The sequence below is a fragment of the Triticum aestivum genome, chromosome 4A (assembly GCF_018294505.1).
Source record: "Triticum aestivum cultivar Chinese Spring chromosome 4A, IWGSC CS RefSeq v2.1, whole genome shotgun sequence".
NCBI classification, from domain to species: domain Eukaryota; kingdom Viridiplantae; phylum Streptophyta; class Magnoliopsida; order Poales; family Poaceae; genus Triticum; species Triticum aestivum.
Window position 1 is genome coordinate 302233593 of NC_057803.1, and position 72089 is coordinate 302305681.

The following is a 72089-nucleotide window of genomic DNA, read 5'->3' on the forward strand; positions in this document are numbered from 1 at the left end:
AATAGCATGGTAATTTGCTTAAAATCCTAATATGCTAGGTATTCAAGAATAATAAAATTCTCTTATGAGTGTGTTGAATACTATGAGAAGTTTGATACTTGATAATTGTTTTGAGATATGGAGATGGTGATATTAGAGTCATGCTAGTCGAGTGCTTATGAATTTGAGAAATACTTGTGTTGAAGTTTGTGATTCCCTTAGCATGCACGTATGGTGAACCATTATGTGATGAAGTCGGAGCATGATTTATTTATTGATTGCCTTCCTTACGAGTGGCGGTCGGGGACGAGCGATGGTCTTTTCCTACCAATATATCCCCATAGGAGCATGCACGTAGTACTTTGTTTTGATAACTAATAGGTTTTTGCAATAAGTATGTGAGTTCTTTATGACTAATATTGAGTCCATGGATTATACGCACTCTCACCCTTCCACCATTGCTAGCCTCTCTAGTACCGCGCAACTTTCGCCGGTACCATAAACCCACCATATACCTTCCTCAAAACAGCCACCATACCTACCTATTATGGCATTTCCATAGCCATTCCGAGATATATTGCCATGCAACTTTCCACCATTCTATTTATTATGACACGCTCCATCATTGTCATATTGCTTAGCATGATCATGTAATTGACATTGTATTTGTGGCAAAGCCACCATTCATAATTCTTTCATACATGTCACTCATGCATCATCGCACATCCCGGTACACCGCCGGAGGCATTCATATAGAGTCATATCTTGTTCTAAGTATCGAGTTGTAGTTACTGAGTTGTAAGAAAATAAAAGTGTGATGATCATCATTAATAGAGCATTGTCCCAAATAAAAAAAATAGAAAGGCCAAATAAAAAAGGGGGAAGGCCAAATAAAAAAAGAAGGCCCAAAAAAAGGAGAAAATAAATAAAAAGGGACAATGCTACTATCCTTTTTCCACACTTGTGCTTCAAAGTAGCACCATGATCTTCGTGATAGAGAGTCTCCTATGTTGTCACTTTCATATACTAGCGGGAATCTTTCATTATAGAACTTGGCTTGTATATTCCAATGATGGGCTTCCTCAAAATGCCCTAGGTCTTCGTGAGCAAGCGAGTTGGATGCACACCCACTAGTTTCTTTTGTTGAGCTTTCATATACTTATAGCTCTAGTGCATCCGTTGCATGGCAATCCCTACTCACTCACATTGATATCTATTGATGGGCATCTCCATAGCCCGTTGATACGCCTAGTCGATGTGAGACTATCTTCTCCCATTTTGTCTTCTCCACAACCACTATTCTATTACACCTATAGTGCTATGTCCATGGCTCACGCTCATGTATTGCATGAAGATTGAAAAAGTTTGAGAACATCAAAAGTATGAAACAATTGCTTGGCTTGTCATCAGGGTTGTCCATCATTTGGATATTTTGTGTGGTGAAGATAGAGCATAGCCAGACTATATGATTTTGTAGGGATAACTTTCTTTGGCCATGTTATTTTGAGAGGACATGATGTCTTAGTTAGTATGCTTGAAGTATTATTGTTTTTATGTCAATATTAAACTTTTGTCTTGAATTATACGGATCTGAATATTCATGCCACAATTAAGAAGATTTACATTGAAATTATGCCAACTAGCATTCAACATCAAAAATTATCTTTTTTATCATTTACCTACTCGAGGACGAGCAGGAATTAAGCTTGGGGATGCTTGATATGTCTCCAACGTATCTATATTTTTTGATTACTCCATGCTATATTATCTACTATTTTGGGCAATATTGGGCTTTATTATCCACTTTTATATTACTTTCGGGACTAACCTATTAACCGGAGGCCCGGCCCAGATTTGCTGTTTTATGCCTATTTCAGTGTTTCGAAGAAAGGAATATCAAACGGAGTCGAAACGGAACGAAATCAACTTGAGAAGTTATTTTTGGAACGAAATCCACCAGATAGACTTGGACTCCACGTCAGGAGATACGGGAGGTGCTCAGGAGGGTGGGGGCGCCCCCCCTAGGGCGCGCCCCCTGCCTCGTGGGGCCCCCGTAGCTCCTCCGACGTACCCCCTGCACCCATATATACCTACGTAACCTAAAACTTCCAGAACAGAAATTAGATCGGGAGTTCCGCCGCCAGAAGCCTCTGTAGCCACTGAAAACCAATCTAGACCCGTTCCGGCACCCTGCCGGAGGGGGCAATCCTTCTCCGGTGGCCATCTTCATCATCCTGGTGCTCTCCATGATGAAGAGTGAGTAGTTCTCCCTCGGGGCTGAGGGTATGTACCAGTAGCTATGTGTTTGATCTCTCTCTCTCTCTCTCGTGTTCTTGAGGTGATACGATCTTGATGTATCCCGAGCTTTGCTATTATAGTTGGATCTTATGTTTCTCCTCCCCCTCTTCTCTCTTGTAATGAATCGAGTTTCCCCTTTGATGTAATCTTTTCGGATTGAGTCTTTAAAGATTTGAGAACACTTGATGTATGTCATGCCATGGATATCTGTGGTGACAATGGGATATCACGTGATTCACTTGATGTATGTTTTGGTTTTCAACTTGCGGGTTCTGCCCATGAACCTATGCATAGGGGTTGGCACACGTTTTCGTCGTCATTCTCCGGTAGAAACTTTGGGGCACTCTTTGAGGTCCTTTGTGTTGGTTGAATAGATGAATCTGCGATTGTGTGACGCATATCGTATAATCATACCCACGGATACTTGAGGTGACATTGGAGTATCTAGGTGACATTAGGGTTTTGGTTGATTTGTGTCTTAAGGTGTTATTCTAGTACGAACTCTAGGGCTGCTTGTGACACTTATAGGAATAGCCCACCGGATTGATTGGAAAGAATAACTTTGAGGTGGTTTCGTACCCTACCATAATCTCTTCGTTCATTCTCCGCTATTAGTGACTTTGGAGTGACTCTTTGTTGCATGTTGAGGAATAGTTATGTGATCCAATTATGTTAGTATTGTTGAGGGAACTTACACTAGCGAAAGTATGAACCCTAGGCCTTATTTCCTATTATTGCAATACCTTTTACGCTCACTTTTATCATTAGTTACCTTGCTGTTTTTATATTTTCAGATTACAAAAACTATTATCTACGATCCATATTGCACTTGTATCACCATCTCTTCGCCGAACTAGTGCACCTATACAATTTACCATTGTATTGGGTGTGTTGGGGACACAAGAGACTCTTTGTTATTTAGTTGTAGGGTTGCTTGAGAGAGACCATCTTCATCCTACGCCTCCTACGGATTGATGAACCTTAGGTCATCCACTTGAGGGAAATTTGCTACTGTCCTACAAACCTCTGCACTTGGAGGCCCAACAATGTTTACAAGAACAAGGTTGTGTAGTAGACATCATGAGTCTCCAAAGCTTTATCTGGGATCTCCTGGTACATGTTAGCCATAGTGTTGTGGTCCTTCTTCTTCTTGGCATACACATCCAAGTCATCTTCATGTTCTTCTAGGGCATTTACCAATTTTGCCCAGTCTTCAACTTTGGATTGGTACCTAGTACCTTCTGACATCCATATGATCTTCCCATCTGGGTAAAAGTGAGCAGTGGAGTAAAACTGCATGATCAGCTCATCATTCCATTTTGTGAGCTTCTGTCAACAAACTCATCTACTCCACATGCTTTCAAGCTGTCATAAACTCCTGGAAAGTGATCTTAATTCTCCTAGATGTATTCCCAATCAACCAGACAATGGGCTTCTTGTCAAGCAAAATAGTTTCATAAAAGTATTAATGTTCCTTCGTATGAAACCGGTAGTCAACTGCAGTCCTCCTCCTCATAGCATAAGGATCGGACTCTCTCCACAATCTCAATCCTGAATCTTTCCTAATGTGCGTGTTCTCAGTGACTGGATGAGCATCATTGTGGTCTGGAATCTTGGGCTTCAATTTTCTCAAAATAAGAGACTCATCATCTTCTTCTTCAGCCTGAGGCATTGGGACCTTGTTCTTTTCTTCAGCAGGTATACTTCTGGTGATCCTCTTGGGCTTATTGGTCTTCTAAGATGGAGCTTTGGGTGCTGTCTTGGGCTTTGATGGAGCTGCCCCTGACTTTATAGCATCTCCCATAAGCTTCTGAGCTTTGGGTGCTGGTGCAGCATCCTATTCCTCTTCCTCTTCTTCAGAGGATCTCTCCTCATGGAGGGCTTGCCAATGACTCTAGCAATGGTCTTCTTAACCCTCCCCTTCCTTTTCTTGCCTACTCCACCTTCTTTGGGTTCAAGAATGAACTCCATTGTCTCTTGAGTAGAGGCTCTGGCCTTGGACATAGGAATTCTCTTTGCTGGAGCCTTCTTATTCATTCCTGGCTTAATTTTAGCAGCTGTGCCATACTCCTTTTTCAGCACCTTCTTCTTGGAGCTTACTTCCTCCTCATTGGCAACATAATCCTCCTCCTCAGATCCTGAGGTTCTCTTCTTCCTAGATCTAGTGGCTGCCTTTGGCAAGTTGCTGGGAGTGCTCCTGCTGCCATCATCAGAAGTGCTCGAGGGATCTGAACCCTCACTCAGCTGCACATGTTCCTCGGACCTATTTTGACTATCACTTTGATCAAACATCTCTGAAAACTCACTGACAACAGACCCTGTGAAAAGATGTAGATGAGATAGAGTGGATGAAAATCACAAATTGTAGAGTTTTTGCAAAAAGATGACTTAAAAACTTAGTTTTAGTTCTCCACAGAAAGCATTTACGAGCTATCAATTTTTAAACTCGGTGATACCGAAGCAGCTTTTGGAACCTAAACTAGTGAACTCGGTCAGACCGAGTCACAGTTTGGTGGCACCGAGACTGCTAGGGTTTCATAGAGAATCAAACTCGGTCACACCGATTTGCAGTTTTCGGTCGGACCAAAAATTGCAAGTGCTATGGCCTAAGCCAAATCGGTGAGACGGATTTCTACAACTCGGTCGGTTTGAGATGACTTCGGCGGAGACCTATCCCTAAATTTTGAAATCAAATCTTACCTAAAGGATGTTTTAAGTGGATAGAGTGTTTGTATTCGTGGTAAGGATCATGGAAAAACAATGTGCTATGAATCAGAGGTAAATGAATAGCACAAGGGTCGAACCCATACCCTAGTTCGGCGGGAGTTCGCTACGGCAACAATGGCGGAGCAGATTTCCATTGATGGCGATGGAAAACAGGGCGGGAGGTCGTTGGCAGCGAGGAGACGATTCGGAGAGCCGAGGAGGTAGAGCAGGGCACACACATGGGCTGAGGAGTTTGAAGAAATTTCCAAAATCTTACCCGTGGGTGTATATATCCCGACCCTATTAGTGTGACCGAGTGGAACAACTCTGTGGCACCGAGATGCAGAATCGCAAGTGGTTACTGCAACTCGGTGTGACCGAAAAGTTCAAATCGGTTCCACCGAGATTGAAAACCTAGATCAACTTAGTGATCTTGGTGTGACCGAAATGGATGACTCGGTCATACCGAAATGCACAAAGAGGTTTTGGAAGTTTAAGTCTATGACGAATCGGGGACTCGAGTGCTCCTCACACAGAGTGGTTCGAAATTGACTTGATCAAACTTTGTGATGTAGCATGAATAGAGTTTGAGACGAGAAAAACATACATAGCTAGAGGAAGTCCCTAGGCATTCTTGTCCATCCATTTCGCAAAAGAGAAAAGGCCAAACAATCAAGGCAACAAATGGATGTCCTCGAATGAGTCAAATATGCAACCAACATGCTCAGACAATAAGATGGCAAATGAAATATGTGGCAAAGCATGCATAATCACTCTAGCATCTATCAAGCAATTTGGCGATGACTAGGTCATCTATATATGAGTATATTGACTGAGGAGTCAAATGAGAACATTTGATTGTAGGTCATACTCATCGTTTAAGCACAAATGGGGTTACCACTTTAACATAATGCATTGTTGTGTTCACATCGTTAGAGTTGCTTTAGCTCAATTGATTAGAGTAAAGATCCCCCAAGATGTGATATCCCCCTTAGGAGGGATGAACAAACCTTGGGTTTTGTCGATGATGACTTCATGTAGGTGTTGAAGATGTAGGTGCTCAAAGTTGATGTGGATCATTCAGAGCAATCCTTTGGAGCGAGTTGCACTTTCAATATCTACACATGTTAGTCCCATAAGGAACAAACAAGTATATCCATAGACATAGAGTGATATTCATCCCTCCTAAGATTATGTCCATAGACATAGAGTTGCTTTAGCTCAATTGATTAGAGTAAAGCTCCCCCAAGATTATGTCCATGAATGCATTCGGTTACCTTGTCCCTTGTCTTACCAACAAGATGGTTTGTGACTCCTTTAACTAATGCAAGATATGGAAGTTGTTTGTACTTGTCCTTGCAAAAATGATATGAGTGAAGTATGTTGGTCGAGTCACCCTCAAGAACTCTCTAGTTCTTCTTTTTCAGGATCCACACCATTTTGATGGGAATCCTTGGAGTTTTAGTCGTACTTGATGTAGTCATGGGAACCCACTTGACCAATGCCTTAGGGCCTTCTTCAAATTCATCAATCTCCTCTTGAAGCTTGTCCTTGCCCTTTAGCTTGTGGTCTTGTGGTGGAAGATCATCTTGAGCTTGTGTTCCTTGGAAAGAAGTAGGATCATACTTCTCTTGTTAGGGAACAAACTACGTCTTGGGGTATTGATCTTCTTCCCACTCAACTCCATTGGCATTGAACTTTCATTCAAAACTAGCACCTTGATTCTTCCGGTGTCTTCCTTGCTTGCGTACAGTTTCCTCAAATTTCTTACTTCCGGCAAGACTCTTGTAAACACCTTTCTCTATAAGCTATTTTCTTGCTCAAGTGCAACTTGGCTAAGAGAATCATTAGTGGAATCAAGAGAACTACTAGAAGCAACAACATTGATTTTAGCATGATTATTGTTACTACTACTAGAAGAAGAATCTTTCTTGTTCTTGTTGCTATATTTAACTTGTGGCATGTAAGTGAACAAGAGTAAATGATTGGCAATGTAAGAAGAACTTTTCTTGCGAAGATCATCATTGATTGCCTTGAAGAACTCATGCTCTTGCTCAAGGTTGAGCTTTTCAAAGCGTAGCTTCTCATGAGTCCTTAAAAGTTCTCGATGATCTTCCAAGGTAGTTTCATGAGCAAACTTAAGAGTGTTTAGTTCTTTACTTAGACGCTCAATCTCCTTCTTATCATTGTCATTCTTTTTATCTTGTTTAGCATGATAAATAGAAAATTCATCATAGTTTTCATAACTAGAGTTGTCAACAAGTAAATCATCATCAACTAGCAATTCATCTTCATCACTATTGAAATCAACATACTCGGGGTGTGATACCTTTGGGCCTTTAGCCATGAAGAATCTTCCAATTCCTTCATTTGGTGAGGAAAATATGTTGTAGAAGTTTGTTGACACAAGTGCTAGACCGGCAACACCTTCATCTTGAGTGTATTCGGAGTCCGAGTGGTAACTTCTTTCGGAGTGATTGTCGGAGTCGGAGCCGGATACCCATTCACCAACATGTGCTTGATGTCTTCATTTTTTGTAGCTCTTTGATGACTTGTCCTTCCTTTCCGAATCCTTGCTTCTCCAAGAGGGTCTTCACTCATAATGATCATCTCTACTCCTTCTCTATCTAGGTGGTGTTTCTTCTCTTCTACTTCTTCTTTTGGGAGAATCTTCTCTTCTTTTGTAGGGAGCCGTACACTCATTGGAGTAGTGTCCGAGTCTTCCACAACTGTAGCAATTACGTTCACGACTTGAAGATATTTTGTCATTGTAGGACCTTGACATGGAACTTCTTTCCTTGCTTCTACTCTTGTAGAACTTGTTGAGTTCTTCACCATTAGGCTCAATTCTTCATTGAAGGTTTTTTTCTCACTTGATGATGTGGGAGCATCACATGAGGCTTTGTAAGCACCACTTGACTTGTTGTGGAGCTCTTCCTTATCTTTAAGTGACATCTCATGAGCAACAATTCTTCCAATCACTTCTGTAGGCTTGAGATCTTTGTAATTGGGGATCATTTGGATCAATGTGCACACGGTATCATATTTTCCATCGAAGGCTCTTAGGATCTTCTTGATTATGAATTTGTGATGAGAGCAAGGCTAGAGTACATTTTAGCGACACCTTCGCCATCCTTCATTTTGAATTTGTGAAGTTGACTTTGAAGCACATCCAATTTGGATTCCTTGACGGAGTCGGTACCTTCGTGCATATCAATCAAAGTATCCCAAATTTCCTTTGCATTCTCAAGATGACTAATTTTGTTGAATTCTTCGGCGCACAATCCATTGAAGAGAATATCACAAGCTTGAGCATTGTATTGCAGCATCTTCAACTCTTCCGCGGTAGCTTCACGGTTCGGTTCTCTCCCATCAGAGAATTCACCTTGCAAGCCAATACACACAATAGCCCAAACGAAGGGGTTATGTCCAAGAATATGCATTTTCATCTTATGCTTCCAACTAGCAAAATTAGTACCATCAAAGTAAGGACCTCTATGGTGGTAATTTCCCTCGCTAGATGCCATACTCTCATAGGTTGCGAAACCAAGGCTATGATCACCAAAAGATGTGGAAATCAAAGCAGATGGAGACCAAAGCTCTGATACCACTTGTAGGATCAAAAGTATGTCTAGAGGGGGGGTGATTAGACTACTTGACCAAATAAAAATCTAGCCTTTTCCCAATTTTAAGTCTTGGCAGATTTTAACAACTTAGCACACGTCAAGTAATTAACCTACACATGCAATTCTAAGAGTATAGCAGCAGAATGTAAAACAATTTCATATGAAGGTAAAGGGATGTGTTTGAGGGAGCAAACACAATGTAGACACGGAGATTTTTGGCATGGTTCCGATAGGTGGTGCTATCGTACATCCACATTGATGGAGACATCAACCGACGAAGGGTAACGGTTGCGTGAGTCCACGGAGGGATCCACCCATGAAGGGTCCATGAAGAAGCAACCTTGTCTATCCCACCATGGCCATCGCCCACAAAGGACTTGCCTCACTAGGGTAGATCTTCACGAAGTAGGCGATCTCCTTGCCCGTACAAACTCCTTGGTTCAACTCCACAATCTTGATGGAGGCTCAAAAGTGACACCTAGCCAATCTAGGAGACACCACTCTCCAAAAGCTAATAGATGGTGTGTTGATGATGAACTCCTTGCTCTTGTGCTTCAAATGAAAGTCTCCTCAACACTCAACTCTGTCTCATATGATTGGATTTGGTGGAAAGATGGTTTGAGTGGAAAGCAACTTGGGGAAGGCCAGAGATCATGATTTAAGTGGTTGGAATGGATTATCTTGACCTCAACACAAGTGTAGCTGGTTCTCTCTCAGAAAATGTATGTTGGAAGTGTAGGCATGTTCTGATGGCTCTGTCCATGAATGAAGAGTGGGTGGAGGGGTATATATAGCCTCCACACAAAATTTAACCGTTACACAAAAATTACCGAATTCGGTGGGACCGAATCATGAAACTCGGTCAGACCGATTTAGTTCAAAATGTGAACATCAGGATTTTCGGTGGGACTGACATGTCAACTTGGTGGGAGTGATTCCATTAGGGTTAGGGCATAACGTAATCTCAGTGAGACCGATTACACAAACTCGGTGGGACCGATTTTGGTAATAGGCAAACTCGGTGGGACCGATTCGCTCATCTCGGTTAGACTGAAATGTTACGAAGGGGAAACAGAGAGATTGCATTACAATCTCGGTGGGACCGATCGCCCATCTCAGTTGGACCGAAACGTTAGAAGGGAAGTAGAGAGGTTGTAATCCCATCTCGGTGAGACCGAGATCCCTATCGGTGAGAACGAATTGACTAGGGTTTGTGGCAGTGGCTATGTCAAGTGAACTCGGTGTGGCCGGGTAGGAAATTTTGGTGCGGCCGAGTTTGACTTTTGGTTTGGGAGATATGTGGATATCAGAAAGTATTTGAGGGTTTTGGAGCATATCACTAAGCATTTTGAGCAAGTAACTCATTAATAAACACCACATCCCCTTTTCATAGTATTGGCTTTTCCTGTGGACTCAATGTGATCTTGGATCACAAAAAGTAAAATGTAGAGTCTTGAGCTTGAGCCAACATGTGTTCTTAGTATTTTGAGGGGTCCACTTTCTTATCCATGCCATGCCAAACATTGAGCTTTCCTGAAATATTTATCTTGAAATAGCATTAGCTCAATGGGCTATATGTTGTTAGGAATTACCAAAACCACCCAGGGACAGTTGCACTTTCAGTTCATCATTGGCAGTAAAAGTTATTGCCATGTCGTTCCAAGGATTTATTGCGGCTACTTGGTTTACTTCGGTGAGGTCACGGAGCACCCTTTTGCGCCGATTATTTGAAGAAAAGGTTTCAAAGACCATAAAGACATCGAGAGTGTCATCCTCCAAAGAGTGATTCTCTGGGGTAGTGTTGGTGAGGATGGCCTCGCCGCTCTTAGCCACTTGCCGAAGTACCCAACATGCCCGAAGGCTATGTGTTGGTTCGGTATTCAGCATAGTGTGTATTTGACAGGGCTTGTCGAGCAATTCGTTAATGACAGTTCTATGTCCTGTGAAGGATTAGATTTTCTTGTCAATGAGATGTTGATCGGGTGCCCCATAAAGGTGCATCCTTTTTGCATGTCCGGTGGGCTGGTTAAATGCATGAGGATCCCATCGGGCCGTCTGGGCTTTCTTGGTGCTTTGCATTGTGCAATGCTTCTGTACTATGTGCGCCAAATCTGCAAAGTGCAGTATGCGGCGGCGGTTGAGGGCATGGAGGACTCCCTTGTCTATACAGTTGCTGTAAAAAACTGAAACCGCATCGTCGTTGCAGCAAACTTTAATCTTATTTTGAGTAAGTAGGAACTTGGCCGAGAAGTGATGGACCATTTCCTGAGGTTGCTGGCGTACGTACATCAGGTCACATACATCTAGAGGACCTGAATTGCTTGGGGAATATTGCTTGTGGTGGATGGGCTGGCTGAAATCCAAGCCCTAACCCACTATTGGATCTGGAGTTTGAAGAATCTCTGAGGTCACTAGTCCAGGATCCGGATGGTCTTGGTGACCCTCGGGCTTGACACCCGATTCTATGTTCGGAGGACATCTGGTCTCTTCCCTAAGATGGGTATCCGGCACGCAGGGCTTGGAAAATCTGAACATAGCTTATTCTTAACTTAGGGGGAGAAGTATTCTCGGCTTGTTCCTCCACGACCGCTACCAGATGGGTGATCAGTGGGGACTTGATTTCCCTCTGATCGGGCTTAGGCGCAATCTGATCATAGTCTGTTGCGACCCCCAGGGCAGCGATGCGATCTAGCAGTTCGATCAAGGATGAGACATCTGCTAGATCCATCTTTTTGGAATGTTCGAGGCCGATGCGGAGATGAGGGGCCTGCCTTTGGCTTAACGGTGAAGCGAGCACTCATGGTGAAACCGCCAAGCTGGAGGACCTATCCTGGAGCTAGGGCCCTTCCAGAGGTGATCCTGCTATTGATGACAAGGTGAGCCATCGATCCTTCCATCGATGACACAAAGGAACTCTCGATGAAAGCACCAATGTCAGTGTCAAAACCGGCTGATCTTGGGTAGGGGGTCCTGGACTGTGCGTCTGAGGATCGAAGGTAACATGAGACTAAGGGGACATGATGCTTACCCAGGTTCAGGCCTTCTTAATGGAGGTAAAACCCTACGTCCTGCTTGATTGACTTTGATGAATATAGGGGTTAAAAGAGTTGATCTACCTCAAGATCGTAATGGCTAAACCCTAGATGTCTAGCCTATGTAAATTCTCATAGCCTCTGCGAACTAACCCCTCCGGTTCATACAGACACCGGAAGGGCCTAGGGTTGTAAAGAGTTGGTTTACAGGGGAAGCAAACTATACATCCGGATGCCAATCTTGCCATCCACGTAGAGGACAATCCTATCCGGACACAAGGGAAGGCCTTCTACCTTGTATCTTCACGCCCATCAGTCCGGCCAATGTCACACAGCCCAGACACCTGAGGACCCCTCAATCCAGAACTCCCTCACCTGCGACCGTCTATCTACTTTGGGCTCCAGGGCGTGGTGGCACATACCAGGGCATGGTGCATGCGGAGACGCATCGTGCATGCAGAGACGCATAGCACATATCTGTTTTTCCTGATGAACGAAACTGCCCTGCCATCATGATCCTTGTCGTCGGTTATCTCCTGGTTAATCGGATAATTCAGTTCGAGAAACAGAGAGCGTGTACCGAGGCTACTTACCAGCCTGCAGTTAACAATCCTCAAGGCCCAGAGAAGCTGGGATTCTGCCCAAATACCTTGCAGTGACTATGATTGTATTCCATGAAACAACATGTCCGTTACGTGCAAACGATCATCAATCATTTGCCATCGTCTGATCGAGCTAGGAACCACCTGCAACTGCCATGCCGCTTTTCATTGAAAGGTTCTATAGCTAGGAAGGGTAGGGACACCAGGCGCCCACAACATCATATCAAGTTGGAGTCAAATAAAAAAGGGCTCTTAATGTAGTCAATCTTAAGAACAACGTGTTATGAGCATTAATTTTTTTTAGTAAATGTTAACAGTAATATAAGCAAGCAATCATGATATCATAGGAAAGTAACATACTGCTATAACAGCTGTTTGTGGCGATGACTGGAGTAGGCCAGCAATACATCCAACCATAGAAGGAGTCAACAGCATAAATGAAGCCCTTATGTTCAATGGCATCAGAGAACCATGGAGGATGTATGATCTTGTGATGGACGTGCAAATTTATCCACTTACCACAGTCACCTGTCAAATAGGCGAGACCGCGGTTGAAGAAGGCAATTAGCCTAAAGTCTTTATAATTCGCAAATCTTGTGGGCACTAGGCAGAGCGGCGGTTCCCGTGGTCTACTATTCCTCGGTGTCGGTGGTGGCCGCAAACGTGTTGGCCACCTCCGCCAGCATGCCGCGGTTCTGCCAACGTTTGCATTAGATGGCGCAGCCAACCACGATGCACTGAACGTCATGGTCCCTCGTGTGCTGGCGTGCAGCAACTGGCCACTCCTCTGCTAGCAGGCTTTGGAGCGTCGAGTTGATGCACCAGGGGCCAGGTTAGAGAGGCCGCTTGCTCCTCCGCTTGCCCGCCTCCAGCCTCGCCCATGGTACTGATGTCTTGGGGTGGGGAGGGAGGTGGTGCAGCGAGTTGCCTGGCTTGTCGGGGCACCCAGCCGGCTTTTATGCCGGATAACTCGTCTTCCTGCTCACTGCATGCTATGGAGAGTGTGGAGAAAATGGTGCGGTGAGGATATGGGGAGCAGCGGTGTGGTGCGGTTCTTGCCAGGCATTTGGCCTCGTCTAAATAGCAAGCGGACGAGAGGAGCCAGCTGACGTTGTGTTCTAAAATGCCGGCCGGCTTGCGAAAGGGCGTGTTGCCAGCACACGCGCAGATTCAATGGAGCCAAGCGGGGCAGTCTAAAGACGGTTGAATGCAGCGAGGAGGTGTGATTAGCCTGGCCTGCAGCGAGTGGGGCCCTCTTGGCCGGCGTGCCGGTTCAAAACATGCGCTATGAGAGGTCGCGTCCATGTCAGAGCAGTTAGTCCTTCCAGTCCTTTTTTGTTTGGGTATAACAAAATCTCGTTTTCCACTCACATTTTACAAGTAAAATTCATTGACAAACTTTGACCCAAAATACAATGGGGACTAGTAAACTAGGACAGAGGTAGTAGTTTTTTTATCAAAGAAGGGCTTTCCCCTTCCAATTTTCATTGCTGAAAACCAACATCGAAACCATAGTATTTGCCCTAGAACTACCGGGTTCAACATCTTACAATGTAAACCCATACATCCATACGCCAAAGAGGTAGTAGTTATGAATTCCATTTTCGTTCCATACCAATCATTCTAAAAACTACTTAGCACTTATAACGCACCATTGAAAATCGGAACTCTTACCCCGCAAAAAATGATATTTTAAACGTGGCTACTCAATCAGTTGCAACTGACGAGCCACCGCCTCCAGGTCATTCACCTGTGGTCCCGACTATCAACTCCTGCAGATCAAATTATCACGTGAGCTGACTATTCCTACAAAGGTGCGCTCCACCACGTACCTGATACCCGCGCATGGAGCGATCGTGCACCTAGGATTCTAGGTTTTATTTGTTAATCGTGCCTTTATGTAACTCTCATGTCTGCGAGCCATCGAGGGACCCACTGCATGTGTGCGCCTCTTCTCTTCGTATTTTACTCCACCATTTGTCTGGTGTCCAAAAAATTATATTGTAGTAATAACTACTAGCAATGTGCCAATGCGTTGCCAGACAATCAAAGTAGATTAATACATATTCATCAATTTGATAGAAAAAAGACTCTAGTTTTGAAATACATATAGCACTAAAAAAATGTTATGTTTCACTCAAAATATATTCCTTTGCCGGTTTTGATGAGATAAGGGAGGAATGTGATTGGTTTCAAGATTCAAGAAGTGTTATATCTCTAATTTCTACTCTTACTAGCAAGATGCCCTTGCGTTGCATGGAACATCAAGATCTTGTGGGAGAAAATGATGGACGAGGGAAGACTCTTACAAAAAGCATACTCGGTGATGATGGTGTGCCTGCCATCCAACAATATAGGCCATTCGATCTATATCTAACAGATAGGAAGGAAACTATGACAATTTACCCACCAGAAATTTAGCCCAAAGCCTCTTAAAGGGCGGATCTAATCTGGGCCGTAATTTGGTCCAGAATGTGGTAGGCTTTTAATGGGCCAGATCTCATATGGGCCTTTATTAGACTTGGAATGTGGCAGGCTGTTAATGGACTAGATCAAATATGGGCCGACATTTGGCCCAAAACATGGCAGCCCGTTAACGGGCCGACCCACTAGTGTCCTCAAAATCTTGTGGGCCTTTAGCTGGGCCGACCCATTATGGTCTGCAAAATCTTGTGGGCCTTTAGTTAGGCCGGACCGTTTATTCTTTATGGGCCATTTTTGGGCCGGTCCACATGTCATCATATCATAGGCGCATCTCACCCATTGGATGAGTGACACATTTGCCAACGCGGAGCTGACACGTGGTTTCGTCGGCCAATGGGAATTTCACATGTGGAAAATTGGCATTGGTCGTGGCTGTTAGCGGGTTATCGGATCCAAAACCGGACCCGATAGCTTAATGGCGACCCGTTCCAGTGGATGCCACGTGTCGGTCACCCTTGACGAAAGCACTTTCATGATGCAGCATTTATCGTCATGGAAGTGAACACTTCTGTGATGACAATTTTGGTAATGTCATTGAACACTTCTACGATAGCACAGGTATGACTATCTTGGTTCTTTCGTAAAATCATCATGGATGTACATGAAGTGGCCTACTCTGACAAACACGTATCATCACAGAAGTGTATTTTTTGTAGTGGTCCGGTGCAGTGGACGAAGGTGTCGGCGAAGCACATCCGGTGCAGTGTACAGTGCTTACGGTAAGGCGGATCTGTTGTGGCGGACGTGGGCTTGTATGAAAGGACAACGATGTGGCGGACGAGGGAGTCGGTGAAGGGCCTACACTATGGTGGACGAGGGCGCTGGTGAAGTAGATCCGGTGAGGTGGACCATGATGGCGGTTAAGGAGATCTAGAGCGGTGGACAAGCCAGTCACTAAAGCGGCTGCGGTGAAGTGGTGAGTTGGCAGTTGTGGGTTCCAACATGCGGATGGTAGATCCGGCGTGGTGTGAGGTCCACCGCTATGGCGGAGGACTAGATTCGGCGGCTTGGCATGGTTGGGGGAGATGAGGCGGGGAGGGGAAGGGGAAGGTCTCTAGGGAAGAATGTTGGCGACAAAGAGGGGAAAACAATCGAGTTACCAAAGTAGCCCTTTTCCATTCAGGTGGTAGGGGTAAAACAGGAATACCACAGGGCTAAACTTTCGGGCCCGAGATATTTCAATGCGAGCGGGAAGTTTGAAAGCTTTTGGCGGATGAAATTTGGTGTTCTGCTCTTGTACGGCCGACAATGATATCATGGCCGAGAATTTATTTTTTGTGCACACAAAACAAGTGCAAGTTTCAAAAATCAATGGCTCCAACTCAAAACTTAGATTGTCCATTCAACTCAAATATGGATTATTGAGCTGGTGGAAGGAAATACCATCATATACTCCAATTCAAATGAAATTCCAAATGTGTTTATCCTATGTGATGACAAAAACAAAAATGTGTATGTGCATGTATGAAGTGGATGATTATAAGGTTTGAACATGATCGTATGTGTATATCTCTACGTTTGATATATGAATTTGAAATCACAAAAGCTAATAATGGAGTCGAATTCGAAAATTCCAATCTTAGGTTTGTAATTCTGGTACTTACAAGTATATCATGCATGTTCAGAAGTATCGTTATCTCATAGTCCAAACTATGAAACAAATTTATCAACCATTAGTGCACGCACTATTGACCATATATATCTCAATTACACTTAAGTCTGTCAAATATAGACACCTCACTCTTTATCTGAAGCCCACCCCCCCCCCCCCCACAAGCCTTTCTCTCCCCCGGACACAAACACAGGAGCACATTGACCCCCCTCTCTCTTCTAAGTCTGGACCCAAATATAGGTCTCTATCACTTTTTCTCTCGGGCATGCACACATCTCTTCCCCCGCTCTCTAGGTCTCCCGCCATCTCTCTTTCCCAAGAAAACACACTACATAGCCGTGTATCTTTCCCATACACAGAAAACATCTCCCCCAAACGTCTATCTCCCTGGTTATGTGGTTCTCACACACTCTCCACCATATCTCTATCTCTCTCTTGCATTAATTGATACAAACCTCACCCACCGCCCCCACTTGAAACAAGAACCCTTTTGTCTCTTTGTGCACCACTCTCCTCTTTCTATCTCTCCCACATGTGGACCCGACCGAGCTCCTTCCCTGTATACATATATGTCATGACTCTTTCCATAGCTCCTGGCGTACAATCGTCCCAATCTCGGACGTTGTCCTCTACACCATCTATTCTAGATCTCTCATGAAGTCTCTATCACACACATGATGTCTCGCTTTCCTTGCATCTTCGTACAACATCAACCTTGTCTCCCTACCTATACGCCACTTCCGCACACAAACGACCCCTCTCTCCCCCTCTCTTCCTCTATTTCTCCCTCGCTCGCTCTCTCTCTCTCGCTCTCACACCCCTCTCCCACACGGACTCGATGTCTCGTCCAAATAGTCTGGTCCCCGCGCACACCCATGCTATCCCGCTACTACACATGCCTTTCTCTCTCTTGGACACACATGTCACACCATTCCCCCTTCCCTACTAGGTTTACATCATTAGTGGTCTCTCTTCTCCACATACACACACTTTCTCTCACACACACAGGCACGTGCGCAAACACCCATAGAGATGCACAAACACCCATCTATCTGGCTCCTTCATTTAAGATACACAACCTTGCATATTCTCTCCAGATCTAGGTATATATATACTCCCTCTCTCTCTAGCTCATAGGAACACCAAAATTCTCCATCGCTCTAACTCACACATCTCTCCCCATGTCCGCATGTGTATCTGACACACTCACTCTCTGATTATGTCCATGTGTCTCCACATTACACAACAGAAAGCCCCATGCACATGTCTCTCTCTATCCTCCACACATAGAGACATACAAAGAATCTCTTATCATTCCCTCAATTTCTACATATCATACACACGCGCTATCTCTCTCTCGCACACACGCTCAACCAAGTTTTCTTGTGAATAACTTATCGTTTATTCATCAACAGTCATTGCAATATGACGAATACGAGACGTGAAAAAGAATTAACCTACACGTCTGTAGACCACCTAGTATGACTACTAGGACTAGAGCGAGCCAAAAGCGTGCCACCGTCACCCCCTCCTTATCAACGACGAGAAAACTGTTGGCGTTCTGGGAACGGGGGTCCCCAGACTTGCCTGCCTACGGCCCACAGTGTGGCTAAGCCAGCAGGGCGTATGACCCATCTTCACCAACAAAGCATCCAAGACCCTCGCGAGGGTCCAAGCCTCGCAAGGCGGACGGAGCAAGACCTCCTCTGGAGTAGCCTAGCCAGGAAGGCTCATGAGGAGCGGAGATATCAAGGCGGGGCAAACCTCACGAGGCCCTCGTGACGTGAGCCATGAGGCACAACACCAGGCGGGCGCCAGCGCGCACAGCGTCCTTGTTTCCTCTTGGGTGCTAAGGAGGCCAGCGCAGGCGAAGAGTACCGAGGCATCATGCAAAGGTTGCTATATCGGTGCAACGAGACCAAGACCAGGAGGATGGCAAGATGGAGGTCATCGTGGAGCCCAAGACGGCGTCACCACCAGAGCTTTTCGCAGGCGAAGAGCACTTTTGTCAGGATAGCTTGTACTAGCTGCCCCCCTTCAAATTGGCCCACCGTTGTTGGCTCCCTTCCCGCTCGATATTTGGGAAGAGGACCAGGGCCTATATAAGTAGAGCTATCCACCATAGTAGGGGCATCTCATCTTATCTTGATCCAACCCGATCGAGAGCCTAATCACAAGAACACCTCAACCTCAGGAGGCTGTTCTTCCCTTGTACTGTTCATTATTAGCCCTAGAGGCAATCCACCACCACCACACTGGAGTAGGGAATTACACCACAAACGGTGGCCTCAACCAGTATAAACCTCGTGTCTTTCTGTGTTGCGAGTTCGTCCGCAAGATCTTAGCGAGGAAGGGCGCAGATCGGAAGGAAGGAAAGACTTCATGCGCACCCCAGTGTTCGATCATTAAGGGTTTGCCGGAACCCCACATTCGACATTTGGCGCACCAGGTAGGGGTGTGCTGTAGGTTCCCTTCCATCAGTTCGTCGCTCTGTCGCTCCGTCGTCTCCATGGCGGACGCTCGCCGTGCTTGAGCTGAGAGTCAGGCTGCCCTCACCGCCCGCGTCGCTCAGACGGCTCCCGTTGGTAGGCCACATCGCCGTTCTCTGTCTCCCGCCGCCAATGCTGCCACAGGCCCGGCGGGGAACAAGCAGTAGGCGTCCTCGCTGCATCCTTCGGTGCGGTAGGACGACCGCACCGCCACTCCATCGCTGACCCTTGCCGGTTCTTTGTCTCACGCGCACCGCGCTCCCATGGAGGCACGGGCCGTGCTCCTCGCGGCGAACGAGCTCCTACGCTACCGCCCCGTCGACGAACTCTACGAGGAGTGGCACGACCATGTCGCCGAGCTCGTCCACGCCGTAGGGGGCTCTCTGGCGCCGTCCCACTCTCTGCCTCCCCCTCAACTAGCCGCGGGCGACGGGGCTCATGGCGTGCCTCCACCACCTCAGCCGCAAGATGGCGTCTTGGAACCAAGGCGCGTGGCTCCGCGGCATGGTCCGCCGCGCCCAGCGCCTGTGCGTGAAGAGAGAAGCTGCCAAGAAATTCTGCGGCCGCGAGAAGCTGCACCTGCGCTCCCCGTGCCACCTCGTCAAGACCACGCACCGCCTGCAGCGGTGCAGCACGGACCTCATCAAGACCAAGCTCCACCTCCGAAGCAGGACCCGACAACCATGGCTGGCTGCCGCGCCTTCACCCCCGAGCTGTGTAGCGTCACCTGGCTAGGCATGTTCAAGCCGGATCTGCCTCCTCGCTACGACAGTACCACCGACCCCGCGGACTTCTTGCAGCTCTATGAGTTGAGCATCGAAGCGGCCAACGACGACGAAAAGGTCATGGCGAACTGGTTTGCCATGGCTCTCAAGGATGGAGCTCGCTCCTGGCTCCTGAACCTGCAGCACGGCTCGATCTCCTCCTGGGACGAGATGCGCGACCTCTTCGTCGCCAACTTCCAGGGCACTCGCGACCGCCCACCGGCCGCGGGTGATCTACGCCACATCAGGCAGAAACCAGAAGAGACCCTCCAGAAGTACATCCAGTGCTTCAACAACACCCGCCTCAAGATCCCCAAGGTCACGGACGAGGCCATCATCCCCGTGTTCTCCGACGGCGTCTGTGACGTCAAGATGAAGGAAGAGCTCGCCATCCACGAGGAGCTCTACACATCTCAGGAGCTGTTCAACCTAGCAACCAAGTGCGCAAGAGCTGAGGAGGGGCGCCTCTCTCTCCTTGAGCTGCCAGTCGTGGGCATGGAGGAGAAGAAGGCCAAGGCCAAGGACGTGAAGCGAAAGGAGGCAGTTGTGCTCGTAGCGAAGCCCGACATCAAGCGGGGCAGAGATCAGCCCGAGTCATCCAAGAATAGCCGACCATTCTGTGCCTTCCACAACCTGAACACCCACAACACCAGCGACTGTCAAGAGCTCAGAGCCATACGAGAAGGACGCTACGGTTGACGCCCCGAGTGTAACGACCAGGGTTACGGCCGCGGAGGAGGACGTGGAGGCGGATGCTGGGACGACCGTGGCCCGCGCCAGGAGTGGCGCGACCGGCCTCGTGAGGGCGCCTGGAGGGACCCGCCGCGTGAAGATCGCCCCCAGGGCAATGCCGGTCTTCCCCCGCTGCCGCCACCAAGAAGGAACGATGACCACCACCAGGACAAGGGGGCTGGGGGCTTCCAGGAGCCGCGTGCGATCGCCTGCATCTTGGGCGTCGCCCAGGCCGCAACCCCTCACCACACCTTCAAACAGTTTGCTCGCGAGGTGAACGCAGCACTCCCCAAACTTGAGGCCACGCGCCCGCTCAGGTGGTCCCAATGCGCCATCACTTTCAACTCGGCAGATCAGCTCAAGTGCGCAGCCACCGCTGGCGCCCTCCCTATGCTGTGTTCCCCAGTCATTAGCAATCTGCAGGTTACCAAGACCCTCATCGACGGCGGCGCAGGGCTCAACGTCCTGCCCGTCGACTCATTCGACAACCTCCAAGTGCCTTATGAACAGCTCCAGCCCACCAAGCCTTTCTCAAGATTGACCGACGGCTCCACCAGTCCGATAGGGCTGGTCCGCCTGCCTGTCACCTTCGGGGAGCGCAAGAACTACCACCGAGATCATCGACTTCGACGTCACGCACATCCGCCTGCCGTACAATGCCATCCTCGGGTATCCGGACCTGGCCAAGTTCATGGCAGTCACTCAGCATGGCTACAACGTTCTCAAGATGCCAGGAAGCGGAGGAATCATCACGGTCCCATGTGAAGAGAGGGATGCAGTGTGCTCCATCGAGCGCGCCTTTCAAGCCGCAGCAATCGACGACCCCGACAGCAGAAATGAAGGCCCTCTGGAGACCATCCCCAAGAAGAAGCAGCCATGCTGTGCAGGACCTCAGGAGGATGGCGTGGCGGCAGGGGCCTCGTCAGGACCAGTGCCCGCTCCACGGGCGCCTCCCTCCATCGCATAGGAAGGCGCGCCCAGCGCCCTCCTCAAGCAGGGCTCGAGGACTCTCTTCTGGAGGGCCCCAGACCTTGCCAACCTCACGAGGGAGGCGCTTGGGCACCACTTGGAGGCGTGCTTCGCGGCACGTGACCCTCAGGAGAGCACAGGGCAAGGAGTGCCCACCACTCAGAAGTTCATCACCAGGACCACCCAGGAACTGCAAGAAGCAAGAGCCATGCGCGGCGACAGCCGCCCATGAGGCGCAACTCCGCATCCTGGCGAGGATGGTGGGCTGCATGTCTGCATCGATGTCCCAAGGCTCAACGAGGCGCAACTTCGCGTGTGATCCGCTGCGAGGGCCTGCCGCACAGCTACATTCGTATGCCTTTTGGCTTGCCCAGTGTGGGGTCGGCCTATCAGCGCAACATGCGACGTGTCCTGGCGGCTCAGGAAGCCAGGTACCACGCTGTTCTGGAGGAGATGGAGATGGTCTCCAGGGAACATCCTGAGCCCCCAGAGCTTCCCAAGGCTCAGGGTTCTGGTGGCTCATGAGGAGTCATTTCTTCAACGCACGCCTTCAGCTGCACCAACTGTACTTCGTCTACAGAACCAGGTGACATCTTCCAAGCTCGTTTAGCTGGGAGCGCCCCTCGTGCTGCATTATTCCCAGGCCGTGTGGGTTTGTCCCTGCGGCATGTATCCCTTTTGCTTATGTCTTTAGCTTACCTTGTTGGGGGCGCCCCTCGAGCTGCATCAACCCCAAGCCGCTTGGGCCGGACCCGGTGGCATGTATCTTCCTTCATTTATCCAAATTGATTTGCTCTTCATGCTTAACCCGCCAACTGCTTTCACCTATTCTATTGATGCCCACCATGGGTCTTCTCATCCTATGCAATTCGCTTGCACGTTAAAAGGGGGGCTCCTGAGCATCGCGACTCAGGAGCTCTTACTATATCTCCAGCCCTCACCCCCTGGCCTTGACCACAACATCACGACCTGGCATACCAGTGGCGGGTGAGCTCGCTCGAGGCTCGGGATGTGAGGACGTAGAGTGCTTGCATCTAACCGCCTCGCAGGGACATACATTCACCAAGACTCAAGACCAGGCACAACCCACCTTGAGGTAGGGCCTCGTGAGTCCCGCACTGGCTCACGCGTGCCCAGATACACCTCGCAGCCCTGCCGTGCAAGCCACGTGTCAAGGCGGGGCTGTACACGCCCCGGGGGCTCCTCCCGGAGGGGCCCCCCCATCCCACGCCCAAGTGGAAGCACCATGCTCCGCACTGGATGTCGACACTGCCGAGGAGCAGCTATGCCCGTGCGCAAGCGGAAGCACTATGCTCCCTGCTGGTGATAAACAACTGAGGGCGGCCCCATGGTCGTCCAACCTTAGGGAGCCCAGAGCTCAGCGCCCAGCCTCACCACAACGCCTCCCCTCGGGAGAGCTGCACAAGGGGGTTGGGCATGGGGGCTGCGCTCGGGTTACACCCAAGCGCACGCCACCCAACCAGGTCCCCCGGACCTGGGCATCGCGCGCCCCTCCCGAGGCTTCGGCAAGGGAATGTATGGAAATTTTTTGCACATCAAGGGGGACTTCTGAGCATCGTGAATCAGGAGCCTAACTGGTCACCTAGCCACTCACTCCTTGGTCCGTCCTTGTCTCCGGTCGGCCCAATGGCGGTTGAGGTATGCGTGTGGCCGGGCTCTGCCGAAGTAGAACATTGATCTATCCTCACGAACTCTCCCTATGTGCTGTTTGCGCGTCAAGGGGGACTCTTAAGCATCGCGACTCCGGAGCCTAACTAGTCACGTAGCCCCTCACTCCTTGGTCTGTCCTGGTCTCCGGTCGGCCCAATAGCGGTTGAGGTATGCGCGGGGCCGGGCTCTGCCACTGCAGAACACAAAGAAAATAGGAAGGAAATCGCAAAATCTTGAAGCAAATATTACAAGCATATTGTTCTCACAATACCAAATGAAAAGTCTAAACGCCTCCACGAGGCCTGATACATGTAGCAGGAATGAAACGGGAAGAATAGTCATAGATCACCCCTAGGTATCGCCATCGCCTGCGGAAGGTGCTCCCTCGTGGGCAACGATGTTCTCACCTTCACCACCAGCCGCCAGATCCGCGGCATCGCCAGACAGAGGATCGGAGACAAAGCCGCGGAACCTCCCCAGCAAGGCCTCCACTTGACCTTGTATAGCCGCAGCGGTGGCTTCACAGTGATCTTCAACCACAGGCTCCAGCAGCTCGTCAAGGCGAGCACTGGGGTCGCGGAGGTGCAGATGGCTGAAGACGCGAGTCAGTGCGGCTGAAGACAGGACGCGAGCTTCTACCTCCGCCATGGGACCGACGCCATCAACGACCTTCTCAAGCGCCTTCACCACGAGAGGAAGCAGCTGGGCGGGGCCGTCCTCGTCGGTGTCCAGCGGCTTCTCCAGTTCCTGCTCATAGAGTGTCTTCAGTGCCTTGCGAGACCTCTTCTCGAGATCGGCGAAGGCCACACAGTCTTCGGCCAGGACTCCCGCCTTGGCATCAAGATCGGCCTCCCTCGTCCCCATCTTCCGCTCCAACTCTTCCAACCGGTTGTGCTCGGCGGCCTGCTTCTTCCCCAGCTCCGCCAGCTCAGCATCATGGTTCTTGATGGCTTCCTCCTAGGCCTTCATCTTTTCCTCCTTCGCTTGGCGACAGCGTACCTCTTCGGCGTGCTTGTCGTGCAAGCTCTGCAACTCGCCCTCCAGCACTTGGCAGTGGTCACGGGCGGCCTTGGCGTCTTTCAGCACCGCATCACGATCGGCAGCAGGGCTGCCAGCTCCTTGCTTCTCCTCCTCGGAAGCCGCAGCAGCCTGGCCCAGCGCCGCGTGAACTGCCAGGTTGGAGTGAAGCCAGCCAGACCCCAACTCCAGACGCCCGGCCACCAGGCGCGGGTCCGCGCTCAGGAGATCCGCCTGCAGCTAGGTCATCTCCGAAATGGCACGCTCCAAGACAACAGCAGGAGCAGAAGAACCAAGGAGTGGAGGTGCTGCCGTGGGAGGAAGCGACACCATCACCAGGTCTTGGGAGACCGCGGGTTCCGGAGAAGCTGGGACCTCGTCAGCCGCGCGAAGCACCGGCACCTCCGGACCTAGCGGGGCCACGGTGGCTGATTCCACGCGGTGATCTTCCTCTTGGCCCCGCGAGGACGACCGGGCTGGGGAGATGTGGGCGCTGCTGCCTCCTTTCTCTGCGGAGGAAGGCACGGCCGCCGTATCCTCCTTCCTCTTCTTCGCCAAAGATGCCGGCCTGATCAACCAAGGGCAAGTGTCAGGAAATAAAAAGTACCGGCAGGGATAAAGCGAAGCTCGAGACACCTACCGGTCCACCGTGAAGTACTCCACCTTTCGCTTGTGAAGCTTGAAGCCTGATAGCATCGGGACCTGAAGGTCAGGTGTTCAGGCTCCGGCGGCGCCAGGCGGTGCGGGGGCAGAACCGGATCCAGCCCCAGGAGGTGTTGGGGTGGAGGCAGCACCACAGACCACCAACGACGACCTACACTTCGTTGGGATGAGGGGTTGCTCCCTCTCCCCTTGGTAGGCGTTGGCTTCAGCATCATCAGGAAGGGCATGGAGAATCTAGGCCTTGCTTAGAGGGGAAGTCTCCCCCACCTCTTCCGGGGTCTTCTCCGAGTCCACCTCCTCTTCCCCCTCCCTGCGGGACTCGCCAGAAGACACCTCCATCGGTTTCTGCGCCATAGGTGCTCCCGGAAGCGCCGGCGGCACCAGCTTGCGTGCATCAAAAGTCGGCATGGAGGCGACGAATTCCTCCCAGTCCCCTTGTTGGAACATGGGAACGAAGGCGCTGGGCGAGTACTCCTGGTTGTCCCGACTATGAGGCGCAGTACGACGTCCAATTCATCGCCAGGTAGGTCCCCTGGCCTCAGTCGGGTCTTGTTTTCCTCTTCTTCAAGCTCCCAGAGGGTGCGTGCGTGCCCCTGGAGTGGGGCAACCCGCAGCATCAAGAACTCCCTCAGGAGCATTGCCCTCGTAATCTTGGCCGCCCTCGCATTGCCCGACTTCAGGTCGGTCATCATCTGCCCCAACACTAATGATGCCCGCTCATCGACAAGCTCCGCCTTGGGCCACCCCTTGCCCTGCTTGGGGGCCTTCGTCGACAATACCAGGCACGGATGGGCATGCTTGCCGTCCATCATGACCCAATTGGATCGAAAGTTGTCGGCTCTCTTCCCGGTGCTCGAGATCGAGTTGGCCTTGCTGCATGCAACGAAATTAGCGCATCCGGAGGCATGCTCGCCGCTGACGCAAAGGAAGAAGAAATGGCACAGGAGCGCCACGAACAGCATCACGCCCAGGTACGCCTCACAGTAGTAGGTAAAGATGGACAGGAGGAGGACAGAGTTGGGATGGAGGTGCAACACCTGCAGCCCGTAGTGGTCGAGGACTTCATAAAAGAAATCAGAGAATGGAGGAACCAACCCAAGAGCAATGCAGCTCGAGAAGAAGGGTGTGATGGCCTGGCTTATTAGGGATGATAGACTACACATATCAATAAGGAATTCCTTCTTTTCCGGGAGCCCATTTGGACAGAACTCCAAAGTTAAGCGTGCTCAGCTTGGAGTAGTGTCAGGATAGGTGACCGACCGGGAAGTTGCTCCCGGGTGCGCACGAGTCAGGACAAAGTGCACAGAAAAGACTAGTATTGATCTGTGGGGCCAGCCTAGATCCCGCCAGGAGTAACGACCACCGGCGGGTGTGTCCGTGGCGTTACAAGTTGGTATCAGAGCCGACCGTCATGGTTACATGGATGTTTGCGGACATGTGCGCGGTCATGTTGTTCATGACTTTTGTGACCCGTCGTGGCACATGGCATGGTACATGTACTGAACTGGATGCACACACGTATGTGCCAAGAGGGAACGTTTCTATGGCCCGATGAGGACGTTGGTTCCTCTGAGTGGGGGTGTATGTGATGGCCTGGCTTATTAGGGAAGATAGACTACTCATATCAATAAGGAATTCCTTCTTTTCCGGGAGCCCATTCATACAGAACTCCATAGTTAAGCGTGCTCAGCTTGGAGTAGTGTCAGGATGGGTGACCGACCGAGAAGTTGCTCCTGGGTGCACACGAGCGAGGACAAAGTGCGCAGAAAAGACTAGTATTGATCTTTGGGGCCAGTCTAGATCCCGCCAGGAGTAACAACCACCGGCGGGTGTGTCCGGGGCGTTACAAAGGGGAAGAAGGTGCTCCCCTCAGGCTCTGGCTCGTCGGATGCAAGCCGGAGCTCCATCTTCCCCCCACTCATTGCTCTCTCCCGCTGTCAGTAGGCGCATGAAGGCAAGGCTCTTCTCTGTGATGGTGGGCGCCTCAAGAGCGGGCTCGTACCGAGCCAGTGTCGAGGAAGTCTTGACCTTGCGTGGCGCCATGAGCGGCAGATGTAGAGCAAGCCTGGGGTAGATCTGGAGGTAGCAGTGGCGAAGAGCGAGAAAGGGGATCTAGAGCGAGGCAAGGAAGAAGCAACGAAGGCAAGTGCTGCCTGCGCCAGCCTTTTGTCAGGTTAAGTAGTTGTCGAGGCAACATGGGGAAGCGGAGATGCCCACGTCCAATCAACCGCCACGCGTCAACCAAGGCTGCAGGCTTCGGGGGCCCGCGGCGCTCCGTACTTGTCCCTTGGCTTCGCCGCGAAGCCAAGACCGAACGCACCTTGGGCCCGGGGGCTACTGTCAGCGTTCTGGGAACAGGGGTCCCCAGACTTTCCTGCCTGCGACCAACGGCATGGCTAAGCCAGCAGGCCGTACGGCCCATCTTCACCAACAAAGCATCCAAGACCCTTGCGAGGGTGCATGCCTCGCGAGGCGGACGACGTAATACCTCCTCTGGAGTAGCCTAGCCAGGCAAGCTCACGAGGAGCGGAGATATCAAGGCGGGGGAAACGTCACAAGGCCCTCGTGACGTGAGCCATAACGCACGACAGCAGGCAGTCACCAGTGCACGCAACGTCCTTGTTTCCTCTTTGGTGCTAAGGAGGCCAGTGCAGGCAAGAGTACCAAGGCATCAGGCAAAGGTTGCTATATCGGTGCAACGAGACCAAGACCAGGAGGACCGCAAGACGGAGGTCATCGTGGAGCCCAAGACAGCGTCACCACCAGAGCTTTGCGCAGGCAAAGACCACTTTTGTCAAGATAGCTTGTACTAGCTGTCCCCCTTCAAATTGGCCCTCCGTTGTTGGCTCCCTTCCCGCTCGATATTTGGGAAGAGGACCAGGGCCTATATAAGTAGAGCTAGCCACCATAGTAGGGGCATCTCATCTTAGCTTGATCCAACCCGATCGAGAGCCTACTCATAAGAACACCTCAACCTTAGGAGGCTGTTCTTCCCTTGTACTGTTCATCATCAGCCCTAGAGGCAATCCACCACCACCACACTGGAGTAGGGTATTACACCACAATGGTGGCCCGAACCAGTATAAACCTCGTGTCTTTCTGTGTTGCGAGTTCGTCGAGTTCGTCCGCAAGATCTTAGCGAGCAAGGGCGCAGATCGGAAGGAAGGAAAGACTTCGTGCGCACCCCAGTGTTCGAACCTTAAGGGTTTGCCGGAACCCCACATCCGACAAAAACCTTTGTTTTACACAGTCGGGAAGTCATCGTGCTAAGGCGCCACATGCTCAGCCGTTGAATATAACATAGATCCAAGTTTATGGAAACAAGTATTGATAATACGTTTGTATCTCCATACTTATATCTCTTATTATTATTAAAAAATTAAGTTGGTGATGATGGTATGCCTGCCATTTTGCAATATACACTGTCTGATCTATATCTGACCACTAGAAAGCAAAATATGGCAATTTTATAAAAAGATACCCGCACCTCTCTCCATATTTGCAGATAAGGCCTTCCTTCGTTCATCCTTGTCTCCCACAACCTCATTGTTGAGTAATTAAAAAAGGAAGCCTCTGGAACAATCTGTCATGGTGTCGCGGGAAACCACGACCACCTATGGGACCAGGAGGTCCCTTGCTGGTTCGGCTGGGGGGCGACATATTGCACAAAGAGAAGACGTGTGTGGTGAAGTGCGACAGAGATCACATGGGCGATTTACCCAGGCTAGGGCCACCGCGAGCCGTAAAACCCAACTCCTGCTTTAGTGGATTGATGGAGGAAAAGGTGGTGGTGGTGCATAGTACACTTGCCCAGGAGGGGTTGCCTTAGGCAGCAGCGACTACGCGCGTATGGGGGTGTGAGTTATTCAATCTTCTAATCCTCCCTATGGTTGCCATGGGCCTCCTTTTATAGATCAAGGGGTAACCACAGTGGCAAAGTAGTCATTACGCACTGATAAGATAGCAAAGAGTGCTATCATACCTAACTCTACGGGCTGACAAGGCGCATTAAATGCATCACTTAACGTCACATTGTTGGTTGCCAGGCAAGGCTTGCCGGGCTATCTCGCTAGCTCCGCGCCTGTTCTCTAGACACATTGCAGGACGGGTGTCATCTGTGGATTTCTCCTGTAGGAAATGGCTGCCATGTGGCGAATGGCCGCCACTTAATCACTTTGCGGCTCGACACCACACTAATTGACAACGTGGGTCGTGTTGGAGCTGTTGGTGAGGCGATTTTGCCACTATGAGCCCCGGCAGGCCCTGCTAGGGCGTCTCGGCTATGTGCGTCTGGTGGTGGCCTCGCCCCTTGCCGAGCTCACCTGCCCGGCAAGGGAGGCTTCTTGTATTGACGATATCCTACTTCCTTGGCTCATTCTTTGTCCTTATGATCTTCATGTTGGTCCTTCGAATCTCTTAGTTTCTCATACATCTTGGCTTGGTCTTCAATTGTCCGTGCACGAGTCAGGGGAAAGCACATACCCCTATTTGTTTTCCCCGACATAAGCCCCTGGGCCTGAGCCACACGTGTCGCGAGGCACGTTAGGTTAGGCCCCAAAAGTGCACGGACACGTGGCAGGAGATAGCTGTGCACGCCAGTTTTGTCATGGCGACTAGTCAAACCAACGTCCACTTCGCATAATTCTGAAGTGTCGCGCCCCCGATCTGCTTTTCCTCCTTAATAGGAGGGACAAAACAGAGCGGCATGATTCACTCGTCTCCCGCTGTGCTTGTCACATCCCTAGCTTGTCCTTGCATCAATCTTCTTGCATCATGTTTAAAATTATGAAAGTTGAATTGGGGAAAGTGGAAAGCCTCAGAAATCATTTCTAAAAATAAAAAATTGCTTCAAATAAACCCAAGAAAATGTTCCTGTTCATTTCTGAAAATATTGGCAAGAGGTAAAATTCAAACCAATATTTTTGGAATCATAGAAATATTTATTTGGGTCTTTGAATTAAGTCAATACTTATTTGAATTGGAGATATAAATTCCTATAAATACTTTTATAACTCCAATAATTTTGAAAACTTGTGAGTGGCTCTGAATATGTTGTATCAGGCCACATGATAATTTTCAGAAGCTACAAAAATGATTTGGTTTAGGAACTAAATCAAAACAGAGGAATAAAAATAGAAAACAATAAGAGAAATAGAAAGACAAAGAGAGTTGACCTGGCCTCACCTGTGTAGCCCACCAGAGAGGCCGGCCCACCACTGTAGCAGCCCAGCTGGGCAAAGTCAGCCCAGCCCACCACCATAGCCGCCACCGTCTAGAACCTCCTGCCAGTAGGCAGGAGGGCGTGTGCCCGACGCGCCCGCCCACGCTCCTGGCCACGTCCTGCTTCCCGTTGCTGCCCCGACGCCCAGGACGTCGCCACGCACCCCCTGGCCCCTCTCGCTCACTCCCTCGAGCTCATCCCCCTCCTCTGTTCTCTCTCTCGCACGCACCGGAGTATGCTCGTCGCTGCCGCTCACCATAGACGCAGCCACCGCCTCCCCCGCGCCTCTCCGACGTGTCCCCATGCTCCGCCCCGACCCCCTCTTCCTCCTCACCGAGCCGCGTGACGTCGGAAGCCCTAAAATGCTGGCCACGCCGTTTCCTTCAACCTCGGTCCGCCGAGATCGCCGGCGACCACGCACCGTCACCAACCCGTCCCCGAGCCCACCGAGCTGCTCTACGTGACCTCAGTGAGCTCCTGCTCCGAATATCCCTCCTCCTCGCCATTATTTCAAGCTCAAACCGCCGACTCCTTGCTGAACGAGCTCAACGCCGCTCGGGCTCATCGTCGGCGCCGCTCCGATGCCCTTTTGGTCGCACCAACGTGCCAAACGACGCCGCCGCATCGCGTAGTGCCTTGCCCGTGCTTTAGTTCGCGTGTTTGCTCATTGCAGCCGCTTTCCCGTGCATAACCGAACTTCGGCCACCGCTGTCGAGCTCGCCGATGTCGTTTACGGCGTCCCCATGTCCAGCAACTTGCACCACTGGATGCGGCAACTCCCCAGCTTCACGTAGATGGCCTCCGCTGTCATTCTGGTCGCCAGAGTGCAAATCCCGCGCCCTCTGCCGCGTATGCTGCCGCCGGCAGCTAAACACCGGCGCGTTAGCCCCAGTTGACCAAGGGGTTTGACCTCCCCTAGCTCAATGACAGGTGGGGCCGCCCTGCTAACTAACCTAGATTAGCACTACTAGAAAAAGGGCTATAGATGGGATTGACACTAATGGCGCACCAGACAAGTGGTGCGCCATTAGTATATACTAATGGCGCACCACCTTCTGATACGCCATTAGAGCTGAAACTACTAATGGCGCACCTGGCCCAGGGTGCGCCATTAGTATCAATTTTTTTTTTGAACTAGTGCGCCTGTCCAAACATACTAATGGCGCATCCAGACACAGTGCGCCATTACTAGTTGTAACTAGTAATGGCGCACCTGTCGGAAAGTGCGCCACTAATGTTGTTTTTTTATTATATTTTTTATTCCTTTTTTTGCAAAACTACTAATGGCGCACTGTCCGACCGTGCGCCATTACTAGTTTAAACTAGTAATGGCGCACTGTGGAACAGTGCGCCATTAGTATGTTTTTTTTGCAAAACTACTAATGGCGCACCACCAGAAGGTGCGCCATTAGTAACCTGGATTACTAATGGCGCATTTAGAGTTGGTGCGCCATTAGTAAGTGGGCAGCAACAAGATATTTTGGACAGCCTCTCCTACCCACACTCACTTTCTCCCCACTTCATTCTCTCCACCTCCTCCTTGTCTCGGGTGCCTCCTCTTTTTCACCTCATTTCCACCATAGATTCATTCAATTTAAGTGGTTAAATTACCTTGTTTTGATAGGTAAGTAAGGGGGGAAGCTATATTTATGTTGTTCTCCCTACAACAATGTGCACATGCACTTTTTATGGCCTAGCTAGATCTATGTATGTTCGTGGTGTTGCATATGTTTGTGGTGTTGCATATGTGTTTGTGTTTGGAGGTGTACCGGTATTTGAAATGCGATAGTTGCCAATATTTTGCCGGAATGTTGATTCATTTCCGTTTCGGCGAGAATTTTGGCATTAAGCATTCTTTTTGGTCCTATTTTTAGGGAAAGTCATGCCAAATTTTTTCTTGGTTCTAAAATATCGTTTTGCTCTACCCCGCAGGCGACCATGGTCCGCACGATGACCGAAGGCATCGTGAATAGGTTTTTGAGGTCCGCGAAGGCCGAGATGCTTCAAAAGAACGAGACGGAGATAAGATGTCCGTGTCGAAGATGCAAGCTGAAGAGCCTTATTGCGGACCCGGAATCCGGGCAGGTGCGGGACCACCTGCTCTTGCGTGGTTTCATGGATGGCTATCGGTGGCAAGGTGATGAAGATGACTACGAAGTCGTCCATGGGGGCCGGGCAAGAAATGAGGAAGGGCAGCAAGACAACCACCGCGGCTCGGGCGGGCGAGAAGACGAAGAATCCCCAGGAGATGATCACGACGGTGATGCTGTACACAGTCATCATGTAGAAGATGCAGGACATGATGATGAGGAAGATGCCGGAGCAGACGACGGGCATGATCATGAAGATGATGATGCCGGCGGAGCAGACGACGCTGGACCATCGATGGGCTGGGTGCAGGACCCTCATATTCAAGAGCTGCTTCTCAAGCAGACGGATAACGCAAGAGCTGCCGCCCGAGAGAAAGCCAAGATGGATCAACTTGAGTTAGACGCGGTTACTCCATTGTATGAAGGATGCAGGCCCGAGGATACCCGCCTGAAAGTAACGCTCATGGCTCTGGAGATGAAGGTAAAACACAAAATGACCGACGCATGCTTCGACGAGAACATGTCATTCTGGCACGAACGTCTTCCCAAGGGGAACAAGTGCCCGACCAGTTTGGAGGAGGCGAAGAAAATCGTGTGTCCTCTGGATTTACCGCACGTGAAATACCATGTGTGCATGAACAATTGCATCATTTATCGGGACGAGCACGCGGAGTCTACCATATGTCCGGTGTGCGGCGTCACTCGATACAAGAAGAGGAAGAAAGCTCCTCGAAAAGTGGTGTGGTACTTTCCGATCACTCCTCGTCTGCAGCGGTATTTCGCGGACCCTAAGGTAGCAAAGCTCCTGCGTTGGCACGCGGATAGGGAGGAGAAGAAGCGAGAAGATGACGCAAATGATCCGGAGATAGATAAAAAAGACAAGATGCTGAGTCACCCTAAGGATGCGAGCCAGTGGCAAGCGTTGAACTTCGAAGACCCAGAATTTGGGAACGATCCAAGGAACATCGTGCTGGGCGCGAGCACCGATGGAGTCAATCCGTTTGGCAGCCAGAGAAGCACACATAGCACCTGGCCTGTGTTTGTGTGGATGTACAACCTTCCCCCCTGGTTGTGCATGAAGAGGAAGTACATTCACATGAGTATGCTAATTGAAGGACCGAAACAACCAGGGAACGACATCAATCTGTATCTGGGGCTGCTGAAAGAGGAGCTTGACACGCTGTGGAAAACGCCAGCCAATACGTGGGACGCCGCAGAGAAAGAATATTTCCCTATGAGAGCCGCGCTGCTCACGACGGTGCACGACTATCTCGGTTACGGATATGTCGCGGGGCAGGTGGTCCACGGATTTTCTGGATGCGTCAGGTGCATGGATGACACAACGTATCGCCAGCTAGATAGAGATCCCGGGTCTTCGAAAACCGTGTTCATGGGACATCGAAGGTGGCTTCGCGACGATGACCCGTGGAGAAAACGCAAGGATCTGTTCGATGGTGAAACCGAACCCCGAGGACGCCCGCGTACGAGGAGCGGCGAGGAAATAGACGAGCTGTTGAAAAATTGGAAAGACTGCCCACTGCCGGGAAAGAAGCAAAAGGCGCCAGAGCCGGGAAAGAAGCGAAAGGCGCCAGAGCCGCTGCTGAAGGTATGGAAAACGAGGTCTGTTTTCTGGGACTTGCCGTACTGGAAGATCCACCGTGTGCCTCACAGCCTTGATGTAATGCATATCACGAAGAACGTGTGCGAGAGTCTGCTTGGTACCCTGCTCAACATGCCAGAGAGGACCAAAGATGGGCCGAAAGCAAGGGCAGACTTGAAATCAATGGGCATCAGGCAGGAGCTTCACGCTATATATGATGATGATGATGATGATGATGATGAGGCGAAGCAGGACACGGAAAGTCGTCGCAAAGGCAAAAAGGCCAAGAAGACCGGAAATGACTACCCTCCCGCGTGCTTCACTCTAAGTCAGGAGGAGATCGAGCAGTTTTTCACCTGCCTCCTAGGAGTAAAACTTCCTTACGGTTACGCGGGGAAGATAAGCAGATACCTAGACCCAGCGAAGCTGAAGTTCAGCGGGATGAAGTCTCACGACTGTCACGTGCTGATGACGCAGATACTTCCAGTTGCAATCCGTGGGATCATGGACGCGCACGTCCGTGAAACGCTATTTGGCCTATGCAACTTTTTCGACGTCATCTCTCGGAAGTCTGTTGGCGTGAGGCAACTCAGAAGGCTACAGGAAGAGATCGTGGTGATACTATGCGAGCTTGAGATGTACTTCCCGCCCGCATTCTTCGACGTTATGGTGCATCTGCTGGTCCATATCGTGGACGATATCATCCAACTCGGGCCGACGTTCCTGCACAGCATGATGCCGTTCGAAAGGATGAATGGTGTCATCAAAGGATACGTTCGCAACATGTCACGTCCAGAGGGAAGCATAGCCAGGGGCTTTCTGACCGAAGAGTGCATCTCCTACTGCACGAATTATCTAGGCATCGAGAACCCCGTTGGTCTGCCCGTCAACAGGCACCTCGGCAGGCTCGCTGGATGGGGTCACCGTGAGGGTCGCCGCGAAATGCATGTCGACTTCGAGGGTCGACTCGCCGACTTTGAAAGAGCAAACCTAGTCGCGCTACAACACATAGACGTGGTCGATCCTTGGGTGGTAGAGCACAAAACCTTTATTAAGAAGACGTACAATGACCGAGGCCAACAGAGGACGGACGGAGATATACTCAAAGAGCACAACTCATGTTTCACGCGTTGGTTCAAGCAGAAGCTTCTGTCGTACCCTTTACATGAGGATTCTTCCGCGGAAGAACAACTCATATTCGCCTTGTCACAGGGCGCCGAGCACAACCTGATGACCTATGAGGCGTACGATATCAACGGCTACACATTCTACACCGAGGCCAAGGACATGAAGAGCGATGGTTATCAGAACTCCGGGGTAACGATGGAATCCTACACCGGTAACGACAAGGACAGATACTACGGAAGGATCGAGGAGATCTGGGAGCTGAGCTACGCTGGAGAGAAGGTCCCGATGTTCCGTGTCAGATGGGCCAAGAGCGTCCTAAAAGAAGACCGGTATTTCACCACCATGGTTATACCCGAAGCCAAATCCAAGACCGCGGGCGCAAACGTCACCGCGAAAAATGAGCCATGGGTACTGGCTTCCCAAGTGGACCAATGCTTCTTCATTACCGACCCGTCAAAGCCCAGTCGTGTTGTCGTGAGGAGAGGCAAAAGGAAGATCATCGGAATGGATGGAGTAGCCAATGAGCAAGACTTCGACAAGTACGGCGACCCGAGGATCGAACATGACGACGATGATGAAGTAGCAGCATACACCACAAGAAGAAGCAGGACCACCCTACCTAAAGGACGTCCGTTCCACAGAAGAACTCCATTTGCGAAAAAGAAGGGCAAGAAGATTGTGAACAGATAGCTAGCTAAGATCGATTGTATTTAAATCGTAGCCTTCATTTCTCGATTGTATTTCATGGGCACTTTTTGAACTATCATGAATATTTTTAAATTTCATGGACACTCGATCTCGATCCCCCTCCATCTCGATCGCTATCCCACCTCGCCAGATCCGGTCCCCCTCGCCGCCGAGCACCCCCGGTCCACCGGCCGCCGCCGCCGACCCCCCGCACCCTCGATTCCCCTACTCAACCGCCGCCGCCGACCCCCCGCACCCCTCCCCTACTCAACCGCCGCCGCCGACCCCCCGCACCCCGCGCACCCTCCCCCGCTCCACCGGCATTACTGTTTGATGATATTTTTAAAAAATTATTACTGTCTTATAAAAAAATATTACTGTTATGATTTAAACAAGTTTGAACATATTTAAACACAAATAAGTATCAAACAGCATTTTAAATGCATAAAAAAATTGTGGAGCCTGGGAATCGAACCCAGGACCTCCTGGTGTGAGAACTGGCTGCTGACCAGTCGAGCTAGTAGAGGGAACTTGGTGTGGATCAGGTCAGGTGGAAGATAACCTGTTGGCTCGAGCAGAAATCAAAAAAAATACTAATGGCGCACCAGGGTGAGGTGCGCCATTAGTATGGATGTACTTATGGCGCACCGAGGGGTGGTGCGCCATTAGTATTGTGCCGCCCCCATCCATATTTCCTCCCCGGCCCAAACCTATCCCCTCTCTCTCCCTCGCCCTCGCCCTCGATCCCCTTCCCCTCTCCTCTCCTGACGCTGCTGCCCTGCCGCCTCGACGCCACCGCGACGCCGCGACGCCGCCCCGTCGTCCTCGTCTCCGCCCCGACGCCCCGACGCCGCGACGCCGCCCTCTCCTCTCCCGACGCCGCCGCCCTGCCGCCCCGTCGTCCTCATCTTCTCGGCGCCGCCCTCCCCGTCGCCCCACCTTGTTGGACGCCATCGCCCCGCCGCCCTCGTCGCCGGTGGCCCGGACGCCGCCCCGTCCACACCACCGTCGCCGGAGCACCACCACCACCCGGACCTCGTCGCCTCCCGGACCTCGTCGCACCACCACCACCCGGACCTCGTCGCCCCACCTCGTCGCCCCGTCCACACCACCGCCCCCGTGAGCTCCCCCTCCTCCTCTCCCCCTCTCCCCCTCGCAAGCTGGATCTTCCTGCCGGTAGGAGGATTTCTGAGGTCATTTTGATCCTGCAATTCTTGCTCTTGCAGCTCATTTTGTTAGCCATTAAATAAACAATAGTAACAGAAGGAGCATACTATCTAGGGTGAGGATTGTACGAAGTTCCTGATCCATCAGTACCTTATTTCTGAGGTCAAATAGCTCATCAAGGAATACCTTATTCTCCAAAAATATGCGGCTTTGACATAAGCAAGGCAGAACCACTAACAACACTGTCATATATAGTGAACCTAACTCTATAGAATTTTTTTTCTTAAAAGTTGAGCTAAATCCTAACTACAGTGGATACATCACCATTTAGATGCTCTGAAGTAGGTTTTCACTAAGAGAATTCAAAACTAAGACATGTTCTTAAACTGAAGCAGTATTTGTATCACAGAAAAAGTTCTGAAGCTGTTGAACCTTACCTTATGTAACAAGTTTTTTGCCTTCTTTGACCTGATATGCTTGACGATATTTCTGTTTGATTCTCAATTTGATCAAGCTCCTTCATGCTAAGTGGACCCATAAATACACCAAGTATATTGTACTACTATGACTGAGAGCTGATAAATTGGAGAAACATTGCAATATATATACAACAAGTAACTGTTCTGCCCCGTCTCTGTAAACTAGTACAAAGTAATCCTTGATGTTCAGACCCAAAATTTAAGCATCAAGTTTGTTCGACAAAAAAAGGCAAGGAACATCATGAACAACTCTCCATGACTTAATTTCCTATATGCATTGGCCTGTACAGCAGGTTCACTTTTCCTATATGCATTGGCCAGTACAGCAGGTTCACTTTTCAAAACAAATTAGAGCAGACCTCATACACCCAAGAAAACCTGAAAAAAATGAAGTTCAACCCCTCACTTTTCCTATATGCATTGGCCTGTACAGTTGGATTTGTTTCTGATTTTAGTGTTTTCAGTCTATTTTTCTATTTCTGCTTTAACATAACGGAATAACTAATGGTGGCTGCCTAATGATGACAGACTAAGTTTCTGATTTATTTTCTTATAGAAGTGTAGATTCATTGGTAGCAATTGTTTTCAGTGTCTCATGTTGCTTGTAGTGGTTTGTCCAAAATGTTGAATGATACTGCTTGGAGATGCATATATTGTTTCACCTCTTCACATGCCAATGTATTTTCCATGTTGTGATGGAGGCCTTTTTTGCCTTGTCCACCCGAGAGGCCCTTGAGTTTGCCGGAATGTCGATTAACTTCCGTTCCGGCAAATTCGGGTACTCCATATGTCCTATTTTCAGCAAAGGTCATGCTGAAATTTTCCGTGAATTTTAGCATGACTTTGCTAAAAATAGGACATATGGGGTACTTGTGACTAATGCATGGGCCGGGGTATCTTAGTAGTTAATTAAGTAGGATCAAGTGCCCCGGCGTACTTGTGACTAATGCATGGCTTTTAGGGTGCCTCGGTGTCGATAAAAACCGAAATGATGAAAGCTTAGGCTTTTAGGGTGCCTCGGCGTCGAAAAACCCTCAATGATAAAAGCTTAGCTTTTAGGATGCCTCGGTGTCGACAAACCCTAAATGATGAGACCATGATCTTGTTCCTTGACAATAACCAACTTTTTGACCAAACTTTGTTCCTATTTAGAGAGAAACATGGCCAACAACGATGAGGCCGGGGGTTCGGGCGGCAAGGCATTCTGGAAGCTGTCCCAGGAGATGGAGGAACAACCTCACTTGTATGAGGACGCCGCCTTCCCCACCGATCCTGAGACCACTGATGGTACCGCCGAGGATGACCCCACTGATGCCACCACTGATGGTGCCGCCGAGGATGCCACCACTGATGATGGCGGCGCACGCACAGATGGCAGCCAACCGAAGAGGCAACGGAAGGACCGGCGCCCGACCGTGCTCCGCACCCTCAAGGAGGAAGTTACTGAAGTGGACTCCGACGGGAATCCAACGGCGCCCGAACGAATAGTCAAGGGGTACTCGCTTCAGCTCGGGTGCATTCTCCGGAGCACCGTCTCGATCAACACCGAGAACCTGAGGCATCCTGACCGAGGGAATTTGCGCAACCTCCTCTTCACGAAGCTGCACGAACGATACAAGTTCCCCGCTGAATTTGAAAACACAAGCCTCAAAGGGAATAAAGTGAACAATGCTGCCCTCACGAAGATGAGCAAGGCCCTGTCTACTTGGAAAAGCAATGTGAAGAGAATGATCGAGAAAGGTGAGAGTTATGAGAAGATCAAGGAGAAAAATCCTTCGATCACCGAAGATGACTACAACGACTTCAAGATCAATTGCTCGAGCACCGCAAACTCCGAATCAAGTAAGTGGGGGAAAGAAATGCGGGAGCTGAACTTAGGGGAACACACACTCGGTCCCAGCGGTTACAGAGTGGCGGAGCCTATATGGGACAAGGAGGAGGCGGACCGTGCCGAGCAAGGCCTACCGCCCCTCTTCGATAAATACGGTGACAAGCAGACCAGGAACTTTGTCAGGGCCCGGTACAAGAAGGACCCGAAAACAAAGGAGCTTACCACAGATCCGAAGACCAGGGCGCTTGAGCTTGTTCTGGTAAGGAATACACCCCCGCGTAATTAGCTCCATATGGTTGCATTCTAATTAATGAAGCCAAATTTCTAAATGGTTCACATTCCTTCCGCAGGCGACTGAAAGCAGTAGCGCGGGGTCGACTAAGAGCAACCCTTGGGACACCACTCTAAATAGGGCGTTGAATGTAATGAAGAACAAGGATAAGCTCAGTAAGCCGACGTCAGCTGGTCGTGTGGCCGGCAAAGGCTTGTCGACAAAATGGTCGTCATACTATAACACTGGTGGGCGAAAGGAGAAAAAGACCAGCTCGGAAAGCCAGGCGCGCGAGGTTCAAGAACTCAGGGCACAGGTGGCGCGGATTCCGGAGATTGTCCAAGAGCAAGTGCAACAACAACTCGGAGCGACGATCACTGCCATTGTGCCTACCTTGATCCAGGGGATTAGTGCGTGGATTGCGGGCGGCCAACAGGGGCCGCCCCAGATTCCTAGCTTCACGGCCAGCAACTCGCAGAACGCGATGGCGGGGCCATTGGTGTCTCCGACGCCGGCACGGGAGCTTAATGCACCCGGGTGTACGCCGGCCGGCACCTCTGCAGCAAGCGGCCCCTCCGTCAACTACACGCCCGCCGTTGGCGGTGCCTCGACATTAGCCGAGCTCGACGCCATCATCACGGTAACTAATTAAGCCTCTCTTGGCCGAGGACTTCATCTCCTTGCCTTTGACTGGGCATCCCTGACGCCCTACATGTTTTCGCAGGGCGCCGCCGATGTTCCGTGCACTCTCCTGCACTTTGTGAACAACGAGTTGGTCGATGTCGCCAAAGGCAAAATCGTTCAACCGGGCAACCCCTTGTTCCACGGTACCCAGATGCCACCCAACTTGTTTAGGGTTCAACTGGTTTGGGTGCTGCCAGGCTGCGACGAGTTGTTACCTCCGATTCGACCCGTCGGGGCCGACGATGATGACGTGATGACCCTCAGCACCTGCCTGAGCTGGCCCCTGCTTTGGCCGAAGAGCCAGATTCGTTTGGGGGCGGGGGACACCACCCCAAAGACAACACCGCCACTCGTGCCGGCGCCAAGTCGGCCCCATGGCAAGACCGCCGCAATGGTGCCGGACATCCCTATGCCACTGGATCCAAACATGCATATGGCACAGGATCAGAACGACGACGACGATGATACATTTGCCAACGTCGATCAGTACTTTGCCGATCATGGGTACGATGGAGACTTCATGGGGCCTCCTTCTCAAGAACCCAACCCAACAAAAGACGTGCGTGATCTAGCTGGTACCGCGGAGAAGCCAAGTTGCAACAGGCGTCATCTGCCGTTCAGCTCTCAGGAGACGCCTCCAGCTGCCGACTTCACCGAGCCTCAGATAGGCGAGGTGCGAAATATTATCAGCCCCAACACACTCAAGAAGGCGATCTGTGAGCAGAACTCGGTCCCATTACAGGAGAAGAAGAAGGCACGCAAAAGAAAGACTAACAAGGGTGCGGGCCAGCCGGCATCGAGTATGATCCGTGCTCAGGACGGGCCACCTTCACCTGAGGATATCTCGAGGAGGGTGCATGTGGCGGGTAGGCCGATGCTACCGAGAAATATGCTCGATGCTGCAACCGGTGCTATGCGGAGTCCGCATGACAGTGTTCTTTCTTTGGAGAAGCAGCGTCTCGGAGAGAAGGATGTGGCATACCCGGTTTTCGCGGCCAAGGTGCCAGAGGGCAAGGGCTTTGTGGATAACTCCATCGGGGGTACGATCGTCCTGCGGTTTGATGACATCCACGCTATGTTGAACCTTCATCCGCTGCACTACACCTTCGTTCGGCTATTTTCGCTGAGTATGGAGATGCGGATCATTCTCGACAAGACCCTGGACATCGTGATAGTCGACCCCTTCTATGTGCGTGCCAAGATCTTGGGCAGCGCTGGGGACCGGCAAGTCGCGACTTCTTACCTCGAAGGCGTCATTCTAGCAAACCAAGATAAGGATAACTTCCTCGTGCCTTACTTTCCCGAGTAAGTCCTCCCCTCGACCGCCCCGTAACATATGAATTCTTAGATTTCGATCGTTTTTCTTTTAACATTCCGTGTTTTCTGCAGTGACACACATTGCACGCTCATCCTCCTAAGCCCCAAATATTCCATGGCCACGTATTTCGACCCGGACCGTCAGTCGAACGTAGACTACACAAATGTCAAGAAGGTTCTTGATGATGTTCTCCCCGGCCACGTCAAATCTGGAGGCACCTTCACCAGGCCTATTCGTAAGTACGGCAAGCACGTGTTCTCCCACAATACGATGTTCTGCTGCGTCAAGCAGCCGCCTGGCGGTCAGAAGGGTGCCTACTACGCCATCCATCACATGTGGGCCATCGTACGGGACCATCATCAACTTCTGCTACCGAGTAAACTGAAAGATTGGGCTGCGAGCGTGTCGGCAATCCAGGACGCGGACATCAGTCAGAAGTGCCAGGCAAGCAAAAACCCCTTGCTCATTCCGATACAATCCCACTCTGTCGCTCCTGCTCTCTTTTAGTGCATTAGGACAACAATGTTTCATCTGTTACTTGCCGTGGTAGTTGAACCCCTTATCCTCTGCATGACCTGTCATTGCCACCGTAAATAGATGAAACCCACTAGCATGAGTAGGAGTTGTTTGAGCCCTGATGTGCCTACTCATTCATGCTTGTTTGTCATGCCTACTATTGCATAGAATTATGTTAGGTCTGATTCATCGAGGATGAATCGGAGGAGTGTGAACATGTCCTAGTGTTAAGAGCTAAGTGTGTGAACATGATTTGGTAAAGGTATCGATGAGAGGCCATGTAGGACTACATGGTGGGTTGTTTCATTGAATCCGTCCTTAGGAACTGAGTTCTGTGTTTGTGATCCATGAAACAACTACTACCACACATTGGTCCTTGAAATATGACCCCGCTCGACTTATTGACCCCTCTCATCCTCTGTCTAGGAGTTGCAACTAGTTTCTGGTGTTTATAGGATATGTGTTGGCGGCCGTGCCTAGCACTGACCCTAGGGGTGGGCTATGATGCAGTAGATACACTATGGCACGGTGTACCGGGCGCCCGTTTGGTGTCTCGGGAACCCTGCACACATCGTTTGGGGCTGTGAGCGAAACTCCGGTCGGATCTCCTCGCGGATGGAACCCGAATAGGCGATAAACCTGGACTAGCGACTTGTGCGGTTAGTCAGGTTGTGGTCTACACCCACGTTGGCTTTCGCTTGAAGTCTGCCGAGCACATGTCGTGTGCAGACACCAAGTGGTGGAAACATGTGTGACGAAGTACACCCCTGCAGGGTATAAAACTATTCGAATAGTCGCGTCCGCGGTAAAGGACTTCTGGGTTGCCTATAACAGTTCATAGAGAAGTGAAAGTGGATACTCTAAAATGCGCAAGATAAGCGTGAGTGCTATGGATGGCGTTCTCGTAGGGAGACATGGGCGGATCAATAGTGGTGTATTGATATGGTGAATATGTGGACTTGTGTGCGCCACCTCAAAAGAGTTGCTTGCAGTCATAGTTTAAGATAGCCACCGAGTCAAAGCTGGCTTGCTGCAGTTAAACTCCACCACCCCCTGCTGATACCGATGCATATGTAGCTAGTTCTGATGTAAGTCTTGCTGAGTGCTTTTGTACTCACGTTTGCTTAATTTATGTTTTGCAGAGAGACTTCAGTCTCGCTAGTAGTTTCACGTGGACTTCGACGTTTAGCTTGATACCTCAGCTATGATCTTGTGCCCTCGGCAGGATCTGGTAGATAGTCAGGCTTCTCAGCCTTTTTCATTTGTAGATGTCTGTACTCACACATGTTAAGCTTCCGCATGTGCTTTGATTTGTTTGCTATGATTGTTGGGTCATGAGACCCATGTTTGTAATATCTCGCTCCTCGGTGCCTAATGAATAAATACTGGAATCGTAGAGTTATGTTGTGATGCCATGTTGTATTTACACATGTCGAGCATATTGTGTGTATGATTGAAATGCTTACTATGTGTAGGATCCGACAATCTAGTTGTTTATCCTTGGCAGCCTCTCTTATGGGGAAATCTAGTCTATTGCCTCCTTGAGCCATAGTAGTCCTCTACAGCCTGGTTCACCGGAGTCCTGCTAGCCCAGCACTACTGCTCAGGAAACTTGACTGACCGGCATGTGTTTCACTTCGTTCCTGTGTCTGTCCCTTCGGGGAAATGTCACACGGTGACATCCGGAGTCCTGCCTAGCCTGCTACAGCCCGGTTCACCGGAGTCTTGTTAGCCCAGTGCTACAGCCCAGATTCACACGCTGCTGACCGACATGCTCGAGGTTGATTTATGTATGTCTGTCCCCATAGGTTAGTGCCGCTTTGGGTTCACGACTAGCCATGTCGGCCTGGGTTCTCTGTCATATGGATGCTAGCGACACTATCATATACGTGAGCCAAAATGCACAAATGGTCGCGGGCCATGGTAAGGCGACACCCGTGGGAATACCGTGCGTGAGGCCGCAAAGTGATATGAGGTGTTACCGGCCAGATTGATGTGACTTGGAATCGGGGTCCTGACAGCTTTGGTATCAGAGCCTGACTGCCTGTAGGATTACCAAGCCAAACTGGTCGGAGTTGAGTCTAGAAATGTTTTAGCTATATAAGGGAATTGATTGTGGGACGGAACGTAAGGCTCTTTTTACTCCTTTACCTTATGCCCTTCTGATCTGAGTCACCCTCTTCTCTTCTACGGGGATTAAGAACTAGTCTTCTCATCTATCTATCAGGATCACGTGTTACTAATCTGTAGACTTGTAGGATTGTTGGATTCAAGTCTCAGTTCAGTTTCTATTACTTCTGTATGTTCATAGCTGGCCTCAGAACCTTGATATTGTGATGTTAAGTGGTTATGCCACTATTTTGCAGGATGTCTCAAATATTTTTGAGCATTTATAGCTGTTATGCTGTCCGAGTCATCCCAGGTTTCTAAATAGTCTGATGCATTTGTAAATTCCTTCTTCCCGTTCTCGATGTTCCTTTGGGCCAGATTAAGCACACTACACGGTCTGTGAGGTACTCCGTTGCCTCGGCGTATATGTTGGAGCTACTATTATGACTCTAGGTGTCTTATGAAACCATCTAGTAATCTATCCATGTTTTGAGTTCCCAGTGTGATGAATCTGGCCACCATTCTTGAAAGCATTCCGTGATGCCACTTAGTAGCAGGCATTCTACTCCTGGGTTTTTTAAACCGAGATTCACACTACCTACCTCGTGTTGAAAGTGTTTGCTAGATCCTTTAGGATATTAGTAACCTTGCGATAGTCCTCGAGGTCCGTGGTACATCATTCTTCCAGTACCATGAACCAATACGGCAAGAGTTCTCTTGAACCAAAAGATCACAACACGAGTGCTTTCAATGAGTTCTCCATTCTGCCTTGTGAATCTGCTGGTTCTTCCTTTCTGCATGGGTTATCCAGAAGAAATATTGAGCTTTGCTTGACACACTAATCTATGCATCCACAACTCAGAAAATCAGATGTTCTTTTGAGTTGTCCCTCTTTAGTTGTCTTCTGACCTTCGTCTATCAATTGATAGTCAGGAGTAGTTGTGCATTCATGTTCATCGATGCCTTTTACTCTTGTGGTCTGTTAAGCCATTCTATTCCAGAATGACTAGGAGAAACAAACTCCAGTACCTCGTCCATATCTAGGATTGGGTCAAACTAGTTGTGTATCGCAGATCAAATGCCAAACCAGCTTTTGTTCTGTTCTACCTTGGAGTATTACCCTATTCATGTCAGGAATATCATAGGAATTGCACCATCTCTTATGAATTTTTGACGCAGTGATTCTTCTTGCCATCATTGTTCATTCCTCGGCTCCCGTGTTATTATAACCGGAATGCTCGCAAGTGAGTCGTGATGTGTGAAATCAATACTCCTAGCAACTCCGTTGCTTGGTAGTTAATGGACAATATTCTCATTCTTAGCGTGTTGGTTATTAAATCATCATCCTAAGATTGATCGTGCTATCTAGTCCTTATTTCTGGTACACTCCTCGATCAATGAGTTAGGATTATGCCAATCCCGCACTCTTTTGATCATATCATCTTGCATTGAAAAGCAAGGTTGTTCTCGAGCTTAGTAACATATCGGTGGTTCGTGATTTTTCCGGAGATCTTCTGGAAGTATTACCTGGTTGTCACCTGACCGCTATGTTGAGTTCGTGATCATGTTGGTTTTCCTCTAAACCACCCATTCTCCAAGAATCTGTGCTGGATATCCCTGAGCTAGTTGGTTGAGCTAGACAACAACTTGGAGAGATGGAAGATAAAGCTTTGCTTAACTTAGTTCATCTCTAAGGGATATCTTCTGTGTGTGTGTGTGTGTGTTGAAGAAAGATGATATCTCCATTGATTGGTCCTCGTGACCAGTTGTTGGATCTATTTCCTTGTCAAAACTTTGACTTGAGTATGGGCTATCGTCAAGTCAAATCAGAACCAACAATGTTCGTAATGTTGTCTTACTCGTGGTTGATCCCTCGAGCATACACCATTACATCCTTTGGTCTGACCAATGCTATCGCTGTGTTCACATGATGGTGGAAGTCCAGTAATATGGAAATTTCAATGAGTTGTTGTTGAGCCCATCAGCAGCATTTTGTCTCCCCCATGATTTATGTTGAACATCAACCTAGTGTTGAAAACTTGTAAGCAATGCCTTCGTGTCCCGTTCATGAAGCATATGTTGGATGAAAGAAGTGACCTTCTCCGGTTCACGTGCATTTGGTGTAAGTTGCTGCCGTGAGTTCGAGAAAGATTGTTTTTTTCCTCTGTTACCATCCCAAGTCAGCTATGCATGTGCGAATGTATTCTATTGTTTGGTAGATTAATTACCTCCACCCCATATGTATTCCCTAGCACACCAAGCCACTGATTGAATTGTTCAAGGAAAAGGAGTTACTGTGTGAATACTAGTTCATGCACAAGGACTTCGATATCCTCAATGATGGTTCCCCACCTGAACTGGGTAGTGTTTTGTTGTAAGACTTCTACATGGTCATGCTTGTCTTGGACAACATGTTCACATATATGTAGCAGAACCAGCTCATGTTTTGGAGTTTACTATCGTAGTTCAATTCCCGAGAATCTCGCAACATCGTCTCGTTGGTTTGTGTTGCAAACTTTCTTTCCGGACATGTTGTCTGAAATATCCCGTTACCAACCAGATCTGAATCTCAGGCAGATATGATGGTTGGAGCTATTCCAAGATTTATGATGTAGGTCCCGACAAGGTTGATGTTCTGGCCGACACACCTAGCCGGAAGATCTATCGTTGAAGTATATTGATTGAGCTATTTGACCATCTTCTCCATGAGGATTTAGTGCAACTTATTCTAGAAGTTGTTCCTCAGGGGTCGTTGTGCTCTCGGTTTCCTCGATTATGGTAGAACCATTCAAACAGTGGAATCAGTCTCTACTGTTGAGTTTATCCTCAGTTACTAAAATCATTCCCAACATTTGCATTTTGTTCCCAGCTTGCACCGCTGTTGTGCCATTCTTTCTTGGACTACCTTCTCGGTAATTCTTGGTTAGGATCATCTTCAACAGCGGTACTACCATGGGTCCCATCCATTTTTGATGATAAGCAAAATCATCCATTGCGTTGTCTTCAACAAGGTAGTCCACATCATCCATTCTAGTCTGGGTATGCCATCCCTTCTTACTCCTCCAAACGATTTTTTTGAATTTCCTTAGGCTGGTATAAAGAGTTTCAATGATCTCTGAATAAAAAGTAATTCTTTTTGCCACTTAAGGGAATAATTCTACGAGTCACCTTCCCTGAGGTGCCCCGTTGTGGAATCATGGCAATTTTCCCTTGCTACTTTGAAACCCTCGTCAATTGTTTCTTCCATCCTTTTTAAGGTGTGTTTTGCCTCTCAGGTCAAGAGATGCTCAATGTCTCATTCCGCAAGTTGATCTTGAATAGCTCAATCTTCAAGAAGATCAATCCTGTAGAGTCTCCTTCCATCATCATCGTGTTGAATGAAGATCTCGAAAACAAAGACATCAAGATCATTATGATGCAATGTATCAACAGCTACCAGAAGGGCAAATCGATCATGAGGATTGTGATAGTTTTGTGACCACCTTTTACCTAACCTCACGTCTTGAATCTCAGGACGAGATTCTTGTATAGTGGGGGTGAGTTGTCACATCCCTAGCTAGTCTCTGCTTGTCCTTGCATCAATCTTCTTGCGTCATGTTTAAAATTATGAAAGTTGAATTGGGGAAAGTAGAAAGCCTCAGAAATCATTTCTAAAAATAATAAACATTAAAAAATTGCTTCAAATAAACCCAAGAAAATGTTCCTGTTCATTTCTGAAAATATTGGCAAGAGGTAAAATTCAAACCAATATTTTTGGAATCACAGAAATATTTATTTGGGTCTTTGAATTAAGTCAATGCTTATTTGAATTGGAGATATAAATTCCTATAAATACTTTTATAACTCCAATAATCTTGAAAACTTGTGATTGGCTCTGAATATGTTATATCAGGCCACATGATAATTTTCAGAAGCTACAAAAATGATTTGGTTTAGAAACTAAATCAAAACAGAGGAATAAAAATAGAAAACAGTAAGAGAAATAGAAACTGACCTGGACTCACCAGTGTAGCCAACCAGAGAGGCCGGCCCACCACTGTAACAGCCCAGCTGGGCAAAGTCAGCCCAGCCCACCACCACAGCCGCCACCGTCTTCAACCTCCCGCCAGTAGGCAGGAGGGCATGTGCCCGACGCGCCCGCCCACGCGCCTGGCCACGTCCTGCTTCCCGTCGCTGCCCCGACGCCCAGGACGTCGCCACGCACCCCCTGGCCCCTCCCGCTCACTCCCTCGAGCTCATCCCCCTCCTCTGTTCTCTCTCTCGCATGCACCGGAGTACGCCCGTCGCCCCGCTCGCCGTAGATGCAGCCACCGCCTCCCCCGCGCCTCTCCAACGTGTCCCCGTGCTCCGCCCCGACCCCCTCTTCCTCCTCACTGAGCCGCGTGACGCCGGAAGCCCTAAAACGCTGGCCACGCCGTCTCCTTCAACCTCGGTCCGCCGAGATCGTCGGCGACCGCACGCCGTCACCAACCTGTCCCTGAGCCCACCGAGCTACTCTATGTGACCCCAGTGAGCTCCTGCTCCGAATCCCCCTCCTCCCCGCCATTATTTCGTGCTCAAACCGCTGACTCCTTGCTGACCGAGCTCAACGCCGCTTGGGCCCGTCACCGGCGCCGCTCCGATGCCCTTTTGGTCGCGCCAACGTGCCAAACGACGTCGCCGCATCGCGCAGTGCCTTGCTCGCGCTTTAGTTCGCGTGTTTGCTCGCAGCAGCCGCTTTCCCGTGCACAGCCGAACTCCGGCCACCGCTGTCAGGCTCCCCGACGTCGTTTACAGCGTCCCCGTGTCCAGCAACTTGCACCACTGGATGCGGCAGATCCCCAGCTTCACGTAGATGGCCTCCTCTGTCAGTCTGGTCGCCAGAGTGCAAATCCCGCGCCCTCCATCGCGTCTGCTGCCGCTGGCGTGTTAGCCCCAGTTGACCAAGGGGTTTGACGTCCCCTGGCTCAATGACAGGTGGGGCCGCCCTGCTAACTAACCTAGATTAGTATTAACTAAACCTAGCTAATTTAGCTTAGCTACTGACATGCGGGCCCCGCCCGGCTAACTAAGTTAGTTAGGGCTAATCCTATTTAGGTTAGTTAGGTTAGTCGCTGACCAGTGGTCCTAGCCCAGTTAGTTAGGGCTAACTAACTTAGTTAGTTGACTGGGTCACTGACTAGTGGGTCCCACTAGTCAGGTTTGACCTGGTCGACGCCTTTGGCCTGCTGACATCACCCCGACGTCATGCTGATGCAGTATATGCTTCTGGGATTTTAAATAAGTCTGAAATGATTTATTTATTTTCAGAAAATACCCAAAACTTCAAAAAATCATAGAAATTCAACTGTAACTCCAAATGAAATAAATTATATATGAAAAATGATCAGAAAGATCCAATCTATCCATTGTACCATTTTCACGCATGTTAGAACAACTTATGGCTGCTGTTTAGACCAAATCATATAAATGGCATTTAAACCCTCACATATGGAGTTTGAATTGAACCTAGGGTTCAAACCAACTCCATTTAACATGTTGCTAGCTGCATTAGCTCAAAACACAGCATATTGACATGTCATGATCATGCATCATATTGTGCATTGCATTTATTATGCTCTCCTTCTCTATTGCCGGTATTTGTTCCCCCCGGTAGACGTTGTTTCGACGACGTGTTCAATGACACCGATGAAGAGCTATATCATCTTCAGCAGTGCCAGGCAAGCAAAACCCCCTTGCTCATTCCGATACAATCCCACTCTCTCGCTCCTCCTCTCTTTTAGTGCATTAGGACAACAACGATTCATCTATTACTTGCTACGGTAGTTGAACCCCTTATCCTCTGCATGACCTGTCATTGCCACAGTAAATAGATGAAACCCACTAGCATGAGTAGGAGTTGTTTGAGCCCTGATGTGCCTACTCATTCATGCTTGTTTGTCATGCCTGCTATTGAATAGAATTGTGTCAGGTCTGATTCATCGGGGATGAATTGGAGGTGTGTGAACATGTCCTACTGTTGAGAGCTAAGTGTGTGAACATGATTTGGTAAAGGTATCGATGAGAGGCCATGTAGGAGTACATGGTGGGTTGTTTCATTGAATCCATCCTTAGGAACTGAGTTCTGTGTTTGTGATCCATGAATCAGCTACTACCACACATTGGGCCCTGAAATATGACCCCGCTCGACTTACTGACCCCTCTCGTCCTCTATCCAGCAGTTGCAACTAGTTTATGTTGTTTATAGGATATGTGTTGGCGGCCGTGCGTAGCGCTGACCCTAGGGGTGGGATATGATGCTGTAGATACACCGTGTCACGGTGTACCGGGCGCCCATTTGGTGTCTCGGGAACCCTGCACACATCGTTTGGGACTGTGAGCGAAACTCTGGCCGGATCTCCTCGCGGATGGAACCCGAATAGGCGACAAACCTAGACTAGAGACTTGTGCGGTTAGTTAGGTCGTGGTCTACACCCACGTCAGCTTTTGCTTGAAGTCTGCCGAGCACATGTCGTGTGCAGACGCTAAGTGGTGGAAACATGTGTGACGAAGTACACCCCTGCAGGGTATAAAACTATTCGAATAGCCGCGTCTGCGATAAAGGACTTCTGGGTTGCCTATAACAGTTCATAGACAAGTGAAAGTGGATACTCTAAAATGGGCAAGATAAGCGCGAGTGCTATGGATGGCGTTCTCGTAGGGAGATGGGGGTGGATCCATAGTGGTGTATTGATATGGTGAATATGTGGACTCGTGTGCGCCACCTCAAAAGAGTTGCTTGCAGTCGTAGTTTAAGATAGCCACCGAGTCAAAGCTGGCTTGCTGCAGTTAAACTCCACCACCACCCCTGTCGATACCGATGCATATCTAGCTAGTTCTGATGTAAGTTTTGCTGAGTGCTTTTGTACTCACGTTTGCTTAATTTATGTTTTGCAGAGAGACTTCCGTCTCGCTAGTAGTTTTGCGTGGACTTCGACGTTTAGCTTGATACCTCCGCTACGATCTTGTGCCCTCGGGTGGATCTGGTAGATAGTCAGGCTTCTCAGCCTTTTTCATTTGTAGATGTCTGTACTCAGACACGTTAAGCTTCCGCATGTGCTTTGATTTGTTTGCTATGATTGTTGGGTCATGAGACCCATGTTTGTAATATCTCGCTCCTTGTAGCCTAATGAATAAATACTGGAATCGTGGAGTTATGTTGTGATGTCATGTTGTATTTACACATATCAAGCATATTGTGTGTATGATTGAAATGCTTGCTATGTGTGGGATCCGACAATCTAGTTGTTTATCCTTGGCAGCCTCTCTTATGGGGAAATGTAGTCTAGTGCCATAGTAGTCCGCTACAGCCCGGTTCACCGGAGTCCTGCTAGCCCAGCACTACTGCTCAGGACACTGGACTGGCCGGCATGTGTTTCACTTCGTTCCTGTGTCTGTCCCTTCAGGGAAATGTCACGCGGTGACATCCGGAGTCCTGCCTAGCCTACTACAGCCTGGTTCACCGGAGTCCTGTTAGCCCAGTGCTACAGCCCGGATTCACACGCTGCTGACCGACATGCTCAAGGTTGATTCATGTATGCCTGTCCCCATAGGTTAGTGCCGCTTTGGGTTCATGACTAGCCATGTCGGCCCGGGTTCTCTGTCATATGGATGCTAGCGACACTATCATATACGTGAGCCAAAAGGCGCAAATGGTCCCGGGCCATGGTAAGGCGACACCCGTGGGAATACCGTGCATGAGGCCGCAAAGTGATATGAGGTGTTACCGGCCAGATCGATGTGACTTGGAATCGGGGTCCTGACAGTGCTCCCCCACCTTCTTTTTCTACAAGCTAGGCGACGGTTCCTCCCCTCATTCCACTTTCCGCCGCCATCCTCCCCATGGAATCCTTCTCCCCTCCGTGTCGCCGCATGAATGGGGAGTAAACCCGCGGAGAAGAAGAAGCCGATGGCCGCGGTGAAGGAGGCCGTCGCCGAGGGAAGCAAGAGGTCGACGGAGGTGAACAAAATACGGAGCGAAGACGTCGTCTTCGTCCTGTCTACCTTGAGCGGCCCCGTTCTTCAAGCAAAGTATGGGTATCTGTAGGGGAGGCCGGCCCATTGAGAAAGGGCGTGGAGCGCCCATAGTTTATGCGGCAGGGAAGTAAGATCCACCGGATTCTTATCGGTTCTTCGCTGCTTACTTCATCTGCGCCCTCTGTCTCCCCTTCTTCAAGTTCTTTGAGGCAATCATGAACATCTATGTCTTCCACCTCCTTGACTTCACACCAAATGCAATGGCGACTATGGCCATCTTCGCGCATTTGTGTGAGTATTTTGTCAGAGTGAAGCGCAATGTGGATCTGTTCCGGTATTACTTCGTCCCACGGGTGGAGAGCAAAGTTAACCGCTTTGGAATCATCGGCTGGATGTCATGCATGGCAAGAAGGATCTAGGATTACCTGTCTGTGAACCAGTGCGAAAGGTGGGACGAATGAAGAGGGGACTGGTGTTGGATCCAGGACAAGGAAGCCCCTAAGTTCTGTGAAGCATGGAAGGAGTGCGTCGAGCACGACAAGGATTGGAGTGCCAAGGGCCTTACCAAGGATAGGTTGCGCCCGACAATCAACATGATTACCCGTTTGGCGACTGCCGGGTTAACTATTGAGCATGTGGGGGCAGATTTTCTTCTCCACCGCATTTCACTGCTGCAGGAAAGGGATAGACCTGCTTGGATATATGGTGACGTTGTAGATAGGATGAGGTTGCTCCCGGGGTTGGCCAATAACTTGTCAGTTTATGGCCATGGCTGGTTGTGCGATCAACTGTTATGTCGCATCGAGTTGTTCAAGCTCCCTGCAACCGTCATCTCTCTGAATGTCTATTCTGCCCGGGACAAGATATTGAAATGGATGCGAGACTGCAATGCCAAAGGAGTTTTGGGCTCTTGGAAGCTTCCCACTTTGGACGAAGAGGTCCAGTGGTCAAGCACCATGGTGGAGAGGGACACCAGGACTGAAGATGGGATGTATAAATGCACCTCCATTGCGGAGGTGGCGTATATTCTGAACAGGGTCGAGGAGGACAAGGTGGATCGCCGTGCAGAGATGGAGAAGGCCGCAAAGGTCAGGAAGGGAAAAGGGAAAGTCGGGGATGAAATCTCTTCCCAGGGTGGCAGCGAGGCGCAAGCCACGGAAGATGCTGCCGGGGAAGAGCTTGTCGGGGATGACTTTGCCGGGCTAGACGCGTTAGCAGCGGCAGGAACGTAGCTCCAGGAGGGAGAGAAGGAGGAGAGGGAGGAGGACACGCCAGCGGCCCCTGAAGATAAGTGGCTTGCGGCTGGACCGCAAGCCCCCACCCTGGACCCAGATCAGCACACTCGCAGGCGCGCCGTAGCCCATGGGGAGGTGACCTCCAACCCAGCGTCGGCCACCAAGAGGGTGAAGAAGACCTCCACCAAGTCTACCAAGGCCGAGGTGGTGTGTTACCAATCCCCTCGCCTTGCTTAGGCCAAGGCTCCTTCTGCCAAATGGCCGACAGCCACGGAGGCGGAGTCCAGCCCCCGCTCCAGCTCGAGCTCCTCGCAGAGCTTGTCTTCCCCGGAGCTCCTGATGTCACGACCGACACCGAAGCTGGAGGGGAGTTCCACCCTTCTATCTCTGAAGAGAGGACGGGAGTCTCCTCCTGCCACGGAGTTCAACTTGAAGTCCATGCTCATTGCGGAAAAGTAATAGAGATTTCAATTCATGGTAGATATCTCTTAGGCCAGCTTGAATGCTTTTGTTGACTAACCTCGTGTTTTTGTCGTTGCCGGTAGGGAAGTGGAGGAGGACACGGAGACCCTCATCCACCATTCCCAGAATAGACTCCGGCGCATCGGGTCAATGGAGGGCGTGGAGGGCTCGGCTTTGGCGGGGAAGGACGCAGAAGCCCCAGTACCGAGCCCCCAGACCAGCCCTCAGCCTGTGAGCGGAAACTTGGCCCCGCCCACCGGAGGTGATGGAGACAGCCTCCCTGAGCCCACCCCCCCCCCCCCAAGCGGAGGAGGAGGTGAGATGATGCAGGGCGAGCCCCTCCTTCAAGGGCATGCTTCATGTGCTGCTCGAGCCAAAGAAATTGTCATGGAACCTTCCGCGATTGAGACCGTGCAGAAGGCTGACGAGTCTACCCCGATAGAGAATGAAGCTCATGACCCGGCAACAATTGTTGCCGGGGAAACAGAGGCCCCTGCCCGGCAGACCTCCCCAGGTATCTTGCTTAATTCTTCTTTTCTTTCATGCCGTGGTTACTTCCACTAGTTTATTCATTTGCTCGCGAATTCCATTTCTTCGTCATTCACTGGACCTTTCATATGCAGCCCCTCAAACCGCGGAACCAGATCTTCTGGAGGTGGTGGCTGATATAGGGATGGCTCCCGCAGGGCTCATAGCTGCCGAGGGGCAGGATCTCGCTCTCGGGGATGTACAGGGCTCCTTGGTGGTGACGGAGCATTCTTCGGAGGACGCCCGGTAGGGGAAGTGGCCGTTGAGGTGAAAATCACACTTCAGACCATGGGCCCACTCCATGCCACCAGGACAGTTGCCGAGATTCGGCCACCCTCCTCGAGCGCACTGGCAATGGTGCTATCACCACCCGGAGCTGAAGCCCCCAGCCTGTCTCTGACCACGAATGTAGAGCTCGACGAAGAGCTTCAACGCCTCCTAGCTCCGCTTTACCAGGGAGTCAGAGAGGCTGATGACTCAGCCGCCATCGCCGTGGACTTGTCCTGCATGGAATCCATGGCGGTGGGCATGACAGAGATGTAGGCCTGGCACAACTAGAAGTGCCAGGCGCTCAAGGAGCGGCGTGAGTCTGCTGACAAGGTGGACCAGAAGCTGAAGAACAAGTGTCTAGAGTTGCGCGAGTGGAATGACAATAAATTCAAGGTGCTCATGAGGTAGCAAGAGGCCCTCCTATTGACGAGGGAGGATGTCATGGCCCGGGAGACACGCTTGGACGATCGCAAGGCATCTCTAAATGCTAGAGAGCGAGAGATCTTCCTCCAGGAGGAGACACTCAAAGCCACCCTCCACTCCAAGGACGAAAGTTTAGAGGCCCTGGTGCAGCAACACACCAAAGAGTTTGAAGACAACCATGGAGCTGCACTAGATATCCTTGCCACTGACCATGCTTCCCAGCTGAAGAAGCTTATTGACGATCTAGATGGCGCGTCTGCCGGCAAGACTGACCTTGACCGGCAGGTGGCTAAGCTGAATGAGTGTCTCGCCAAAGGCGCCAAAGAGGTGGAGGCGCTCAAAGAAGAAGCACAACTGGCAGAGATCCACTTGGCTGATGTGCAGTCACAGCTTTCCTCCAAGACCCAGAGCCTTCATACCAGCAATGGCAGCATCATGGATATGAAGGCAACGACCGGCTCGCTGGAGCGGTCGATGGAGTCCCTCGAGTCTAGACAGCAGCTGTTTTCAAAGGATTTGGAAACCGCCAAGCGTATCCAGCAAGATGCAGAGGACAAGTTGAAGAACCAGGTTGACATGAGCAACCTCTGGATCAAGAGCCTGATTAATATTGTCAAACACGTTGGCGCCCAAGCTGCGATGATGGGCATAGATGACCCAGTCTTCTAAGTCAGCAAGCAGGAGGTCCTGAGCGTCAAGTTGGGGCTCTTCTTCAACAAGCTAATCGACAAGCTGAAGGTGAATCAAGAGGGAAGGGCCGAGCGCTTCGCGACCGAGTCCCAGAAGCTTTCCCGCAACGCCCTCTTCATGGTCCTAAGCAACATCGCCTGCCGCAATCCAGAGCTCGACCTTGACGACTAATTTAAGAACCCGCCGGCGGGTGCCGACATCCCAGCTGCCGAGAAGAAATCTGCTCCCCACACCGACAGGGTTCTTCGCATTTAAGTTTTTCCTCTTAGACACCGGACCAAGTATCGGGCCACTGTCGTTTCCACCAAGCCCTGTAATGGAACATGATATCTATTTTGCGTTTAGTCATTTTGTCTCTAGTGTTTGTACGAAAATGATATTTCTAGCTGGATTTTAAATATGTGTTTATCCGAAGAAGGGGTTGGCGTCGAGTCATGGCCAGACGACTTCGAGGAGGAGGAGGAGGAGGAGCTGCGCCCTTCACAAGGCGTTGGCAAGGCAGACGCGGGCCCCTCCGCCGAGCCGACTGCCCGAGGTGGTATGCGAAAGCGTAAACAGGGTGCCGCCTTGTTCGGCAGTGCGCCGAAGAAGGCTAAGAACCCGACCGCCGCGACCAGGCGGAAGGAAGCCGCCACGAAGGCGGCCAAGTTTCAGAATGTCCCGAAGGCGCCTCCCATGGTGTCGGCATAAGTATCCTTTTCTCGTGCCTTCCTTTCTTATTGATTTTATCTGAACTTCTTCTCCTTGTCTTCTTGATTTAGGGCTCCGCTCTCACTCAAGATGTTGGCCGCCGCCTCCGTTATCGGGATGGCGGAGGCCTCCACCACTAGCCAGCGAATCAATCCAGCGGCCGACCTCCGGGAGGCGCGGGAACGAAACACGCGTGTGGTGCGTGAGGAGCAAGAGGTCGCCCACCGGGAGAAGGCGGAGGCCGCAGTGCTGAAGAAGCTAGCGGAGGACGAGGCCGATGGCGCCACAAAGAAGCGGCTTGAAGAAACCACATGCCGCCAGGAGCCGCTATTCGTTGTCCCCCTGAACTCCGCGCCACCACCGCTAGAGTTTGTGGCGCCGACTGGGGGTGCCAGCGACGATCACCCGGTCATGGAGAGGGAAGGCGACAATGTCGTCATGCTGGACGTAGTCGTCCCTCTAGCACCGCCATTCGAGGTAGTGCAGGACAAGCAGCCCGCTGACCCGCCAGCGCCACTAGCCGAAAGCGAGATGGTGATGGGCCCAACTCCTGAGGTCCGCACACCATCACGCCGCGGGTTTGCAAAGGCGGCTTCGGTGCCGCACCCGCTGGAAGTCGGTGCCGCGAGCTCTTTGATCCCGGACACCAAGGAGACCAGCACCGTGCCCGCCGACTGGTGGCAAGGAGGCGGGACGGGCCCTTTGAACCAGGTGATCCTGGATGTCCAAGGCAAACTTCGAGCCGAAGCCGACGCCCTGAAATGGTGCTACCAGGCGTTCCTGGAGTAGCGAGCAGCCATCCGAGTATGCTTCTTCATCTTTGACTCTTGTATTTCTTGTACTTCTCTGTGGGGGCACGCCAGCGCACGCACTGGGTGTAGTCCCCATGTTTCGGGCCGGCTGCCGAGCTGGCAGCTCGGAGCTTTAATTGGCAAGCTCTGAGTACTGACTTCATCTGCTATCTTCTTTATAGGACTATCACAACCTCCGCGCACTCGCCTTCAACTCTAACGTACGAGAGCTGGACCGACGGGCCGTCGACTTGTCGGAGAGCCCGAGTAAGTCCTTGTTTACTTTCTCTGCGAGGGCGCACTGGCGCACGCGTGGGCTGTAGTCCCCGAGATTCGGGGCGACTGCTGAGCAGTCAGGCTGGATCTCCCCGGCAACTACTCTTCTTCTTTGTTGATTGCTGACGCCTTTTTCTTTCTCCCTTGTTGCAGAGGCCAATGCTGCCCTGCAATAGCAGCTTGGTGATGCTGACATCGCCTTGCACGCCAAGGAGGTGGAGTGCAGCAAGCTGGCCGAAGAACGTGACTGGCTGGCCACGCAACTGGTGGAGCAGGCGGAGCTTCTCAAGACGGCACGGAAAGAGGCGGAGGCGAAGGAGTCCGGTCTCCTTGCTGAGTTCAAGACCGAGCGCTCCGCCTGGACTGATAAGGAGGCCATGCTAACTGCCGGCTTCGGCGAGATCGAAGACATGGTTGACGGTAAGCTTCCCTCTTTTTTCTTTCTTCGAGCTACCGGTTGACCGAACTGGCTTCTTGTCTTCCAACTTTTGCTCTTTTGCTTTCTGATTGAGCAGACTTCTTCCCTGGCCACTCCGGCGCCGCCAATCAGGCTATCGAGGCCTATCACGAGGAACGGAGGGCGGAAGGAGCGCAGATTGCTGCCGACGTCCCCCCGGTCCCTTAGCGAGTAGCTCCTCAGCATCGAGACCCGCCTTTGGCAGGCTCATCGGATGTTGCGTCATCTTCAGCGTGTCAGGGCCCAGGCGATCTTCGCCCTGTGGCCAGACATGCCGGCTCCGCGCACTCCCAATCGGACTGCCGACTGGCTGGAAGTGGCGGCCGGGCATCTTGAGGCTTGGAAGGGCTCCTCGGCCCGGGATGGAGCACGCCGAGCATTGGAGTTCATCAAGGCGTGGTACCCTAGACTAGATCTAGCCCAGTTGACCACCTTTCGACAGCAGGCCCAGGAGGAGCTGGTGGCGGTGGAGCGTGATCTCACCAAGCGGGCGGCAGCGATTGCCGAGTACACCAACACCAACGTCTTTGTCCAGGAGCTGGCTGAGAATGGTGCCAAGGCGAACCCAAAGGATGGAGAGGTCTCGGCCGAAGTGATCGACTCCAGCAACGAGGGAGAAGATGAGGAGGACGAGGAAGGTGAAGAGGAAGTGCCAGAGTTTGAAGCGGACGGCCAGCCTCAGCTCGACCATGCCTCCAGCAAAGAGCCACGCCCGAGCAGACCGTCTGCTGCTGAAGGCGACCAAGCAGAGACTGACCAGCCAACCGCTCCACTAACCGGCACCACCGACTCCACCGTTCCGCCGAATCCGTCTGCTGCTCCCTAGGCTGCCAATTTATCTTTGTTTTTTCCTGCTTATCAGTCTTGACGAACTTTGTTAGCTTCGCACAATTCCACCCATGGGGTGTATTTCAAACTTCTGTTAAATGTTGGCCAAGGGCCTTTTGATATGTAAATATTTTTGCCGAGTTCTATCTCTCCTTGCTTTCTGCTCCTTGGCCCTTTTCCTTTGCCGTCCTCCCTCAGTTGCCGTTTTGCCAGCCGAACAGCCACTCTGCAGACTATGGCTGGGTTAAGTACTTAGCCACTTTTGGAAAGGCAAGTACTTAGCCGGTCGGCCGGCTACACAGCAGCCGATCGACGGACGGGGAGCCGGATTGAACTATGTTTATGCTTTTGGGTCCTTAGCCATTTTTCATGTGGGCACCCTTTCCTGCCTTTGACTCCTGCCTACCGGACAGCCGCTCTGCGAGCTACGGCTTTGGCAGGAGAGGGCTTAAATGCCAACACATTACTTGTCCGGCTGCTAGAAGCATTACATAGTACAAGGTGGCGAGCCCCCGGGTCGACTGGTCGAACCCGGTGCCAGGCGGACTAAAACATTCATAGGCATAATACTTATCATATAAATAAAGGAGGACAGTCCCCGAGCTCTTCTCGGGGGACCCAGAGTCTTCATACTTAATACAAAAGTTGGCTTGGTACATGTTGCATCAACTGTAAAACCTTCGGAGGGGGTTTGCATTCCATGGTCGTTTTGTCTCCTTGCCGGAGTCGTCTCTTTTGCGTGCTCGAGGCTTCTGAGCATCGATCAGGTAGTAGGAGTCATTGCCCAACACCTTGCTGATGATGAAGGGGCCTTCCCAAGGTGCCGAGAGCTTGTGCTGGCGGCTGTTTGCTGGATCAGAAGGAGCACAAGGTCTCCCTCTTGGAAGGATCTTGGCTTGACCTTCCGGTTGTAGTATCGGCATAGACTCTGTTGGTAGATGGTGGACCGGCTGAGTGCCAGCTGCCGGCCCTCTTCCAGTAGACCGACACCGTCTTCTCGTGCTTCTATCGCCTCCTCCTCGGTGTACATGGTGGCTCGATGGGAATCGAATTCTATGTCCATCAGGATGATGGCCTCGGCACCGTAGACGAGGAAGAAGGGCGTGAAGCCGGTTGACTTGTTCGGAGTTGTGCACAGGCTCCAGAGGACGGCCGGCAGCTCGTCAAGCCAACAGCCGGTCGAGTGCTCCAGAGGCTCGACCAGTCGGGGCTTGATGCCTGACAAAATGAGGCCGTTTGCTCGCTCCACTTGGTCGTTTGACTGCGGATGGGCAACAGACGCTAAGTCCAGTCGGATGCCCTGCGTCGCGCAGAAATGGGCCAAGGCGCCTTTGGCATAGTTTGTGTCATTGTCGGTGATGATGCTATGTGGTATGCCACACCGGATGGTGATGTCGGCGATAAAAGTCACAGCAGTCGGACCATTCAACTTCTTGATTGGTTTTGCTTCTATCCACTTGGTGAACTTGTCCACCACGACAAGCAGATGAGTCATGCCGCCGCGTGCTGTCTAGAATGGTCCCACCATATCCAGCCCCCAGACAGTGAAGGGCCAGGCAATGGGGATGGTATTGACTGCAGAAGCCGGCTGATGTGGCTTAGAGCGGAACCTCTGGCACCCTTTGCATTTCTAGACCAAGCCTTTGGCGTCTTCTAGAGTAGTCGGCCAGAAAAACCAATGGCAGAAAGCTTTGGCAACAAGAGCTCTTGAAGCCGCGTGGTGGCCACACTCGGTTGGTGGATATCTTTGAGGATTTCCTGACCTTGCTCTGGCTCCACGTAGCGCTGGTGCACACCTGTGACACTGCGTCTTACAAGTTCTCTGTTGACAATGGTGTGCGCTACTGCTCGATGTTGGACTTGTCGGGCCGAGATCTCATCAGTCGGCAGCTCTTTGCTTACCAAAAAGTTGAGGATGGGCTGTGCCTATGAAGGTGCTGCTATTTCTTCAACTGCCAAAACTGCAACTTACACGAGGGCGGTTGGGCCGGGAGGCGACGGGTTGGAGTCGGCTGCCGCTTGCTGAGTCAATGAAGTCCCAGGGCCGGGCGCGGTTGCTGAAGTGTCCGGGCCGCCTGCCGAATTCCCCGTGCCGGCTGCTGAGGTCCTCAAGTTGGATCCGATTGGTTCGGGAGGAGCCGGCACGAAGATGGAATCTGACTCTGGCGATGGCTTGATAGATGGCTTAAGGAGGCGTTGCAAGGCGACGCCGGCTGGTATTCCTTGTCGGGTGGAGCCGATTCGTGCCAAGGCATCATTGTCATTTCTTGGCACATGGTGGAACTCGCACCCTTCAAAGTATCCGCTGAGTTGTTGGACGAGGAAACGGTAGCTTGCCATGTTTGCATCTTTGGCGTCCCAGTCACCTGACGACTGCTGGACCACCAAGTCAGAGTCTCCTTAACACATGATCCGGCGAATGCCAAGTTCCTTGGCAAGCCGGAGACCGTGAATGAGTGCTTCGTATTCAGCAACATTATTGGAGGTGGCTGTGACGCCCCAAGACGGGAGCATCAGATGCCTTCCATGTTTCCGAGTGTTGTCGGGTGAGTCGTTTTGGTTCGTTGCATCATGTGCTTTGCGTCATGTCATCATGTCATCATGTCATAAGTCTTTTGCATCTCAACTAAATAAATGGCATGGATCTTTGATCCATTTAAACCAAGGGAATTCACATGGTGATTCTCTTTACAACATATTCTCTCGATATTTAGAGAGCTATATTAAATATTCCAATAATTTGGATTCACCCATAAACACACTTGCAAAATATCCCAATGTCGTTGTTATCTTAATTCTTGATCTCCAACATGGCCATATATTTCTTTCATCGTATTTCGGAGCTCCACCAAAAACCTCAACATTTTTGGACCTCCCTATCACCTACTTCCTATGCAAAACCATTTGAATTAAATTCAAAGGATTTCGTTTCAAACATCACCCACGTGATCATTTCCATTTTTCATGGATCAGGCTCATTTTTGTGACTCTGAGAAAATTTACTTCATGTCCAAACGCCACTGCAATCCCTCTCGGCTTTTCTTCCAAGTTTCTTTTCTTTTATTTAGTTAAAAGAAAAGAAGATTTGGAGGGAGAAGAGAGAGCCCAGCAGCCTAGCCGTTTTCCTTTCCATTGGGCCGACCTCCAAGACCTATCCAGCGCCGGCATACTCCCTAACCTAACCCTAGCGAGCCTTAGCCCGATCCCTCGTGCTCATCTCCCTCTCGATCCGCTCCCTTGCGCTGCTAGGAGAAGGGCACCGCGCTCGACCCCTTCTCTGCCCGATCCCCATCTCCCTCGATCTCTCCCGCTCGCCCGATCCCTCTCCTCGATCCTCACACTCCCCTTGGCGCTGCCATGCTGGCCTGCGACGCCACCGCCGAGCTCCACCAGGACCACGCCGGCCACTAGTCCTTCCTCGTCGTGCCTCTACCTCCGGCCGTCGCCAGCGAGCAGCTCCCCTCCTTCATCCATGGCGGTCGCCTCTCTTGCCAAGTCCCTCGTCCGGATACATCAAGCCCCGCCGCCTCCTACTGTTTTCTTCCCTCGCCGGAGCCGCGTCAAGTCACGTTGCTGCCCTGCTTCCCCGTCTTCACCAGCGCACGTTGCTGCCCCGCTGCCCGCATGGCTCCAGCCTGCAGCCGCTGCTCCTTGCGTCGGGAGTCGCCGCACCAAGTCCCTGTGCCAGGGGCCTCCGCCTCTGCTCTGCTCCGCCTTGCTTCCCCGACGGGCCTCGTCCTTGTCGCCTTGCCGCTCCATGCCCATCGCTGGACCTCCCCTGCTGGTCCCTGTATCAGTCCTAGGGCTGACCCTCTCACCCATGAGCACTTCCGGCTGCTGCTGTTGTCGCAACATCTCCGAATAGACGGCTACCTCCATTTGGATTTCGTCAAGTTCCAATTCAACAAGTGTACCCCTACATGTTGGTTACCGCACCGGACCGCCAAGTTCGACTATCGCACGGTTACGCCAAGTTCATCTACGAAACATGTACATCTACTCCGTCAAGACCCGGACCGACAAGTACCCCAACGTCATGTGTACAACGACCGTCGCTGAAAACCTGGGTAGCATTAAAGTCAAGTACCTATGACCGAAGAACGACATGTACCTCTCCGAAAAACGAACATGTACCACTACGTCCGAAGACCTCGAACCCGTCAAGTCCGACAACGATTGTGCACAACTACCGACGATGTGCTTGTTGCCAAGTACCCTCTCCGAATCGTCATCTTCGACTATCGATAAACATGTACCACTATCGTCGCCAAGATCACGAGAACCTCTACAGTCGACCCTAGAGCGTGCGAGAATGACTACTTCCACTCCCGCCGTCGCGAGAACGTCTACTTCCTCTACCTTGCACCGAACGAGAACTGTTCCTCTTGCACGCTTTGAAGGTATAACCTCGAGACGACGTCCGTGAACGAATGCTTGTGATGTTTGAGATGCTCGGGGTTTGCACCGTGTCCAAATTGTCACTCGTTTCCTTTTCGTCAACTCGTGGGACACACGGAATCTCGGAGCGCCCCACCATCTTTTGCACGCATCCGCACACTTCTCCTTTGCATCGGTATCTCAATCGAGTTACCGGAACCGGAACGCTGCCGTGGCACCATTTTCATTATTGTTGCCGTGGCACCCTTTTTCGTTTCCGCCACGATGACAAATGCTTCATAATGCTCTTGTCATCCGCATCATGTTAACAACATTAAGATGGTTTAAATTGTTGTTTGCATTAATTTACTAATGCATATGGGGATTTACCGTATTTGTTGTTTGCTATATCCGGCCCCATTTAAATTGTTTAGCTAGTATAGTTTTGTTATGCTTCACCCTTGCCATGTTAACCAACATTTAATATTGTTGGGTACATAAACGAGATCAAACTAAATAACTTGAATGTGGTGTTTCGTCAATATGCAACGGAGTTGCATATTGAGCTCCACTTAATTTGTAGGGTTGTTTGTGCACTTTGCCATGCCATGCATATTTAAGACCGGACATGCATCATACTTGATTGTGCATCATGACGTGTTTATGTGGTGGTTGTTTAGTATGTTTTTTGCTTTCTTTCCGGTGTTGCTTCTTCGGGTTAGTTCCGATAACGCCGCGTTTGTGAGGATCCGTTCGTCTACGTCCGTTTATCTTCTTCATGGACTCGTTCTTCTTCCTTGCAGGATTTCATGGAAGATGACCATACCCTCGAAATCACTTCTATCTTTGCTTGCTAGTTGCTCGCTATTTTGCTATGCCTATGCTGCGATACCTACCACTTGCTTATCATGCCTCCCATATTGTTAAGCCAAGCCTCTAACCCACCTTGTCCTATCAAACTATTGTTTGGCTATGTTACCGCTTTGCTCAGCCCCTCTTATAGCGTTGTTAGTTGCAGGTGAAGATTGGAGTTTGTTCCTTTTTGGAACATGGATACATTTGTTGGGATATCACAATATCTCTTATTTAATTAATGCATCCATATACTTGGTAAATGGTGGAAGGCTCGGCCTTATGCCTAGTGTTTTGTTCCACTCTTGCCGACCTAGTTTCCGTCATATCGGTGTTATGTTCCCGGATTTGCGTTCCTTACATGGTTGGGTTATAATGGGAACCCCTTGAAAATTCGCTTTGAATAAAACTCCTTCAGCAAGGCCCAACCTTGGTTTTACCATTTGCCACCTAGGCTTTTTCCCTTGGGAGTCGTGCATCCCGAGGGTCATCTTTATTTTAACCCCCCCCCCCCGGGCCAGTGCTTGTCTAAGTGTTGGTCCAAACTAGAGCCCCTTGCAGTGCCACCTCGGGGAAACTCGAGGGCGAGTCGTGCATCTCGAGGGTCATCTTTATTTTAACCCCCCCCCCCCGGGCCAGTGCTTGTCTACGTGTTGGTCCAAACTAGAGCCCCTTGCAGCGCCACCTCGGGGAAACTCGAGGGCTGGTTTTAGTTGTACGGATTGCTTATCCGGTGTGCCCTAAGAACGAGATATGTGAAGCTCCTATCGGGATGTCGGCGCATCGGGCAGTCTTGCTGGACTTGTTTTACCATTGTCGAGGATGTCTTGTAACCGGGATTACGAGCCTGATTGGGTCTTCCTGGGAGAAGTAATATCTTTCGTTGACCGTGAGAGCTTGTGATGGGCTAAGTTGGGACACCCCTGTAGGGTTTTGAACTTCCGAAAGACGTGCCCGCGGTTATGGGATGATGGGAATTTATTAATGTCCAGTTGTAGAAAACGTTAAACTTAACTTAATTAAAATGCATCAACCACGTGTGTAGCTGTGATGGTCTCTTTCCGGCGGAGTCCGGGAAGTGAACATGGTGTTGGAGTTATGCTTGAACGTAGGTTGTTCTAGGATCACTTCTTGATCATAGATTTCTCGAACGTGCTTTGCCTTCTCTTCTCGCTCTCATTTGTGTATGTTTAGCCACCATATATGCTAGTCGCTTGCTGCAGCTCGATCTTATACCTGTTAGCCTTCCTATAAGCTTAAATAGTCTTGATCGTGAGGGTGTGAGATTGCTGAGTCCCCATGACTCGTAGATACTTCCAAAACTAGTTTGCAGGTGCCGATGATACCGTGCAGGTGACGCAACCCGAGCTTAAGGAGGAGCTTGATGAAGATCGTGTTCGTTATGTTGTTCCGTTTCCAACTGATCAGTAGTGGAGCCCAGTTGGGACGATCGGGGATTGGTGTAGCATTTGGGGTAGTCTTCTTTTATTTTGGTTCCGTAGTCGGACCTTGTGTGTATCTGGATGATGTAATGCTTTATTCATGTATTGTGTGAAGTGGCAATTGTAAGCCAACTATGTATCTCTTTTTCCCTTATGTATTACATGGGTTGTGTAAAGATTACCTCACTTGCGACATTGCTTTCAATGCGGTTATGCCTCTAAGTCGTGCTTCGACATGTGGGAGATATAGCAGCATCAAGGGTGTTACAAGTTGGTATCAAAGCCTTCCCCGACCTTAGGAGCCCCCTGCTTGATCGAATCGCTAGCGTTGTTGAGTCTGGAAAAAAAATTGTGTCTTTTAGGATTATATATATCGGAGAGTAGGATTCTTTTTACTCCTCAGTCCCTTCGTCGCTCTGGTGAGGCATCTTGACGTAGAGTTTTTACTCTTCTCTTCTCAAATTTCACTAAAAAAATTAGGATCACGCGGGTATCTTGGAATCGTTCTGATGGCTTTGTGACGAGAACATTGTTCTTGGTGCCTCCTGACATTTAGTGGTTGTGGCAGTGTCCCGGGGAGTTGAGCTCCAAGGTGTTGTCGTCACAATTTTATCGTTGCAATTCTGGAATTACTAAGTTCGCCGACATCGAAAATCTCTTTTATGCAGTTGTTGGTGAGATAACCTCGACGCCACCCAGTACTGGGGCGGGAGTTCGGGATTATTGCCATAACTCGTATAACGGATGCTTTTCGAAGGTTGCGGTAAACGATTTTCGAAGGTTTCTTGGTTATGTGTTGAAGGATGGATACAGCTGGATGTAGGATTTGCTAGTTTTGGGTGAGATATTATGCTTCCCCTGTATCCCCAACACCTGATTGCATAACCGGAAAGTTTCGGGAGTTTCTAAGTGGGAATTCAAGTAGCTCTGAGGATATCTTTCCGACAGATGTATGATATGAAATTGGGGTTCGACGTCTAGTGGTCCGCCTATCCACGGTTGGTTTTACAGTGGTCTCGTTGTGTCTTAAAGAGTCCTTGGCTATGCTGACTCGGGGACGCTTCGTATGTCATGTGCACTGCCTTGTACATGATGGTGCTGCATGATCGAGCCCGTGTAGGCCCCACCACGAAAAATTTGGACGAAATCTCTATCATATGTTTGTTCCGGCTAATTCTGCAAGCCAATCCTTGTTTTGTTTTTGAGTTATGGTATTCGAGTTGCTTCGAAGTCAAATGTGGATTCCATCCCTTGTCTGAGTGGTATTCTCATGTTCCTATGTGAATACCAATCCTTCTTCATAGTCGAGATTGTCATGTAATTCCTTTTCAACCAGTGTTTTCTCTTCAGGTGGATCCGATCATTCCTACATTCGCGGGATCAATTATCAGTTCTTCTCATCGGTGTTCATTTCATCCGTCCCAAATTGCCTTTGTTTTCCCACCCTCCCACCCTTTTTCTTCAAGGACTCGGATGTCTTAATCAAGTATCCTTTCATTCTTGTGAAGTCTCTTCATTCTTTTCTTTCAATGTTCTTACCCGGTGTTTCACATGAAGATGCTCTTCAATTTCGTCACTCTTCACTCATTTTCTTCTCCGGTGGATTCAAGTCAAGCTTTGTTGATCATATCCTTTCCTCGTTTCAATACCTTCTCATGCTGGTGCTCCTCATATTCATTCATTTCTCGCTATTCATTTGTTCCGGAGTGCTCAAGATATCTCAAAAGGCTCGTCTAATCATTTAAGATCCGTTCAACCTATCTCGAGGATGTTATCTTATTCAAGCCATTTAATTCAACCGGTGCATTCTCTCTTTTAAATCGTTCTATGGTGTATCTTTTGAGTGGGCCCCAACCCACACGTCTTTTTCCAGGATCTTACCTGACTCTTCTAATTTTAACGGAGTTATTCGCAAATCTTTCAAAGTTTGACGTAAGAATGAATTATCATCAGTCTCATGTTTTTCTCCAAGAGCTGTCGAATTCTTTTCATCGTTGGCTCAACCTCTTCGTTTTGATTCTTCCGGAGTGTCTAAATAGTTCATGGTGGTGTCTCTCGTCGTCATTCTCAGATTTGAAGACCGAAGAAGATTTTTTTCCTCCATATCTTGCTCCATTTTCGACAAGACTCATGGTGCTAGCTTGTTGCCATCCTCTCATAATTGTTTTCGATTGTGAGATTCTTTTCACCTTTTCAGAGAAATTCATGAGTCTTTTCAGTTCGATTGTCCGAAGGCCATCATTTCGGGTTCATTTCATTCTCAGATTTCACATCTCATTCTCTAAATCTTACCGGTGTGTCATCCAAGTATTCTCTTATCAGTTCGTGATTTATTCGTTCTCCTTGTTTCACTTGTATTTAAGTTCTCTCAAGCATCTTCGTTCATTTGCAAATTCTTTCTGATGTCTCATTATCTTTTATTCGTTCATTTTCAATCCTTACGATGGTTCTTTAAGATTTCTCATCCTTCTTTATCATATCAACTCATTTGTCGTTTCGATTTCACCGGTGGTTCGTTGAAGACCTTCTCAAGTTTGAGCTATATCTATCTTAATCCTTTCTATGAGAATAAGTAGTGTGCCAAATCCATTGTTTGTCATCAATTTAATTGGTGAAGGATAAGCATAATGTAATTCTTATTTGTGTTCATCCAAGTGTTTAATTCCTGCTTTCCGGACTGGTTCATCATATCACATTCTCTGTTCGAGATGCCTTATCTTTTCTCCCGGTATTCCAAGTTTCCACTTTATCTCATCGCGAAGCTCCATCTAAATCATCCCAAGGCTTCACCTTGTGTTTTCAACTTCTCTTTCCTTCCGTTTGATCATCCTTTTGTTACCGGAGTTCTTCATGGAGGTTCTACATAATGGTTCATCAAGGATTTAATTACTTTTCGAAGTGTTCATTGAGATTCTTTTCAGAGGAGCTCAAGCATTCTTCATCTTGCAATCCACAGCACAATTGTTCTCCCTTATATTTGAGGTGGTAAGATATCATTCTTCATTCACAAGAATGAAATATTTTAAATCCATCAATCTTGTCAATGGAGTTATCTTGGGTTATATTTCACCTAAAGCCTTCCCTAAGGATTGTCGCTAATTGTGATGCTCATATATGGTCCAAGTTCTTCATCTACCCTCCCGGTGAAATAAGTTTCTCGTCTCCTTGTTCATATCAATCCAATTCTTTTTCTCGTAAGTGGCTGGTTGTCACCTCATAATTTGAGATGTATTCCATAAGCCCACATCAAGCTTTTCCTTTTCGTTTTTGGGTTTCCAACAACTACATTCGACCCTTCTCCTAAATATGCTTTTCAAGCTCATTTGAGGTAGAAGATGTTGTTTTCTCCTCCGTTCTTTTGATTCCATTCCTACATTTGTTCTGAAGGTATTGTGATGTTTCGCTCTACTCTCTCCATCTCAAGTTGTGAAGGTCATGTTCTTTTCTTTGCTTATCCATTTAACCGGAGTGTTGTGCCCTCTGATCAAGTTCTCTCATCTTATCAAGTTTCTATCTTTTTCAACCGGAGTGCTGCCCGAATTTGTTCTTCCTTGTTCCTCTTTTCTAATGGAGGTTTTCAACTTTGTTCTTCTTCGTTGCGTTGTTTCTTCCAATTTGTTCAACCTCTCAAGGTCCTTTTGGTTTCACTCGTTTGTCAGAGAAACAACTTAGTTTTACCTCTTCTCTTTCTCTTCCGTATTTCTCTCCGGTGCCATTCTAGATATCGGGACGAGATCCTCTCGTAGTGGTAGAGTGTTGTGATGCCCCAAGACCGGAGCTTCAGATGCCTTCCATGTTTTCGAGTGTTGTCGGGTGAGTCATTTTGGATCGTTGCATCATGTCATCATGTCATAAGTCTTTTGCATCTCAACTAAATAAATGGCATGGATCTTTGATCCAGTTAAACTGAGGGAATTCACATGGTGATTCTATTTACAACATATTCTCTCGATATTTAGAGAGCTATATTAAATATTCCAATAATTTGGATTCACCCATAAACACACTTGCAAAATATCCCGATGTCGTTGTTATCTTAATTCTTGATCTCCAGCATGGCCATATATTTATTTCATCATATTCCGGAGCTCCACCAAAAACCTCAACATTTTTGGACCTCCCTATCACCTACTTCCTATGCAAAACCATTTGAATTAAATTCAAAGGATTTCGTTTCAAACTTCACCCACGTGATCAATTCCATTTTTCGTGGATCAGGCTCATTTTTGTGACTCTAAGAAAATTTACTTCATGTCCAAACTCCACTGCAATCCCTCTCGGCTTTTCTTCCAAGTTTCTTTTCTTTTATTTAGTTAAAAGAAAAGAAGATTTGGAGGGAGAAGAGAGAGCCCAGCAGCCTGGCCGTTTTCCTTTCCATTGGGCCGACCTCCAAGACCTATCCAGCGTCGGCCCACTCCCTAACCTAACCCTAGCGAGCCTTAGCCCGATCCCTCGCGCTCATCTCCCTCTCGATCCGCTCCCTCGCGCCGCCAGGAGAGGGGTACCGCGCTCGACCCCTTCTCTGGTCGATCCCCATCTCCGCCGATCTCTCCCGCTCGCCCGATCCCTCTCCTCGATCCTCACCCTCCCCTTGGCGCTGCCATGCTGGCCTGCGACGCCACCGCCGAGCTCCACCAGGACCACGCTGGCCTCTCCTCCTTCCTCACCGTGCCTCTGCCTCCGGCCGTCGCCAGTGAGCAGCTCCCCTCCTTCGTCCATGGCGGTCGTCGCTCCTGCCAAGTCCCTCGTCCGGATACATCAAGCCCCGCCGCCTCCTACTGTTTTCTTCCCTTGATGAAGCCACGCCAAGTCACGTTGCTGCCCTGCTTCCCCATCTTCGCCAGCGCACGTCGCCTCCCCGCTGCCCGCATGGCTCCAGCCTGCAGCCGCTGCTCCCTGCGTCGAGGAGTCGCCGCGCCAAGTCCCTGTGCCAGGCGCCTCCGCCTCTGCTCTGCTCCGCCTTGCTGCCCCGACGTGCCTCATCCTTGTCGCCTTCCTGCTCCATGCCCATCGCTGGACCTCCCCTGCTGCTCCCGGCATCAGTCCTAGGGCTGACCCTCTCACCCGTGAGCACTTCCGGCTGCTGCTGTTGTCGCAACGTCCCCGAACAGACGGCTACCTCCATTTGGATTTCGTCAAGTTTCACTTCAACAAGTATACCCCTACGTGTTGGTTACCGCACCGGACCGCCAAGTTCGACTACCGCACGGTTACGCCAAGTTCATCTACGAAACGTGTACATCTACTCCATCAAGACCCGGACCGACAAGTACCCCAACATCATGTGTACAACGACCATCGCTGAAGACCCGGGTAGCAAAAACGTCAAGTACCTGTGACTGAAGAATGACATGTACCTCTCCGAAAAATGAACATGTACCACTATGTTCGAAGACCTCGAACCCGTCAAGTCCGACAATGATTGTGCACAACTACCGACGATGTGCTTGTTGCCAAGTACCCTCTCCTGATTGTCATGTTTGACTACCGATAAACATGTACCACTACCGTTGCCGAGATCGCGAGAACCTCTACCGTCGACCCTAGAGCGTGCGAGAACGACTACTTCCACTACCGTCGTTGCGAGAACGTCTACTTCCTCTACCTTGCACCGAACGAGAACTGTTCTGCTTGCACGCTTCGAAGGTATAACCTCGAGACGACCTCCGTGAATGAATGCTAGCGATGTTTGAGATGCTCGGGTTTTGCACCGTGTCCAAATTGGCACTCGTTTCCTTGTCGTCAACTCGTGGGACACCCAGAATCCGGGAGCGCCCCACCATCTTTTGCACGCATCCGCACACTTCTCCTTTGCATCGGTATCTCAATCGAGTTACCGGAACCAGAACGCTGCCGTGGCACCGTTTTCATTATCGTTGCCGTGGCACCCTTTTTCGTTTCCGCCACGATGACAAATGGTTCATGATGCTCTTGTCAACTTTTCGTAAAATTGCATAAACCTTGAACATGTCATCCGCATCATGTTAACAACATTAAGATGGTTTAAATTGTTGTTTGCATTAATTTACTAATGCATATGGGGATTTACCGGATTTGTTGTTTGCTATATCCGGCCCCATTTAAATTGTTTAGATAGTATAGTTTTGTTATGCTTCACCCTTGCCATGTTAACCAACATTTAATATTGTTGGGTACATAAACGAGATCAAACTAAATAACTTGAATGCGGTGTTTCGTCAATATGCAACGGAGTTGCATATGCTCCACTTAATTTGTAGGGTTGTTTGTGCACTTTGCCATGCCATGCATATTTAATACCGGACATGCATCATACTTGATTGTGCATCATGCCATGTTTATGTGGTGGTTGTTTACTATGTTGTTTGCTTTCTTTCCGGTGTTGCTTCTTCGGGTTAGTTCCGATAACGTCGCGCCTGTCAGGATCCGTTCGTCTATGTCCGTTTATCTTCTTCATGGACTCGTTCTTCTTCCTTGCGGGATTTCAGGCAAGATGACCATACCCTTGAAATCACTTGTATCTTTGCTTGCTAGTTGCTCGCTCTTTTGCTATGCCTATGCTGCGATACCTACCACTTGCTAATCATGCCTCCCATATTGTTAAGCCAAGCCTCTAACCCACCTTGTCCTAGCAAACCGTTGTTTGGCTACCGCTTTGCTCAGCCCCTCTTATAGCATTGTTAGTTGCAGGTGAAGATTGGAGTTTGTTCCTTGTTGGAACATGGATACATTTGTTGGGATATCACAATATCTCTTATTTAATTAATGCATCTATGTACTTGGTACAGGGTGGAAGGCTCGGCCTTATGCCTGGTGTTTTGTTCCACTCTTGCCGCCCTAGTTTCCGTCATATCGGTGTTATGTTCCTGGATTTGCGTTCCTTACATGGTTGGGTTATAATGGGAACCCCTTGACAGTTCGCTTTGAATAAAACTCCTCCAGCAAGGCCCAACCTTGGTTTTACAATTCGCCACCTAGCCTTTTCCCTTGGTCATGCATCCCGAGGGTCATCTTTATTTTAACCCCCCCGGGCCAGTGCTTGTCTAAGT